Below are 70859 nucleotides of genomic sequence, written 5' to 3'. Positions count from 1 at the left end.
TATGTTTGTGAGGGTGGAAGAGATGGGCATTTGAACCAGTGGACCGTGTAAGGAAGAGTCACCCTAACCCAAATGGCTGAGGGTCTGGATAAATCCCAGCACTTTGGGAGGCCGTAGGCGGGCGGATTCACGAGGTCAGGAGATTACAGACCATCCTGGCTTAACGTGGTGTAAACCCCCGTCTCCACCAACCACCACCAATAATAATAATAAAAAAAAAGTTAGCTGGGCGTGGTGGCGGGCGCCTGTAGTCCCAGCTACTCGGAGAGGCTTGAGGCAAGAGAATGGCGTGAACCCGGGAGGTGGAGCTTGCAGTGAGCCAAGATCGCGCCACTGCACTCCAGCCTGGGCGACAGAGCGAGACTCCATCTCAAAAAAAAAAAAAAACAGAGGAGAGGAAAATTCACCCCCCTGGAGCTGGGACACTCATCCTCTCCTGCCCTTGGACATCAGAACTCCAGGTTTTCTGGCCTCTGGACTCCAGGACTTGCACCACTAACCCGCCAAGTCGTCAGGCCTTTGGCCTCCAACTCAGAGATACACCATTGGCTACCCTGATCTCAGGCCTTCGGACTTGGACTGAGCTATGCCACCAGCTTCCCTGACTCTTCAGCTTGCAGATGACATAGCATGAGACTTCTCAGCCTCCATAATCACGTGAGCCAATTTCCACAATAAATTTCCTCTCATCTATCTATCCATCCATCTCATCTGTGTCTATCTCACCTCCATCTCTATCTATCTAATCTCTAGCTTTTTTTCTTTTGAGACGGAATCTCACTTTATCACCCAGGCTGGAGTGCAGTGGCTCCATCTCGGCTCACACTCATTCGTTCATATCGATAGAGAGAAAGCCCTAAATCAAACACGTATCATTAAATACCACTGGAGATAACCAGGGTGCAATTCCTTGTCCTGAGAATTAGCAATGGAAAGAAAGAATTAGACCCTCATCCTGTCATTTTTCTACTATCGCATCTCAATTTAAAGCCCTAGTTTATGAGGGAAAGTTCTTTATTAAAAAATTCCAGCTAATAAATGTGAAAGGATTGATAGAATTAGAAAACCATCTTTTTTACAACTCCTAATAAAATGATGGATTCAGGCAATAATCCCCTATGGATGAAATTATTAATGTGAAAGGCTGATAGAGAATTTCATAATGGAGGGATCAGATTGTCACACCTGAGCCCATGGGCGCACCCTAGCACTGCTCTTGTATCTCCTGAAGTGAAGCCACGTGCAGTACACAGCCCCATGCAGAGAACGGGCTGCCTTAGTTTAGATTTCCCAAAAAAGCAGACTGTATCTAGGAAAAGGATCGGGGTGCAAGTGATTTATTTGGAAGATGATCCCAGAAAGCATCCATCTTTAAGGGAATAGGGAGGTGAGGCAGGGAAAGGCAGAAAGCCGATAAAAAGTGAATTAATGAGTGGGTCTCTACTCCGGGAACTGGAGCTCCGTTCCTCTGGGGACCCTCTGAAAGGCTCTACAGAACATGTCGGAAACCTTCCCTAGAGAGGCGGGGAAGCTGGGCTATTTAGCCACCAATCTCCACCCAACGCTAGCCAAAGGCTGCTTGGGGTTGTTAACTCCCTGGCTTTTCTCAGGACCAGAAAATGCCCTCAGGTTAAAAGACTCAGAAGGTCTGCAGGTGGCCTCCAGCACTGGCCCATGGGACATGGTGGGACACCAACAGTGCCTGCTCTGGTGCCTTGCCAGAAGAGTTGAACCTGAGGCCGAACTTCTATTGACAGGAAATACAAGGGATGGAGAAGCAAGTAAATGATACCACAAAGAGGCAAGTAGACGCACCCAGGCCACGGGGCTCCACATGACCAGATTCCTTCAACCAGGGTGTTCTCTGAGCTGGTTCCCACTGGAGGCAACTGGGCATATCCTGCTGGGGCCCGTCGGAGAAACCATGAGGAATACCCTCAGAATTGTTCCACAGAAGGCCAGAAAGCTGACGCATTTATCCATGATTCCAGTCCCTCATTGCTGAGGGCTGCCGCAGGGACATCAGCTTCCTGGACTTCCAAGCTGTGTCTGCCGGAGGGCTGAGTGGCCTTCTGCAGCTAAGGAGAAAGCCCGGAGGCAGAAAAGCTGAGGGAAGCTGCAGGGCGCATTTGAAATGGGGTTCAAGCAGGGTGCACGCAACTGTCCCCCTGGATGCCCTGAGTCAACTTGGCCAAGCAGGTGTGAGGAGCGCCCCCCCAGGGTCTGTACAGTGTCTCAGCAGATGAGTTCCTGCTACAGGTGCACTTCCGGCCTTGCTGGCTGCCTCCAGCAGATGTAAGAGCTCTGGCCCTCAACACATACCAGAATTTCTCTGTTTGGGCTGTAACGGATGTGTGGGCCCCCCCCACGCATGGTGTGTGGGTGTGCGCAGGTGATGTGAAAGTGCTTTGTAGCCCTGCCTTGCTCTTAGAAGTACCCGATATTTCTCAGAGTGGTTTTCCTGGACCCAACCCATTTCCTCCTCGCAGACAGGGGCTCTGTGACACTCGAGCTTGGTCATGCCACTTCCCTGCTTAAGGCCATCCAAGCGGCACTGATGGCTCCTGAGTTCCCAGACCCTGAGGTGCTGGAGTGGGGCTGGAGGATGGGCCATTGCTGGGCTGCCTGGGTCAGGCACCTGAGCCCGTGGGTCTTACAGGCGTCTGGAGAGGTCGATGGGGTGTTGAGGTCCTGAAGGGAGTGCCATGGAGGTGGCCTCCTCCACGGGCCCCTGCCCTTGTCCTGGTCTCTGTCTCTCCCTATCTCTCGCCTCTGCTTCTCTTGGTCTCACTTTTCCCATCTCTCTGTCTGCCTCAGTGTCCCCCTCTCTCCCTCCCCCCTACCTCTATACCGGTTTCCCTACCCCTGGCCCCACTTCTGTCTCGGTCCTGGCCCCGCCCTCCACCCGCATCTAACTCCATTGCTCTTTGCACCCCTCCTCCTCCCTCACAATAGTTTTCTTTTTATTTTCTTTTTTTTTTTTTTGAGACGGAGTCTTGCTCTGTCGCCCAGGCTGGAGTGCAGTGGCGCGATCTCCGCTCACTGCAGGCTCCGCCTCCCGGGTTCACGCCATTCTCCTGCCTCAGCCTCCCGAGTAGCTGGGACTACAGGCGCCCGCCACCACGCCCGGCTAATTTTTTTTTTTTTTTTGTATTTTTAGTAGAGATGGGGTTTCACTGTGTTAGCCAGGATAGTCTCGATCTCCTGACCTCGTGATCCGCCCGCCTCGGCCTCCCAAAGTGCTGGGATTACAGGCGTGAGCCACCTTTTATTTTCTTTTCTGATGGAGTCTCACTCTGTCACCCAGGCTGGAGTGCAGTGGTGGAATCTTGGCTCACTAAAACCTCCGCCTCCCAGGTTCAAGCAATTCTCCTGTCTCAGCCTCCCGAGTAGCTGGGATTACAGGCGCACGCCACCCTGCCCAGATAAGTTTTGTATTTTTAGTAGAGACGGGGTTTCACCAAGTTGGCCAGGCTGGTCTCGAACTCCTGACCTCAAGTGATCTGCCTGCCTCGGCCTCCCAAAGTGCTGGGATTACAGGCGTGAGCCGCTGTGCTCAGCCCCTCATAATAGTTTTCTGCCTTCCTATCAAGAGTCAGTTTTCAAGACAAAACAAAACAAAACAAAACCCACCACAACTTTAAAAACTCTTAGAAACATATTTTAATCACAAACATGAAACAGAAACATTAAGTTGGATAGAGGAAAAAATTCATAATCCCTTCACCCTAACTCGGCAGCTGTGGTCAATTTTAATGATTCCCTTTCAACCTTTTAAAATGACTTTTTCAACATAGCATCCTATACTTCGATTTTACATTCTGCTTTTTTAATCTTAATAATAAATCCCTTCAGTGGCTTCCAGTTTCTAAGCAAAACCAAAGCGCCTTCACGATGGCCTGCAAGGCCCTGAGTGATGTGCCTACTGGTTCCACTTCCCCTCTGGGGATCTCCCTGGCATGCCCTCCTCCCAGTCCCCCTCCCTCCTCCCTGCCACTGCTCCAGCTACACTGGCGTCACTTTCCCAAACATGCTAGGCATGGGCTCCCACCTCCCCCAAGGGCCTTCACACTGGCTATTCCCTTTTCCTGGAATGTCTTCTCCCAAAAATATGCACGGGTCACTTCTCACCTCTTTTATGGGTCACTCAAGGATGGTGCTGTCAGTCCAGCCTATCATGATCACCACCTAAATGGCAACATCCCCAACTTTACTCCCAACCCAGTTTTTCATAACAATGGTGTTGCAAAACCATTCTACACACACATGTCGGACAGGCCCCTTTGCTCATGACTTTCTCAGCCATCCCCTGGTTGGACATTTTGGTTAGAGTGGAATTGTTGGGTTTAAAAGTGTACACATTTAAAATTTCAATAGAATTACCAAATTGCCCTTTACTAAGCCTTCACCCATGGATAATTCCACCAATGGCAAAGGAAGGTGCTTTTTTCCCTTATCTGCCTTTTAAATTTTTGCCAATTCGCTAAGCAAAATGTATCTTATTGTTGTTTTAACTTGCATTTTTCTAATTAGAACAGTCACTGAACATCTTTTCATATACTTATTAGACATCTGTATTTCCTCTGTGAATTCTCTTTTCCATATCTTTTGCCAATTTAATTATTAGGTTGTTGGTTTCCTTTTTGTTGATTTATAGGAGCTCTTTATATATTGTGGATCACTTTAACCAAGGTAGATTATACCATTATCTAGTTCTACCCAAGGACCGCTTGCAGGCAGTCTTCACTCCATATTACTGCCTCCTCTGTGGGTATCAAAGATCCCACCCTTGGTTTGGGAGGCTGGTGAGTGTCCTGAGCCATGTGAAAAGGGAAGGCATTACTAGGGATAAGTGTGGATGGGGGTCCTCAGCAAAGTCAGGACATGAGTAGGTATCACGCCTGCTGAGCACTCCAGACAGCTGTCAATGAAGGCCCTCATCAGACAGTGCAGAGCTGAATGGCTGATATGGTTTAGATTTGTGTCCCCGCCTAAATCTCATGTTGAATTGTAATCCCCAGTGTTGGAGGAGGGGTCTGGTGGAAGGTGATTGGATCATGGGTGTGGACATCCCCCTTGCTGTTCTCGTGATAGTGAGTTCTCATGAGATCTGGTTGTTTAAAAGTGTGTAGCGCCTCCCCATCGCTCTCTTCCTCCTTTTCTGACCATGTAATATGTGCTTGCTTCCCCTTCACCTTCTGCCATGATTTTAAGTTTCCTGAGGCCTCCCCAGCCATGCTTCCCGTACAGCCTTCAGAACCATGAGTCAATTAAAACTCCTTTCTTTATAAATTACCCAGTCTCAGGTAGTTCTTTATAGCAATGAGAGAACAGATTAATACAATGACTAATGTGGCTCTTCAGCCAAGGTGGCCTGTGGTATCCAGTTGAGAGGCCACAGACGGTCTGCTGGTGATGGCCCAGTCCCCAGGAAGCTCCCTAGTAGTGGTGACAGAGTGGACTTAGCTGTCTCTGGGCACTGACTCCACTCCTCTCCTTGGGTCCCACAGGTCCAGTTCCCCATCCCGGATCTCCCTGACCTCTTCCAAGGTCATCTCTCACTATTACTGCCTTTCTCTTTCCCAGCTCAGTGACCCCATTTACTTCCCTAGGGGAAACACAACCTGGGTCTTCTCCATTCCCTCTCAATCCATCGTTAAGGCATAAATCTTACCTTCAGCTTCCTCCAAGACCTCCTCTTTTGATTTTCAAGAGTCCTTTCTTCTCTCAGCAAAAGCAGCCTCTTGCAAGTCAAAAGACTTTGCCTTTCAAAACTGTGATTCCTGATGTGGGCTCCAGTAGACTATCCAGAAACTTAAAAAAACAATGACATCCAAACACTGACTGTTTCTCTCTCTTTATATTCCTGCTACAAAAGCACAAATTCTCCTGGAGGTAATTTTAAGTCTCTGATTGATGTGAGGAAGTGGGAAAAATAAAAGCAAAATTGTTATTATTTCAAGATATGTTTTTGTTGCATTTCTGCATGTCTGTGGTGGGTTTGTTTTCCCCGCCTGTCATTCGTCTTTTAACTTTGCTCATCGAGTCTTCTGTCATTCAGAAGTTAAATGTTTTTATGTAGTCAAATCTGTCCACCTTTCTTACTTTTGTTCTAATGATTTTATGGGTTTTGTTTTTTACACTGAGTTCTTTAAATTCAAGGGACTTTGTATATGTGTCTGGTGTGAGGTAGAGTTTAAATTTTCTGTTTTTAAAATTGGAGAGCCATTTGTCCTAATGCCATTTATTAAATAGTCTATCTTTTCCTCATGGATTTGAAATGCTACATTTATGATTGATAGATAGAATTTATCTTTTTTATAAGGTATCTTTATTTCTGGCTTGACAGTTTTCTCATTTTTATTCATTAAAATTTTTTTCTTGTGGGGAAAGGAGAATGGGGAGTTGGTGTTTATGGGTACACAGTTTCAGTTGGGAAGATGGAAAGTTCTGGAGATGGATGGTGGTGATGTGGTTACACATCAGTGTGAAGGTACTGAATGCCATTGAACTGTACACTTAAAAATGGTTTAAATGATAAATATTATGTTACATATATTTTACCAAAATAAAAACTACTGAAAATTTTTTCTTGGATATTCTGTTGTTGTGTATTTTCTTTGTATTTTTTTCTTTCCAGATTAACCTGAGAATCAGCTTGTCAAATTCCATTTAAAATGTCTTTATTTTTTATTTTTTTAGAGACAGGATCTTGCTCTGTCTCTCCCAGGCTGGAATATGTGGCATGATCAGGGCTAACTGCAGCCTTGAACTCCTGGGCTCAAGGGAGCCTCTTGCCTCAGCATCCTGAGTAGCTGAGACTACAGGCTCCTACCACCATGCCCAGCTTTTTTTTTTTTTTTTTTTTTGAGACGGAGTTTCGCTTCACTCTTGTTGCCCAAGCTGGAGTGCAATGGTGCAATCTCGGCTCACTGCAACCTCTGTCTCCTGGGTTCAAGCGATTCGGCCTCAGCCTCCCGAATAGCTGGGATTACAGGCACGCGCCACCACACCCAGCTAATTTTTTGTATTTTTAGTAGAAACGGGGTTTCACCACGTTATCCAGGCTGGTCTTGAACTTCTGACCTCAGGTGATCCGCCTGCCTCAGCCTCCCAAAGTGCTGGGATTACAGGCGTGAGCCACCATGCCTGGCCCATGCCCAGCTAATTAATTTTTTTTTTTTTTTTTTTTTTTTAGAGACAAGGTCTTGCTATGTTGCCCAGGCTGGTCTCAAATTCCTGGCCTCAAGCGGTCCTCCCACCTTGGCCTCCAGAAGCATTGGGATTACAGGTGTGAGCCACCATGCCTGGCCAAAAAATGCCTTTGCTATTTTGATTGGAATCACGTTAAATTTGTAGATTACTCCGAAGAGCAATAACATCTTTACGGTACTGAATTTTTCCACCCAGGAGCATGGCATGTCTCTCCGTTGATTCAGATCTCCTTTTATGACCTTCCGTAAAGTTTCATAATTTTATTCATTTCAGCTTATTCCTAGATCTGTGATGGCTTGTGTTGCCACTGGGAATAGAATTCTGAGTATGGCCCAGGGACTGTTGCTCAGTTCTGTCCCCAGCCCAGCCTCTGGGATGCATGACTGGCTCCAAAAGACACCTGGGACAGGAAGTACCTGCTGCAAGAGTCATTCCCTGTTGCAAGCCTCGGCAACAGGAAGCAGGTGGATCCAAGCTAGAGGTTTGGCAGCCAGAGGGAGGAGAGAGGCTGGGATGAACTGAAGGAGTTGGCAAGGTCAAGAGGAGGGACCAGGATCAGGGGAACAAGAGCTTGTAATCAAATGGGTCAGAAAGAGGGAGAATCTGAAATACTGGAGATCAGGGCTGATGCTCAGAATGAATACCGATGTAGCTCAAATGCCTCTATCGTGGTGTAGAACAGATGTGGCTTTGGAGCCAGGAGACCAGAGTTTGAACCCTGACCCTGTCACTCACTGTCTAAGTCACTTAGTTTCTAGGAAACCCAGTCTCCTCACCAGCAAAATAAGGGTGAATTCTAATTATATGTTTAATTGTTTAATTATGTGTCTGTCTTGCACTGGGCTGGAGCTCCACAAGGGCAGGGACCATGTGGGTTTAATTCATTAATGTGCAGGGCTGCAGCCAGCCCACGCAGTGCTTTTGAGGGAATTAGAGAAAGGAATCCTTTGGGGCAGATGCTGCTCTCAGAGCCCACAGCTTGGCAGACGGTCCCTGGGCTGGATCTCAGCCCTACTTGCCCCTGGGCTGTGTGCCCTTGTGCCAGGAACAGCCTGCCCTGGTGTTCAGTGCTTAGCACAGGCTGGCACCGGGGAAGTGCTCACACAATGTATTGAGTGAATAGATGATTCGATGTGGCGGTTTAGAGAGAGAGAGAGAGAGAGAGAGAGGAGCCGGGTATTTCTGGGAGCCCTTGAGGGCTTCTCACTTATGCTCAGAAAGGAGCCCTCTGCTTCCAGGTGCCAATTAACGTGGAATTTTCCAAGTGCTTCATTTCATGTATTTCTGCAAGGGCCAGAGATGGTGGCCCCTAGTCCCAAGGCTGCGACAGGAATGGACGAGTCTGATGACCTGATACGATAGACCCCCGTTTGCACAAGGCCTGGGGAGCCTCCATGAAGCATTCTGCCTAGGGAAGGTGGGGCCCTGACTTGGTAACGAAGCCTCGAGCAACCCAAGGAAGTGCTACCCAAGGAGGAGCAGAGAAGAACATTCTAGGCATGGGGATAAAGATAAAGCCCCTGCTGCTGCACAGAGGGTGGCTCGGCCCTTTGCAGAGCTGAGCATTGGCCAGCGTGGCTGGGCCTCCAGGCCTCACTTCACAGGACCTTCTTTCATTCTGTGTTCTTTGAGATTTCCTGCAACTGTTCTCTTCTTTGTGAACTTTATGAAGTTCGCATAAATGAGACATACCCACCGCACCTCTGTATCTGCCAACGCATCCTCCAGCTCTTTGCATGGGGCCAGCCCAGAGGTTGACAGAGTCATCCCACGAAACAGATTAAGAATCCCAGCTCCACTGGGTATTTCCTGTGGACTTTGCCGATTCCTCTGAGCCTCCTCTATCTGTAGAAAGGAAATAGGAATATCCACCTTTCCAATTTGTTGGGAAGTTTCTGCCCTCAGTAATAAAGGCAGATAGTGTAAGAATAAAAGAAAGACAATTTAAAACTCCAGGAAAAACATAAATATGAAGAAAGAGGGAAATATACAAGCACCTTCCTTGACTCAGCAATGAAAAATACGTAGATGGTCACAGTAATCCTTAAGGTCTTTCTTTTTCTGTGCTGGTGGGACTCTTCAATCCAATGCTGAACTCAAGCAGCAATAGTAGGCGAGTTTGCCTTGTTCCTGGCTTTGCAGGAAATGATTCTAGTGTGCACCATTAGGTATGACCGCTATAAGCAATTGTGGGAATGGCTGAATTCTCACTAAATCTCTGAACCTTTTCTCATTGCGAAGGTTTCAAGATATCTCCTTGTCTCCTTGAATTTTCCTGCTTCACTCATTCTATGGCTCCACGTTGCCTGTGGGATAAAGTTTGAGCCTTTTTTTTTTTTTAGATTGAGTCTCACTCTGTCGCCTGAGCAGGAGTGAGTTCAGTGGCGCGATCTCAGCTCACTACAACCTCCACCTCCCAGGTTCAAGCGATTCTTCTGCCTCAGCCTCCCGAGTAGCTGGATTACAGGTGTGCGCCATTAAGCTCAGCTAATTTTTGTACTTTTGGTAGAGACAGGGTTTCACCATGTTGACCAGACTGGTCTCAAACTCCTCGTCTCAAGTGATCTGTCTACCTCGGCCTCCCAAATTGCTGGGGTTACAGGCATGAGCTACTGCACCCAGCCAAGTTTGAGCCTCTTGAAAGCCCAGTGTCTGGGCTCTCTCCCTCTTTCCCAACCCTGAGCCTTCAGGGTTTACCCATTTCTCCCATTCCAAACACCTGGACATTCCAGGTCCTATCCATGATGACAGCTTGGCCTCTGCCTTAGAATATCTGCTCCGTGCCTCCATGCCCACTGCCTTTGCCCATGCCCTTTTCTCTTTCTTTCTCTTTCTCTCTTTCTTTCTTTCTCTTTCTTTCTTTCTCTCTCTCTTTCTTTCTTTCTCTTCTTTTTTTTTTTTCCTGAGATGGAGGCTGCTCTGTTGCCAGGCTGGGGTGCAGTGGTGCGATTTCGGTTCACTGCAACCTCTGCCTCCCGGGTTCAAGCAATTCCCTTGCCTCAGCCTCCCGAGTAGCTGGAATTACAGGCGTGTGTCACCACGCCCAGCTAATTTTTTGTATTTTAGTAGAGACAGGGTTTCATCATGTTGGCCAGGATGGTCTCGATCTCCTGACCTTGTGAACCACCTGCCTTGGTCTCCCAAAGTGCTAGGATTACAGGCATGAGCCACCGCGCCCAGCTGCTCATGCCCTTTTCTTTGCCTGGGATCCCCTTCCTCTCAGTTACTCTGACTCACCTTCAAAGGCCAACTCATCTCTGCAAAGACACTTTCCCCTCACCCTTCTTAGCATTTGGTATAAGACAGTTCCAGACACAGGGCCCAACATCTTCTGGAGTCTTTAAGAATCTGTTTAAGCCAGGCATGGTGGCTCACGCCTGTAATCCCAACACTTTGGGAGGCTGAGGCAGGAAGATCACTCGAGCGGGGAGTTGAAGACCAGCATGGGCAAACTAGGGAGACCCCATCTCTACAAAAAATTTAAAAAAAAAATTAGCCGGGCATGGTGGCACACATCTGTGGTCCCAGCTACTCAGGTTGGGGGAATGAGATGGGAGGATCGCTTGAGCCCAGAAGGTCCAGGCTGCTGTGAGCCGTGATCACGTCACTGCATTCCAGCCTGGGCAACGGAACAAGACCCTGTTTCAAAAGAGAGAGAGAGAGAAAAATCTGTTGGATAAATGTGTAAATGAACCCCAAGTAAAACTCTGGGTCACCATAAGGAAAAAAACCCTATTCTTCCAACAAATCCAGACTGTGCGGCTGCCTCAGCCTCCAAACTTCCCACACATGTTCACAAATTTTGTCTTTTGCCTTTCTCCTTCAACAACAGTTTGACTGAAAATAAAATTCTTGAGTCATACTTTCTCTCCTTGATGACTTTGCAGGTATCTATTGTATGCTAATACTGGATATTGCTGTGAAGAAGCCAGAGGCCAGCCTGGGATTTTTAAGTGACTTGTTCCTTTATGTTTAGATTCTCAAAGGAATCTTTCTTAACTTTAAAATCTAATACTTTTTAAATAGCATATGTGTGTGTGTGTGTGTGTGAGAGAGAGACAGAGTCTTGCTCTGTTGCCCAGGCTAGAGTGCAGTGGTGCAATCTCGGCTCACCGCAACCTTTGCTTCCTGGGTTCAAGCGATTCTCGTGCCCCAGCCTCCCAAGGAGCTGGGACTACAGGCGCCTGCCACCATGCCCAGCTAATTTTTTGTATTTGTAGTGGAGATGGGGTTTCTCCATGTTGGCCAGGCTGGTCTCGAATTTCTGACCTCAGATGATCTGCCCACTTCAGCCTCCCAAAGTGCTGGGATTACAGGAATGAGACACTGTGCCCGGCCAATAGAATATATTTTGATGTTGATCATTATATTATAGAATTTTGTTTTGATACCATTATTTGAGTTTACTTCTTCAGTGACTCTGATATGTGTATATGGTTTTTTGGGGTCATCGTATTTTTAGTACAGATGGGGTTTCGCCATGTTGGCCAGGCCGGTCTTGAGCTCCCAACCTCAAGCGATCTGCCCGCCTCAGCCTCCCAAAGTGCTGGGAGTGAGGCAGCACAGGCGTGAGCCTCCACACCCGGTCCACAGTGTGTCTTGCATTTCATTTCCTTGAAAGCTCCTCATCTTTCCTGCCTCAGGGTTTGTTTTTTTTTTGAGACGGAGTTTCGCTCTTGTTGCCCAAGCTGGAGTGCAATGGCACAATCTCCACCTCCTGGGTTCAAGTGATTCTCCTGCCTCAGCCTCCCGAGTAGCTGGGATTACAGGCATGCGCCACCATACCTGGCTAATTTTGTATTTTTAGTAGAGATGAGGTTTCGCCATGTTGGTCAGGCTGGTCTTGAACTCCCGACCTCAGGTGATCCGCCTGCCTCTGCCTCCCAAAGTACTGGGATTACAAGCGTGAGCCACTGTGCTCGGCCTATTTTATTGTTTTTAGAGACAGGGTCTCACATTTTCTCTCATCACTTAAACTTTAAAATTTTTTTCTCATTTAATTTTTCTTTCTTCATTTCTATCTTACGTGTTGCATCAGTGTGTTCTCTTTTGTGTTACTTTTGGTTTGACTTCAAGGTCATGGTGAGCTATGATTGTGCCACTGAACTTCAGCCTGGACAACAGAGTGAGGCTCTTTCTTCTGTTCTGTGCCTGGCTGACTTCTACTCACCCTCCAGATCTCAGCTGGAAAAGTCCACTCCCCAGGGAGACCTCCCTGACTGCCCTAAACTCAGCAACGTGGGACTCTGTACATTTTTTCCTGGTGCACAGGGTCAGGACACATTTTCTTCCAAGGATGGACACTAGGGGCACTCTGTCAGCCCACAAGGCCTTGTTAGGATGAAAGCACAATTTCTATTTGGCTTTTTGAGATACTGACAATAGTACTGGGGTCCCCATGACGGGTAACTAGAGTTCCTGGGCACCTTCAAATGAAAGGAGAGTCTTGGTGAGAGGGTGGAGGAAATGCCAGATGCCTCCCGTGGGCTTTAAATCCAATGAACAAGGACAGAAAATTCAGCAGGGCTGTGTCCTGGGGTTGTTTGGGCAAAAGCATGGGCATCGGTCAGGAGCAGGGTGGGGTTCTGGTCTGTGGAGCTCTCTGGAGGAACAGAGACTAAACTGCCTTCCTGAGACAGCTTTGGTTTTTCTTTTAATTGTGTTTTAATTGCGCAAGTGACATTTAAACAGCACTAAAGGCAATGTTTAAAGAGAAATAAAAGCTATTGGATCACGTCCATCTTACACATCTGATGAGTTGGAAAGAGCACCAAACGTGGAGTCCAACACACCAGGGTTGGCACGCCTCTCTGCTAATTACTGCCTGCACCACCTCAGGCAGGTTTTCTCGCCCTTCTCTTTGCCTTAGCTGCCTTACCTGTAAAGGGGAATGACTCTTAGCTCACAGGGAGCTGGGGAGAACTGGAGGATTCAGTGAGATCGTATGTGTGTAAGCCCTGGGCATGGAGTCAGGGCTATGGGGGCACTCCGTAAGGTTTCTCTCTTTTATCAAGGCAACTGTGTTCATTTTCTTATATTCTCTGCCAAGCTTTGATGAAGTTCAGATGAACATTTTGCACACGGTGATGATGCTTTAAGTTTAATTTTGCAATCTGCTTGCAAACTTTCTATGTCATAAACACTTGTTTCAACATTTTCATAATTATTTTATGGCGGAACACCATGCCATCGAGCCAATATATCATTATTTATGTAACCATTCTTCTGCCATTGGACATTTCTCAGTTATGGATAGTTCTATATTTAATTCTGCATTTTATGACACTGTTGCTATCACTTGTAGCTCATTTGTGGAAGACTGAGTATTCTTCCATATTTTACTTACTACTTCTATTTACTTACTTAAATTGCCTGCTCATGACCTTTGTACCCATCTGTCTTAGCAACTCAGATATTTTTTTATTGATGTGTATAAAATCTTTACACCGCGTAGCTATTAGCCATTTTCCATTTTCCCCACTCCCAGGTGACATTTTAGTTTTAGTTATTTTTCTATTATACAAACTCTAAACGTTTTTTCTTTCCATCTTTGCATCTGTGATTTCTTTGATTGCGTTTATACAACAAACATTACCTGAACATCCGATCTGGATGGCAGGTGCATGAAGAGGTATGGGGAGTAAAGAACACCCCAGTTCCTGACTCCAGAAGGCCTCAGTTAAGTTGGGAATACAAACTGGAAAATAATTACAATATTGCCCTGCTAAGTTCTAGAACAGTAAAGAATTGCAACAGCAGCAGAGGTTGCTTGCACGCTCCCTCTCTCTCTCTGTACCGGGCCCCATTCTAAGAACTTGCATATACTATCTCATTTAAAACTCACAACAATCCTGTGATTTAGCTACTATTTTTAGCCCCATTTTACAGATGAGAAGAATGATCCTCAGAATGGCCACACGACCTACCTAAGCGCCAACAGCCAATAAGAGCTGAAGCCAGTATTTGAAATCAGGCAGTCGGACTTCAGAGCTTGCCTTCTTAACTACTGTACAAAACTCACTCTTAGGGCAAGGATGTGGTGGTGATGCCAACAGAGGTGATAGGCATGGAGGTGTACATCAAGGAAACCCTCCAGGAGGAGGTGACTCAAAGCTGAGAACAGAAAGACAAAGACAACTTCACCATCAGGCAAGGGGGTGTGGAGGAATGGACATTCCATGAATAAGGAAGGGCTCTTCCAAAGGTTTGGAGACAGCCCCTTGAGAGACGGTAAGCTGGCCAGAAGCCTCGAAGTTGAGGTGGTTCTATTATTGTTTACATTTCCTTTATCTGTTTCTTCATCACAGGCTCCATGTTAGGTGCTGGAGATACAGCGATGAACAAGATATTCAAGGTACCTGCCTACCTGGGGTTTACAGTCTAATTGAGGGACACAGGAAGGAAGCTGTACTGACCATTTATCTTTCACTGCTGCTCAACAATTTAAAAAACTCCTCTCTGTGAGACTCTGTCTCAAAAATGAATAAATAAAATTAAAAGAGAATACATGTAAAATGCTTAGCACGTAATAAACACACAAGTATTGCTTCCCTTTCCTTTCCTCCTGTTTTCTGGAGGATTTTTACTTACTGTAGAAAAGAAAGCAATCCTTTCAGCATCTCGTGTGTGTGTGTGTGTGTGTGTGTATGTGCTTTGTTTTTGTTTTTAGAGAGGTCTTGCTCTGTTGCCCAGACTGGAGTGCAGTGGCATGATCATAGCTCACTGCAGCCTTGAATTCCTGGGTTCAAACGATCCTCCCCAGTAGCTGGGAATACAGGCTTTTAAACATTTCTGATGCAGCAGGACAGCTTGCCTGAACTTACAGTTGATTGGTTGTCTATTGGTGAAGAACTACTTCTAATTAAATTCTCCAGATTTTTTCTTCTTTAAAATAACTTGTTTTTAGCTTAAAATTTCCAACTTCTTTTGCATTCGAACTACTTACTAGGGACCCAAGAAAGCAATCAAGTGGAAAAAGTTGGAGTGGGATTCCTGATATCCTGAGTTCCTCCTCACAGCCAAGCGAGCCTCCCTTGCAGCTAGGGTGCAGGCATGTGACCTTGGTTCCTCCAATCATACTTGCCCACTGAGACGCCAGCTGAGCCATGAGTCTGATTCTGCAGTATGCTTCTTGGAGAGGCTCTTGAAAGCTGCATCCAGATCCTGTTTCTCTAACATCCCTAAATAAATTTTCCTTCTACGGAAACTAGCCAGAGTGGACTCTGTTGTCTACAAGCAAGAATACTAATAAACACGCAAATAAACAAATAAATATGGAGCTGAACCTTGAACAACACAGGTTTGAATGGTGTGGTCCACTCTCATGCAGATTTTCTTCTGCCTCTGCCACCCCTGAGACAGCAGGACCATGCCCTCCTCTTCAGCCTACTCAGTGTGAAGACGATGAGGGTGTGAAGACCTTTATGATGAGCCATGATCCATTTCAACGTGAGGAGTAGTAAATGTATTTTCTCATCCTTATGATTTTCTTAATAACATGTTCTTTTCTCTAGCTTACTTTGTGGTATGAATACAGTACATAATATATATAAAACATACAAGATATGTGTTAATCAACTGTTTCTGTTATTGGTAAGACTTCCAGTCCATAGTAGGTTGTTAGTAGCTAAGTTTTGGGGGAGTCAAAAGTTACTCATATACGTGGATTTTCGACTATGCAGGGGTCAGTGCCCCCATGTTATTCAAGGGGCACACACACTGAGGAACTAATGGTTTGAGAGGTTAAGAGTGTGGCCTAGAGTCACCCAAAGCTATAGCCGGGACTGAAACCCAAGAGAATGAGAATCGAGAGCCTGGACTCTTATAGGATGCTGTCAGATCAATGCCCCCACCTGATGACAGCAGTCCGATAGGGGTTACTCGTATCCTCAGGTGATCAGCCTGCTCAGTCTGGGCAAAACAAGAATTTCTTCTCTGCTTGTTAGGTGCAGAGGTTGCAGGTGGCAGGGAAGAGAGCCTTTGCATGTAGTGCCTTGGCTCAAGGCTGTTGAGCTCTTGCAGAAATCTCCCTTGAGGACTGCAATGTGACGGGATCGTGCATTTATTTATTTAATTCATTTAGGGAGAGTTTTGCTCTGTTGCCCAGGCTGGAGTGCAGTGGCACGATCTCGGCTCACTGCAACCTCTGCCTCCTGGATTCAAGCAATTCTCATGCCTCAGCCACCAAGTATCTGGAATTATAAGTGTGCACCACCATGCCCGGCTAAGTTTTGTATTTGTATTTGTATTTGTATTTATTTATTTATTTATTGAGACGGAGTTTTGCTCTTGTTGCCCAGGCTGGAGCACAGTGGCGCCATCTCGGCTCACTGCAACCTCCGCCTCCTGGGTTCAAGCTATTCTTCTGCCTCAGCCTCCCAAGTAGCTGGGATTACAGGCATGGGCCACCACACCAAGCTAATTTTGTATTTTTTAGTAGAGATGGGGTTTCTCCGTGTTGGCCAGGCTAGTCTCGAACTCCCCACCTCAGGTGATCCGCCCGCCTCAGCCTCCCAAAGTGCTGGGATTACAGGTGTGAGCCACCGCGCCTGGCCAATTTTTGTATTTTTAGTAGAGATGGGGTTTCTATGTTGGCCAGACTGCTCTCAAACTCCTAACGTCAAGTGATATGCCCACCTCAGACTCCCAAAATGCTGGGATTACAGGCATGAGCCACCATGTTCCTTTGTCCTGCCAAAGGAAGAGTTTTAAAAATGAACTGAGGGTTCAGTTCAAGAAAGATTTAAAATAACAATGGTAGGCCAGATGCGGTGGCTCACAGCTATAATCCCAGAGCTGGGACTATGTAAACCGGTGCCTGGCCAGGATTGTGTATTTTTATTAATGTTATTGTCATGAAGTTCTGTATCCATCTCAGGGTCAGAAATGAGTGAGGGACAGGGGTTTGGAGCCTGATAGACCAGTCCCAGGAAGGGAAGGAAGAAACAGCCCAGGAGTGTGGCCCTGAGGTCATGGACCACCCAGCCCCTGCATGTCTGCTTGAAGAAGGCTGGCTCAGTGGCCCTGGAGGTCAGATTTATGCCCTTTGACATCACTGCTCAGACTCCCTGCAGAAGGGAAAGTGGGAACTCCTGCCCACAATTCAGGATCTGCTTTAATTAAACCAGTGTCTTGCCCTGGGTAACAAAACAAGTTGCCAAGAGTGCTGAGCCGATGGCAGGGGAAGTCAATCGCACAGAAGTGGTTTACCCACTGGCAGGACCAGCCTGTTAGCAATTCAAGATGTGAAGGGTTTTTCTGTTGATGCATTTCTTTGCATTTTCCAAGGCTGATGAATCAATAGTTACAAACAGCTAAAATAAATGTGTCTCCCCATACCCTCAGACTGGGAGACGGACTATTAGATCACTCAGGTGCCCATCAGGCGTTACCGCTGTCAGCAGCTGCTATCCATGACCTTGCCGCACCCTCACGACAGCTTTGTAGGTCAGGGCTGCTGTGTCTGTTTCAGGGATATGGAAACTGAGGCTCAGAGAGGGGACACCATTACCCTGAGTCCCAGAGCTGGTTGGTCATCAACCACAAGGTCTCTGCCAGTATCAGTTGTTTGCTTTTATACACACACACACACACACACACACACACACACACACACACACACGTAATATATATATGTGATATATATATATATGTAACATATATAAAAAATCAATGTCGTTAGCATTGTGAGTTTCCCTGATGATCCTCTGAGAGGAAACACTGCTTGCCCAAGGTCACACAGCCACTGGATGGCAGGGCTGGGGTGAGAAGCCAGCACGTTTGATCGCAGAGCCTCTGCTCTGAGCTTGCCAGCCGAGCAGTCTGGCCTCTGCATGCCTGCCCTGGAAATCAATGAGAAAAAGGCCAGAGGCATCAAGATTTGTGTTTCTCTGAGAGGTCCCTGAAGGGAGAGGCAAGCTCCTTCCCTATTCACAGCAGCAAAGGTGTCAATTCCCAGCTCTGAAGGACCTACTCCCCAAGGCTGCTGCTCTATTTTTAACCTTGAATCCATCAATAAACGGAGGCTGGCAGAGCAGCCTGCCTGATATTAAGAAGAGAGGAAGGGACCATTTATTAAGCACTTTCTGTGTGCTGGGCGTTATGTGAAATGCCTGACATGGATTATGTACTTAAATCTCCACAGCATTCGTATAAAATAACTACTGTTATCACAATTTTATAAATAAGGAAAAGGAAGCTCAAAGAGGTTAGGGGACTTGCTGCGGCCAAGCAGCTGAGGTACAGAACCACAATCCCAATGCAGATCACACTCCACTCAAGTGTGATGTCCAAGTCGAAGTCCGTGCCCTTTCTTCCTACCCCCCTGGCTCTAATGCAGCAGGACTCTGACCACTGGGCAGCCTGTTTGGAGGTGGGGTGGGATGGAGCAGAGAGTCGGCAAATAATCGCTCGAAGTACTGGGGAGGTGCAGGCAGGCAGGAAGGAACCACTCGCTCCAGCCGGTTGGTTGGGAAAGGTTTCATGGAGACTGAAACCCAGATCTTGGATTCCCCAGATGGAGGAAGGAAGGGCCTGACAGGCAAAGGATATTAGGTACTTGGCATAAGTTATCCCCTGACATCGACAGTGGTGATGAATCCGTGTGAGCTATTTGGAGGCTATTACTGTCCCTCTTTTACAGATGCCTAAAAGTGAGGCTTTGAGGGATCAACGCACTGCCTAGGGTCACTGGGATTGGAATCAGAGTCTGGAGGAGTCCAGAGGCCATGACACTACCCTGGCCAATGAGAGGGTGTGTGATAAAAACAGTTGCAGGCAAATGGACATTTATCTCAAGTATGGGAGTGAAGAAGATAAGGTAGGTTTCAAAGGTAATAGAGATAGGCAGGTCTTTTTGTTTTGTTTTGTCCTTTAAGTACGTCTGTTCACACATACTGAAGTTGGCAGCTTTGGCACTAAAGTGATAAAGCTTTTTGGAGGCTGGAACTGGAGGACAGACAGACTCAGCCAGGGGAAAGGGCATTATTTGTGCGTGACAGTGGCTGGGCAGAGGGAAGGGAAGGGCAAGGTTCAAAGTTCAATGTGTCCAGCAGCTCTGAGATCCCCAGGACCAGAGGCCCAGCCAGGGTTCAGGGTCCGGACTAGCAAGTGGCAGGGGTGAGTGAGGGAGGGGTGAATTGGAGTCTCAAGGGCATTTGATGTTTGTCATCGGGGGAGTGGAAAGTCTTCAGGGAGGTAGGAAATATATCCCACCCCACAGTAATGGGGGTACAACAAAATGTTAAAGAGACACAGAGCCCCCAACAGCCAAAACTGGAATAGTTCGAGCAACAAACCGAATAAAATAGCAATGGATTACAACCCAGAGTATAAAATCAATACCCGTGAGTCCAGAGCGATATAAATACATGACTGAACAAATGATATAAATAAATGAATGAGAAGAGACAAATCTCCCATGCAGATTCCATATAATTTATGTAGATAGTCCACCCTCAAGGAGGTGGCACATGAGCCCCCACTGCTTAAACGCGGGCTGTGCATAATGACTTCCTTCCTAAGGGTAAGTATGGAAGGGAGCATGGACGGGAGAAGAGTCACCTTCTCAGTGGAGAAACTTGACAAACCCTACCCGGGCCAGGTGACCCAGGTCGCCATCGGCAGTATAAGGCCTGTTGATCCAAGTGTGTCCCTCAGCGGCCTGGGTCAGGCTGCCAGCAGCACCTGGCGGCCTCAGAAAAGGGCCACTTTTCATAAGCGCAAGCACATGCACCCGCAGCAGCCAGCGCTCCGGTTTCCTCCTGGCTGTCTGTTCACGTGCCCTCGGGACAAGGATCAGGAGCCTTGGAGCATCTGGCCGTGTCCACAGCAGCTAGCAGCTCAGAGGCAGAGAAAATCCAGCCACCTCGGCTGCAGCCCAGGACTTAGAGGTGCAACCGGGTTGAGTGGTGACTGCATAGAGCACTGTCGGAGGCACAAACAATGCCCAACACACTTGCCAGTGACCCGCAGCTGCAGTCAGCAGTGTCCAGGGGCAGTAGGCATGACCTTCGGTGCAGAAGAGCAAGGGCCTCGGGAGGAGGCCCCAAGGGGCAGGGGCACCTGGCAGCTTCAGAGGGTCCTGGTGCTGGTGGCCCTGGGGGGACAGCGGTGTCCATCTCCAGGCAGGAACTGAGCCTCAGGACACGGAGCTGCAAGCCCTGTAACACTGAGCCTCTTGCTTGGGGCTCCGAGGATCCGCTCTGCTTTTCCAGTTCATAAGACAGACAACCATGAACATGTCCTTTAGCAAATCAGAGAACCTGGGAGGCGGGGTGACAAAGTGAGCTGTGGCATGTTGGGCTGGGTCAGTGGAGCTGTGGACAGTCAGTGGTGACTGCTGGCTGAGCGGCCCCACTGCCTTCTGCTGAAGGGCCTGGAAGGGCCTGACGTGCACAGTGCAAAGCAGTGGTGCCTGCTGCCTGCCGGCCGAGACTAGGCGGGCACAGGATGGGCAGGTTAGGGAGTGCCCCGGGCTAGCGTGATTTGCAGAGACTGCTCTCCCCCCGGAATTCACCTCCTGGCTGCTCAATGTGGTCCCGATCCGCCCCCGCTTCCCTCCTTCCCACAGCTCATAAAGCCAGGTTGAGGGATGTGCACGAAGGCATCCATGGAAAATGAAATTTTGCCCTCCCCACCCTTCCCCAGCAGCTTGAGAAGCCAGTTCCCCAAAATCAGTGCATCTCAGAAAGGCGAGACTGAGAGCTCCCCTCAGCTGAATCCATGATGGATCCTTTTGGGAGCCAGAGGGAGCCAGTGAAGCCCCCAGCCTCCTGCGTAATGACGGAAGGGAGTCCCGCCAGAGGACAGCTGCCTGGGGCTGCAGGAAGGCGCCCTAACCCCGGGAACCTCCTGGGAAAAGCAGAGTGAGGCTGAGTCCATACCCTAGATGGCTGCTGAGTTGGGGAGGCAAGGCTGACACCCAGATTTCTGGCTGGGAGAACACAGTGGAAGGACCCCAGGTCCTGAGATGGGGACGAAGGAGGAGGAGCAGCTGGGGTAGGAACTGGGCACTGGCCACACGACATAAGCAGGCATGGCTGGAAGTGGAGGTGGCTCCTCTTGGGCAGGACAGGACACAGAGCATTTCTGCCCTGACTTCACTTCTGTCCTGCTGGACCTCAGCCAGGGAGGCCCAGCACCCACCCTCATCAATGGCAATTTCCCTGCTTTGGCAGCAGCACCTTGGCCTCCTCCGTCATCACCCTCATCTCTCCCCAACTTACAGGATCCCCTTTGTTCTCCCTCTCTAGAAACCTGCTCTCACCTGGCCTCCCTGAGACTCATGGGATTCCGAAGGCTGCAGCCCACTCAGCCAAGGGCCAGTCCTGCAGAACCTCCCAGCTTCCGGATCTGGACTGGCTTCAGCCACAGACTCTTTTGGAAGAAGAAGGGAGAGAGAACTACCTACCAAGTGTCAAGCGCCTTCTGCTCTATGTGCTCCTCTGTCCTCAGCCTCTCTGACACCTCATAACTGGCAGCCCTGGGATTTGAATCTGCATATGTCTGGCTGCAAAGTCAATGCTCTTTCCTCGAGAGGACTGTGATGCCCCCATTACTCTTTTTTGTGGGGGTGGGGGGACACGGTTTTGCTACGTCACCCAGGCTGGCGTTGCAATGGTGCGATCTTAGCTCACTGCAACCTCTGCCTCCGGGGTTCAAGCGATTCTCCTGCCTTAGCCTGCTGAGTAGCTGCCATTACAGGTGTGCGCCACTATGCTCGGCTAATTTTTGTATTTTTAGTAGAGACAGGGTTTCACCATTTTGGGCAGGCTGGTCTCGAACTCCTGACCTCATGATCCACCCACCTCGACCTCCCAAAGTGCTGGGATTACAGGCGTGAGCCACCTCGCCCGGTCCCCATTGCTCTTAACACGGAGTCGGCCCCTTGCTTCTGCCTCTCCATCACCCCCTCCTCCCTGGCTCCTCCTTATTTCACTATAAACTCAGTTCTTCCATTTCCAGACATGCCCTCCACCTGACCTTGCAATCTTCTCCTTCCTTTGGCTACCAGACCTCCTACTTGTCTCTCTTCTGTTGCATCCCTGGTGTCCCGCCCCTTATCCCCCTGAGGTTTCATCAACCTCCCTCCCCTGCCAACCACTCCCCTAGAGTCACCAGTAACCCGGGGCCTCACGATTAGGTCCTTTCTTAGTCTTTATATTTCCAGGCCCCTCTACAACAACTGACACTCTCAACAGGTAAACTACCCCTTGAAAAAAATAAGATTTCTTTCTACTTCTGAATTTAAAAGAAACACACACATACACACAAATGCATATTTATGAAAGATAGAGAAAGAAAGAGAGGGAAAGCTACCAAGAGCCAGAAATTGGTCATTAAGAAGCCTGATGGCTGGGCATGGTGGCTCACGCCTGTAATCCCAGCACTTTGGGAGGCTGAGGCAGGAGGATCGCTTGAGCCCAGAAGTTCGGGACCAGGCAAGGCAACATGGTGAGACCTCATTTCTACAAATAATTTTTAAAAATTAGCCAGGCCTGGTGGTGCATGCCACCAGTAGTACACCTGTAGTCCCAGATACTTGGGAGGCTGAGGTGGGAGAACTGCTTGGGCCCAGAAGGTCGAGGTTACAGTGAGCTGTGATCGTGCCACTGCACTCCAGCCTGGGAGACAGAGCAAGAAGACCCCATATCGAAAAAAAAAAAAAAAAAAAAAAGGCCGGCGTGGTGGCTCACGCCTCTAATCCCAGCACTTTGGGAGGCTGAGGCGAGTGGATCACCTGAGGTCAGGAGTTTGAGACCAGCCTGGCCAACATGGTGAAACCCTGCCTCTACTAAAAATACAAAAATTAGCCCTCACGTGGTGGTGGGCACCTGTAATCCCAGCTACTCAGGAGGCTGAGGCAGGAGAATCGCTTGAACCTGGGAGGCAGAGTTTGCAGTGAGCCGAGATCGCACCACTGCACTCCAGCCTGGGCGACAGAGCAAGACTACATCTACAAAAAAAAAAAAAAAAGAAGAAGAAGAAGCCTGACAGTACCAGGTGTCAGAGAGGATGTGGGTTCACTGGGTTTCTCAGAGGCTGCAGATGGGAGTGTAAATTGGCACGAGCGCTCGGGAAGACAGTTTGGCGTGAGTCTGTAAAGTGGGACATTCACTTATCCTCTCTGGCAGCTGCCTCTGGTGCCAGCATCGCCTCTCCTCCACTCACCTTTAATTTGCACCCCAGCTGCAGTTCCCCTGATCTCATGACTCACCCCACGCTAACGAGTCCCACCTCAGCACAGGTTATACATCTTTTTGTTTTCAGCCCAAGCCCAAGCACAGCCGAGAGGTGCAGGGAAGGTAACACGCCCGGAGCAGCCCTTGACAGATGGGGCTCAGGAGGGTGCAGATAAAAACGTCCCTGTCGTCCATTCTCTGAGCCCACAGTTCCAAAAATCAAATTCTCCAGCAGTGACCTCGATCTCTTCCCCGTCTCACTCTTTCTGCCACTTTATTCCTGCTTCCTGGGCTTACCCCCCAAATAAACAACCAACAACAGATGCAGGTAGCAGTTTAGTCTCAGGCTCTGCTCTAGGGAGACCCAAACTAAGACAACTATGACCTCGCAATTTCACTCCTTACTTCATATGCAAGAGAAACTCTAGGAGACACACGCTAGAATGTTCCTGTCAACACAAAACCTAGAAATAATCCAGAGAACCACTGAGAGGAGAAGAGACACATACATTTTGGAATAACATACAATGGAATATTACACAGGAGCTGGGCAAATGCAACAATATAGATGAAACTTGGCGATATAGTTTTGAGTGGTAAAAGGAAATCCTGGACGGGCGGTGGCTCACGCCTGTAATCTCAGCACTTTGGGAGGCCGAGGTGGGCAGATCACCTGAGGTCAGGAGTTGGAGACCAGCCTGGCTAACATGGTGAAACCCTGTCTCTATTAAAAATACAAAAAAAAAAAAAATTGGCCTGGTATGGTGGCACATGCCTATAATCCCAGCTACTCAGGAGGTGGAGGCAGGAGAATCCCTTGAACCTGGGAGGCAGAGGTTGCAGTGAGCTGAGATCGCGCCTCTGCACTCCAGCCTGGGCAACAGAGTGAGACTCTGTCTCAAAAAAAAAGAAAAGAAAAGAAAAGAAAAAAAAAGTAAATCCCAACATATCACATTAAAAAATATATATCATTTGGGGAAACAGATGTGGATGTGATAAAACTACATAAAAGAGAAAGCAAAAGAACACCAACACAAGATATTAGGGGTTGCTGTGGGTAGATAAAAGTGAGGAGAATCATATCAGTCTGTGTAAGTTCGTATCAGTATTTTAGTTTTCGTCTTGGACAGTGGTTCCATGGATATTTTTATATTATTAAAATAGGCACCCTAATAGATAAATTCATAAACGATTCAAGGAAGGCCTTTTATAGACCAATGATGAGAATGTGTACTATATACCCAATTAGTATGATAAACCTCATTCTATGCAATTGAAGTCCAGTTAAAAAATATAATAAACAGGGCTGGGTGCAGTGGCATGCCTGCAGTCTCAACTATTCAGGAGGCTGAGATGGGAGGATCACTTGAGCCCAGGAATTGGAGGCTGCAGTGAGCTATGATTGCACTACTGCACTCCAGTCTGGGTGACAGAGCAAGACCCTGTCTCTTAAAAAATTAAAATAAAAAAGTAAAATAAGATTATTATTTAAAAATGGAAAAATACACAAAATCACAATGAAGAAATAAAAGTTACCATCCAGAGATAATCCCTAGCTATCAACATTTAATGGATATTTTATACATTGTTCCTGTGAAAAAATATGTCTGTATGTGTTATCTGTATAATGGAGGTGATACTATACACAATTTTTTAAAAACGTTAAAGAAATTTCAAGTCCTATATATTTATTGTAGAGTAATGAAAAAACACAAGAGGCTGGGCGTGGTGGCTCACGCCTGTAATCCCAGCGCTTTGGAAGGCCGAGGCAGGCAGATCATGAGGTCAGGAGATTGAGACCATCCTGGCCAACATGGTGAAACCCCGTCTCTACTAAAAATACAAAAAAAAATTAGCCAGGCGTGATGGCAGATGCCTGTAGTCCCACCTACTTGGGAGGCTGAAGCAGGAGAATGGCGTGAACCCGGGAGGCAGGGCTTGCAGTGAGCTGAGATCACGCCACTGCACTCCAGCCTGGGCGACAGAGCAAGACTCCCTCTCAAAAAAAAAAAGAAAAAGAAAAAGAAAGAAAGAAAACGCAAAACGCAACAGGAGAAAAGAAGCAACTGAGAAAGAGCCACTGTCAACATTCTGGTGGATTTCCTTCCATTCTCTTCCTTTGCTTAACATCACATTATGACACTTCCTCCACATCATTCAACATTCTTTGAAAACACTACCTCTCTCCATCTTAAATTTTTTTTTTTTGAGATGGAGTCTCGTTCTGTTGCCCAGGCTGGAGTGTGGTGGTGCAATCTCAGCTCATTGCAACCTCCACCTCCTGGGTTCAAGCGAATCTCTTGCATCAGCTTCCCGACAAGCTGGGATTACAGGTGCCCGGCAACATGCCCAGCTAATTTTTGTATTTTTAGTAGAGACAGGGTTTTGCCATGTTGGCCAGGCTGGTCTTGAACTCCTGACCTCAAATGATCTGCCCGCCTCAGCCTCCCAAAGTGTTAGGATTATAGGCATGAGGCACTGTGTCCAGCCTTTAAAATTCTTAAAGTAGTAATTTGGCAGTGGAGAAGTCTGGAAAGCACTTTCTACCAAGCGGTGGAGGTTAATATCACCTGTGGCTACCACGTGCCCCCTGCTGTGATGTGAGAAGGCATTTTCCCTGTGTGGCATTCTTTCCAAAACCGCTGAGACCAGTTTAATCTGGAGAAAAGCATCAGGGAAATCCAAATTAAGAAACACTCTATAAAATACCTGACGATGACTCCTCAAAACTGTCAAGGTCATGAAAAACAAGGGATGATGGAGAAACTGTCACAGATCAGAGGAGACTAAGGGCACGGCAGCTAATGCAACGTGGTAGCCTGCACGGGAGCCTGGAACAGACAGAGGACCTGAAGAGGCAAACTGGTGGAATCCACATAAAGTTGGAGTTTAGTTAATAGTAATGTACCAATGTTGGTTTCTTAGTTTACGCAGAGACCACAGTAATAGAAGATGTTAACAATGAGAGAAAATAGGTGAGGGGTAGATGGAACTTCTTATATATTTGTAACTTTTCTGTAAGTCTAAAATTATTCCAAAATAAATAATTTATCAGGGGAAAAAAAATCCACAAAACCTCAAACAGTCTTTCCCTGTCTTCCTTGATGTCGTGCCATTGTGTTCTTCCTCCCTCTCTGACTGCCTCTGGGTGTGTTTTCGTATTAAACGACAGGCACCACCTCAGGCCCTGTGAATGAACTGGCCAACAAGGCAGACCCAGTCTGGTTCCCGCCCTTGTGGGAATACAGTCTGGCGGAGGGACTTTGGACTTGAGGTTGGACATGGTTCTGCTTATCTCCAGCGGAGCAATCCCTAGCGAGTCATGGATTTGAAGCCCACCTTTCCTCCTCTGTAAAAAATGAATAATAGGCAGGGTGCAGTGGCTCATACCTGAATTCCCAGCACTTTGGGAGACTGAGGCAGGAGGATCACTTGAGCCCAGGAGGTCACTTGAGCCCAAGAGTTAGAGGCTGCAGTGAGCTGTAATCGTGCCACTGCACTTAAGCTGGGTGACACAGCATGACCCTGTCTCTGAAAAACAAAACAAAACAAAACAAAACAAAACAAAACAAAAAAACAAAAAAAAACACCCACAAAACTATATCAGCTAAATACTACCGCAAGGAAGCAGTGTACCAGTATTAATATCAGAAAAACTGAATTAAAGCAGAAGAACATTAATAGGAAGAAAAGGCACATTTGGCATTGATGAAAGTTATAATCTCCAAAAAAAGATGTAAAAATTTATGAATTTGCATGCTCCTAAAAAAGTGTTTTTAGGCCGGGGGCGGTGGCTCAAGCCTGTAATCCCAGCACTTTGGGAGGCCGAGGCGGGTGGATCACGAGGTCAGGAGATCGAGACCATCCCGGCTAACACAGTGAAAACCCGTCTCTACTAAAAATACAAAAAATTAGCCGGGTGGTGGTGGGCGCCTGTAGTCCCAGCTACTCGGGAGGCTGAGGCAGGAGAATGGCGTGAACCCGGGAGGCGGAGCTTGCAGTGAGCCGAGATCGCGCCACTGCACTCCAGCCTGGGGCACAGAGCAAGACTCTGTCTCAAAAAAAAAAAAAAAAAAAAGTGTTTTTAAATATATATAAAGCAGGAACTTACAGAGGTAAAGGAAAAAAATTGACAAGTCCGTAATAATTGTGTGAGATTTAAAATATATATATATTTTTGAGTTGGCGTCTTGCTCTGTTGCCCAGGCTGGAGTGCAGTGGCGCAACCTTGGTTCACTGTAACCTCTGCCTCCCGGGTTTAAGCAATTCTCCTGCCTCAGCCTCCCGAGTAGCAGGGATTACAGGTGCCTGCCGCCATGCCCGGCTAATTTCTGTATTTTTAGTAGAGACAGGTTTTCGCCATGTTAGCCGGGATGGTCTCAAACTCCTGACCTCAAGTGATCCGCCTGCCTTGGCCTACCAAAGTGCTGGGATTACAGGCATGAGCCACTGTGCCCAGCCGATTTTTTAAAATTTTATTTAAAAGTTTTTTTTAGAGACAGGGCCTCACTCTGTTACCCAGGTTGGAGTGCAGTGGTGCTATCATAGCTCACAGAAGCCTTGAACTCCTGGGCTCAAGCAATCCTCCACATCCTAGTATGCCTTCCTGTAGAGGACAGAAAGCCAAAACTCTTTTGCAGACTCCCTTACAATGAGTGTTTCAGATGTCAATTATCTTCCACCACTTAGTGCTATTGTGCAAGATCTGAAACGCAGATGAGAGGCCAAGACCATTGTCCTTTTCCGTGGGCTGTTACTGCTTCCAAGCACAGCCGTGGCGCTGTGGAGTGTGCCCGCACCAATATCTGGCCCCTAGTGTTGTGTGTGTGGGCAGCAGAAGCAGCAGTGGCAGTGCCTGTATTAGATCTTTGTACTGTTACCCTAGCAGTGTATTTATAAATACACTTCTAATGTGTGTTCTAGGCCCAGCCTCGGGTCCACTCCTATAGCCTGCCAGTGACTTTTTTTATTTTTTATTTTTTAGACAGCGTCTGGCTCTGTCACCCAGGCTGGAGTGCAGTGGTGCGATCTCGGCTCTCTACAACCTCTGCCTCCTGGGCTCAAGCCACCCTCCTACCTCAGCCTCCTAAGTAGCTGGGACTACAGGGATGCGCCACCACAGCCGGCTAATTTTTGTACTTTTTGTAGAGACGGGGTTTTGCCATGTTGCCTGGGCTGGTCTTGAACTCCTCTAAGCTCAAGCAGTCCACCCACCTCGGCCTCCCAAAGTGCTGGCATTACAGGCGTGAGCCACTGTGCCTGGCCTCCCAATGACTTGTGAAACATCCAGTGCCCTGTATTAAACCTCATTGTGCTTAAAATATCTAGAGTAGTTTTTGTTTTCTGCATTGAACACTGATTTCTGTAGATTCAAGTTACTATAGATTACTATGGACTTGAAAAACATGAGTAAAAAGCTTGAGGTAAGAAAAGCTTAAACTGTTGGCCAGGTGCCGTGGCTCACGCCTGTAATCCTAGCACTTCGGGAGGCCAAGGCGAGTGGATCATGAGGTCAGGAGTTCGAGACCAGCCTGGCCAACACGGTGAAACCCCCGTCTCTACTAAAAATACAAAAATTAGCCGGGCGTGGTGGTGGGTGCCTGTAATCCCAGCTACTCGGGAGGCTGAGGCAGGAGAATCGCTTGAACCGGGAGGTAGGGGTTGCAGTGAGCCGAGATTGTACCACTGTACTCCAGCCTGGGTGACAGAGCAAGACTCTATCTCAAAAAAAAAAAAAAACAAAAAAACGTAAAAAAAAAACATAGACAATTTTAACTGATCACAATGCAGTAAAAGTATATTTTCATTTTCTTTTCAATAGAGGGTCTCGCTATGTTGCCTAGGCTGGTCTCAAACTCCTGAGGTCAAGGGATCCTCCTGCCTCAGCCACCAGAGTAGCTGGGATTACACATGTTCACCATCATGCCTGGCTGAAACATTTATTTATGTATGATTTATTTATTTTTAGTTAGAGATGGGGGGTCTCACTATGTTGACCAGGCTGGTCTTGAACTCCTGGCCTCAATGATCCTCCTATCTTGGCTTCCCAAAGTGCTGGGATTACAAGCATGAGCCACCATGTCTGGCCTGAAACTACATTTATTTTTAATAATAACAGGTAGCCACTGGCTGTGATGGCTTATGCTTGTAATCCCAGTGCTTTGGGAGGCTGAGGCAGGAGGATTGCTTGAGCCCTGGAATTCAAGACCAGCCTGGGCAACATAGAGAGACTTCATCTTCACAAAAAATAGAAATGTTAGGCACTAGTACTTTGTTTCCCTAGAGAGCCTGTCTCTAGGCTGGGAATACATGCATGCACCACCATGTCTGGCTAATTTTTGTATTTTTTGTAGAGACAAGGTCTCACTATGTTGTCTGGCTTGTCTCAAACTCTTGGATGCAAGTGATCCTCCCACCTTGGCCTCCCAAAGTGTTGGGAGTGGGTCACTTTAGGCCACGAGTTTGAGACCAGCCTGGGCAACATAATGAGACTCTATCTCTCCAAAATCATTTAAAATAATTTAAAAAATTAGCTTGAGGCCAATCAGTAGGCATTTAAGGCTGCAGCAAGCCATGATCACACCACTGCACTTCAGCCTGGACAACAGAGTAAGACTCTGTCTCTTAAAAAAAAAATGAAAGAACAAGAGTAAACCAAAGGAAATAGAAGAAAGTAAATAAGAAAGGTAAAACCAGAAGATAGTGAAATAGAAAATATAATAACAACATCATAAAAAACAGAGGTAAAAAAGCAAAAATCGGATTTACCAAAAAACCTAGGATGATTGAGAGAAAGAGAGCAAGCACAAATAAATAGTATTAGGAATTAAAAGGGGACTGTAATCAATACAATAGAGACTTTTGAATCATGAGAATACTATTAATATCTTTGCAACAGGGTCTCACTCTGTCACTTAGGCTGGAGTGCAGTGGCACAATCTCAGCTCACTGCAGCCTCCATCTCCTGGGCTCAAGCCATCCTCCCACCTTAGCCTCCCAATAACTGGGACTACAGGGAGTATGGGACATGCCACCATTCCCGGATAATTCTGTATTTTTTGTAGAGACAGGGCTTCACCATGTTGCCCAGACTGGCTTGAATTCCTGGGCTCAAGTGATCTGCCCCCCGGGCCTCTCAAAGTGTTGGGATTACAGGCGTGAGTCACCACTCTCGGCATGGTGGCTCATGTCTGCAATCCCAGCACTTTGGGAAGCCGAGGTGGGAGGATTGCTTGAGTCCAAGAGTTTGAGACCAGCCTGAGCAACATAGCAAGATGCCGTTTCTACAAAAAACCAAAAATTTAGTCAAACATGGTGGTAGGCGCCTGTAGTCCCAGCTACTCAAGAGGCTGAGGTGGGAGAATCATCTGAGCCCAGGTGATCACTGTACTTCGGCCTGTACACAAAGCGAGACCTTATCTCAACAACAACAAAAAAAAAAAAAAAAAAAAGAAAAAGAAAAAGAAAAAATAAAATGCAATAAAAATATTAAAGAATAGAATAATTTAATTAAAATGTGCAATATTTTGATGAATAAAAATCACAAAAATGAATTGAAGGCCTGGCAGAATGGAAATAAGGTACATTTATGGATGAGAAGACTCAGTATTTTTCAATTTTATCCGTAATCTGTAAATACGATGAAATTCTAATTTAAATCCCAACACAATTTTTCAAGGATCTTGACAAAATGACTCTACAGTATACAGTTAGCTAAGACGATTATAAAAAATAGAAACCAGTCTGAGGGGGTGGAGCTTGCTCCCCCAATAGCAGTATTTATCACAAAACCATAGAACTAAAACAATATTGATTGAGAATAGACAAATTGATCAGTGGAAGAGAAAAGAAAGCCAATAAATAGGCCAGGCATGGTGGTTCATGCCTGTAATCCCAGCACTTTGGGAGGCCAAGGCAGGTGGATCACCTGAGGTCAGGAGTTGGAGACCAGCCTGGCCAACATGGTGAAACCCCATCTCTACTAATAACACAAAAAATTAGCCGAGCATGGTGGTGGACACCTGCAATCCCAGCTACTTGGGAGGTTGAGGCAGGGGAATCGTTTGAACCCAGGAGGCGAAGGTTGCAGTGAAGCAAGATCCCACCACTGCACTCCAGCCTGGGCAACGAGAGAGAAACTCGGTCTCAAAAGAAAAAGAAAGCCAAGAAATAAATTGCATTCTTTAATGGGAACCAGGTATATTGCAGAGGTGCTGTCATGAGTCAATGGAGCAAACAGCTAATGATGAGGCAAATAGCATTAGGCCAAAACCTGGGCAAAACCTTACTTTATTTTTTTATGACAATGAGACATTTTAGAATACCAGGAGAAAGGCCTGGCCCAGTGGCTCACACCTGTAATCTCAGCACTTTGAGAGGCCGATACGGGCAGATCACTTGAGGTCAGGATTTTGAGACCAGGCTGGCCAACATAGTGAAACCTCATCTCTACTTAAAACACAAAAATTAGCTGGGTGTGGTGGCGTGCGCCCGTAATCCCAGCTACTCTGGAGGCTGAGGTAGAAGAATCGCCTGAACCTGGGAGGTGGAGGTTGCAGTGAGTTGAGATCATGCCACTGCACTCCAGGCTGGGTGATAGAGTGAGACTGTCTCAAAAAAAACTAACTAACTAACTAAATAAATAAATAAATAAATAAATAAATAAAATACCAGGAGATAGAGAAACTGGCCAGAGACTGGCTGGCTTCTAAAACCGATACTTGCTAATCTTGAGCAAATTACTTAATCCGTCTTTGCCTATTCCCTCATCTGTCAGATAAGGATAATAACAGTTCTTACCTCACAGACTTGCTGTAAGGATTAATATAGGTAAATTAATATAGGCAAATACAGGATTAATATAGGTAAAGCATTTAGACCAGTCCCTGGCTCAAAACAGCACTGCGTGTTAGCCATTCTTTATCTCTATACCATGTGGTACTGACAACATCTCCACTCCCCCTTTCTCTATCCAATGTGGGAGACTTCCGTTATCCATTTGGACCAGAATGCCTTAGTTCACTGGCCTTAGGGAACCTGGTCAACTTTCTGCCATCATGACCAAGACATTCCTTAGAGGGAGGGCTTCTTATTTACAAAAATTATTTCCTTAGAGCAGTAATTTTTGTCATCGGTGACATCCAGTCTCTACTCTTACCTCATCTATACTCTGACTGCCATATCATGATAGTTTTCAATATGGATTATCCAATAGCTTGGTTTGTTTTTTGTAATAAACCTTGTGTTTTAGAATAGTTTTAGATCTACAGAAAAATCTGAAGATTAGAATGGGGAGTTCCCGTGTACTCCAGACTCGGTTTCCCTTGTTATTCATACTATGCTGTTTTTAAAATTCCACATTACGTCATTGAGATACATTCATGTTGATATATAGATCTAATTTATTGAGTCTAACTGTGGTTTAGTATTCCATTGGCCTGGAAGGTTCTCACAGTCTCACCTGGCACAGATTTAGTGCCAGGGAATTCCATCTTCCTCGCAATCAGGCTTATCAAATCCCTGGCTCTGGCCAGGTGCGGTGGCTCACGCCTGTAATCCCAGGCCAAGATGGGAGGATCGCTTGCGCTCAGGAGTTCGAGACCAGTCTGGGCCACACAGTGAGATCTCGTCTCCACCAAAAAATAAAAAAATAAAAAAAAATTAGCTGGGCATGGCGGTGCATGCCTGCAGTACCAGCTACTCAGGAGGCTGAGATGGGAATATCACTTGAGCCCGGGAGGTCAAAGCTGCAGTGAGCTATGATTACACTACCGCAACCCAGCCTGAGTGACAGAGCCAGACCCTATGTCAAAAAAAAGCCAAACACTCCTGTTTCTGCAGTAAAAGTATTTACATAATCATAACATTATAAATGTCATTTGGTTTTCAGTGTTAAGAATCAATCTACAGGTAAACAATGGTAAACTGAATTATCTTTACCGAATGGAATGTAAATGCTGTAAACCTCAGCGATACAAAAGTAAAAGCTTAGTTCATGGATAACGGCAGAAGCAGGGAGGGGACACCAAGGGAAATTATCCATTTCACACAGAGAAGAGTCAAGAGATACAATATACAGAAGAAACAGACATTTAAGAATATTATTCAAAGTGATAATAGAAACCAATAGTAAAATTTAAAATATAAATATAAAAAAGAGGGCCAACGTCTGTAATCCCAGCACTTTGGGAGGCTGAGGTGGGTGGATCACAAGGTCAGGAGTTTGAGACCAGCTTGGCCAGCATGGTGAAGCCCTGTCTCTACTAAAAATACAAAAATTAGCCCTGTCTCTACTAAAAATACAAAAATTTTACAAAAATTTTGTAAAAATACAAAAATGGTGGCGTGTGCCTGTAATCCCAGCTACTCGGGAGGCTGAGGTAGCAGAATTGCTTGACCCTGGGAGGCAGAGGTTGTAGTGAGCTGAGACTGCACCACTGCACTCCAGCCTGGGCGACAGAGCAAGACTCCGTTTCAAAAACAAACAAACAAACAAACAAACAAACAAAAAATATATATGAAAAATGGAAGAGAAAGGGGGAAAGGGTGGTTAATAAAATCACCACAGCAGGAAGTCAACAGATACAACAGACACAGTTAAAATTAATAAATCAAGTAATAGAGGTATGAGTATATTATTCACAGTTACGAAATTTAAAAAATTAACAGGACAACAAACATGGTAAAAAATAAAAAACAAAACACAGTTGTTTCCAGGAGTTGGGGGATTGGGAAACGAGAGATAGCTTTAAGCTTTTTATTTCTAACCTTCTATTGGGCTTGAATCTGCATTTCCATCTACATTAATTACATTTGAGATTTTCTTTTTAAATTAGGCAAGCACTATTCACAATAGCAAAGACATGGAATCAACCTAAATGCCCATCAATGGCAGATTGGCTAAAGAAAATGTGGTACATATACACAATGGGATACTATGCAGCCATAAAAAAGAATGAGAGCATGTCCTTTGCAGGGACATGGATGGAGCTGGAGGCCATTATCCTTAGCAAACTAATGCAGGAATGGAAAAACCAAATATTGCATGTTCTCACTTATAAGTGGGAGCTAAATGATGAGAACACGTGGACAGAAAGAGGGAAACAACAGACACTGGGGCCTGCTTGGGGGTGGAGGGTGGGAGGCAGTAGAGGATAAGAAAAAATAAATACTGGGTACTAGGCTTGATAACTGGGTGACGAAATAATCTGTACAACAACCCCTGTGACATAAGTTTACGTATATTAAAAACCTGCATATGGACCTCTGACCCTAAAATAAAAGTTTAAAAAATAAAATAAAATAAAATATAATTAGGCACAAAATCTAGGTAATTCTGACATTGTCCTACTGGCTCAGGGACTACTGCGGTAGGATCAAGTTAAACTCTCAGGCAGGCAGCCAAGGCCCCTCGCTGCCCCATGCACCCACCTACCTCTGCTTGGGAGCCAGGATCGGCACCTCCTCCAGGAAGCCCTCAGGAGGAAGAGGGCGCCCTCTGCCGGGGCAGGAACGCCAGCGCGCCTGGGGAGCCGCCCTTTGCGCATCATCAGCGACTCCGCCCCCATCCCTGAGCAAGGGCCGCCCTCCCCCGCGTCACGTGATCCCAGCTCCTTTGCAGCCAGTGGGTGGAACCCTAGGAGGGAAAACCCAGGGAAGCCCAGGTGAGAGCGACGGGACCGGTGGGGCCCGGGTTTCCTGGATGCTGGGGGACGGTCCCAGTAAGGCTTGGGAACCTGGGTGGGGCACCTTTGAGAGCGGGACCGATGGGAGAGAGACGAGAAGGCTTATGGGCACGAACCCCGTTCAGTATCTGCGCCTTGCGGAGTGTGAGAACTGGGAGAGAGACTCCTAGCCCTTCCACTTCCTGTGCTTCCTTGGGTGAGTGTCTTAACATCTCAGAATCTCAGTGTCCTCACCTGTGGCTGCCAGTATGAAATGAAATAAGCACATAAGTCATAAATAAATGGTATCTTATTAGGTCCCTTTTAAGCGAATGCGTGAACTCTCAGAGACAAGAAGACCCTGGAGGCCACTGTAGCCCCCGTTTGGAGGCAGGCCCCTCCACCGTCACCCAGGACACCAGCTCCTGCTGGGTGCTCCCCTCCCTGGAGTGCTCGCCCCTAGGCCTCAGGAGTGGAAGGGTCTGGGAGCGCTGGCTGGAAGAGGGGGCTCCTCCCAGTTCCCACTGAACGGGCTGACAGGTCGGGCTCTCCATGGCAACGTCTCCTCTTTCTGTCTCCACACAGGGCCCGTGTTGTGCTTTTGGCCCAGGTAGGTGGACAGACATGTCCCAGGCGGGGGACGTAGAAGGCCCCAGCACAGGAGACCCTGTGCTCAGTCCCCAACACAACTGTGACCTTTTACAGAACATGGAAGGAGCCAGCTCCATGCCAGGCCTGGCACCAGATGGGCCGGGAGCAAGCTCTGGGCCCCGAGTCAGGGCAGGCAGCAGAAGGAAGATCCCCAGGAAGGAGGCCCGTCGAGGTGCCAGCTCCCGGGCTGCGGGTGCTGCTGAGGTCCGGCGAGGGGTCTTGGAGCTGCTGGCTGTGGGACAGAGCCGGGGCTCGATGCCAGGTCCTGGGCTCCACATGCAGCTGCCCTCGGTGCCTGCTCAGGGGAGAGCTCTGACCTCCAAGAGGCTTCAGGTTTCTCTGTGTGACATCTTAGATGACAACTGCCCCAGGAAACTTTGTAGCAGGTCTGCTGGTCTCCCAGAGAGAGCTCTGGTCCGCAGGGAGAGGCTTGCAGGGGTGGAGGAGGTGAGCTGCCCCAGGCCCAGGCAGGCCAGAGACGGTGGAATGAGTTCTCCAGGGTGTGACAGAAGAAGCCCCACACTCAGCAAAGAGGAGCCCCCTGGAAGGCCCCTGACATCCTCACCAGGCCCAGTCCCTGTGACGGTAAGAAAGAAATGGAGGAAGCAACGGGCTCATTCAGAGTGTGGGGAAGGGGCTGGCGGCTTCCTGTGGCTTGATCAGAGCCCTCGTGGGGACCACCTTCTGTCTCTGGGAGACCCTCCCCAAGTTGCTGACCTGGAGCCCTTGGGAGGCCCCTGCAGTCCTCCCTCTCCAAAAGACACTGGGTCTGGGCCTGGAGAGCCAGGTGGAAGTGGGGCAGGATGTGCCTCAGGGACTGAGAAACTTGAATATTTGCCCACTGCAGGGGACGGGGCCCAGCCAGGCAGCCCCTGTGGCCCTGTCGGGTTCCCAGTGCCCAGTGGAGGGGAGTCCCTTAGTTCAGCTGCACAGGCTCCTCCACGGAGCGCAGCACTGTGCCTGGGGGCGTCAGCACAGGCGTCTGCAGAGCAGCAAGAAGCTGTGTGTGTCGTGCGGGCTGGCAGCGATGAAGGCCGGGCTCCAGCACAGGACCAGGAGGAGCTGGAGGCTCAGCCAGCTTCCAGGGGAAGGCTGGAGCAAGGACTCGCTGCCCCTGCTAACACCTGTGCCAGCTCCTGGGAGCCCTTGGGCGGCCTCAGCTCCTCCCTGGATACTGAAGCCAGCAAGGCCTGCTCAGGCCCATTCATGGAGCAGAGAAGATCCAAGGGCACTAAAAACCTGAAGAAAGGTCCAGTGCCCTGTGCCCAAGACCAGGGTGCAGACAGAAGCTCAGACAACTCCCACCAGGACAGGCCAGAGGAACCCAGCCCAGGAGGCTGCCCCAGACTAGTGAGCTGAGTTTGAGAGTTTGGGATAGGAAGGGCCTGGCCATGTCTCTCAATACCATACTTGGCGGTGGAATTTAATAAAGCTAAGCTAGACGGACGCTTCATGAACATTCTCTCTCACATCCCTATTAACTAAACTGGGTAAAATGAGGCCCACAAACCGGGAAAGAGAAAATAAACTACATTCGCTGAATCCTTGTGAGGGGTCATTATCTTTTGGAGTCAGTGAGTCCTGGGTTCGAATCTTGCCTCTGCCCACTTCCTAGCTGAGTGACCGTGGGATGTTTTCTTAACCTCTCTAGGTTTCCTCATTGTAAAAAAAGGATACTAATTCCAGCTTCATGGGGTTGTTTCAAGGATTAAATGAGATTATGGTATAAAATAATGTGCCTAGGCCTGGTGCAGTGGCTCACGCCTGTAATCCCAGCACTTTGGGAGGCGGAGGCAGGCGGATCACGAGGTCAAGAGATCAAGACCATCCTGGCCAACATGGTGAAACCCTGTCTCTACTAAAAATACAAAAATTAGCTGGGCGTGGTGGCACACGCCTGTTCTAGCTACTCTGGAGGCTGAGGCAGGAGAATCACTTGAACCTGGGAAGCGGAGGTTGCAGTGTGCTGAGATCACGCCACTGTACTCCAGCCTGGCGACAGGGCAAGACTCTGTCTAAAAAAAAAAAGGTGCCTAGCACAGCACAAGGCACAAGGTAAATTGCTTAATTCGTGTTAAATTTGCTTTTCCTTTAGTGTTCACAGTTACCCTGTAAGATAGGCATTAGCCCCATATAACCAGATGGGGAAATTGAGGCTCAGAGGGTTAATAATATTCTCCAGGCTCACACAGCTAGGGAGTCAGTGCCCAGTCATGTTCCCTATATCACCACTTCCCTTTCCTTTGTCTCTTGCTTATCATTTTATTAATAATCATAGCTAACATTTATACACCAAAGGCAGAAGAAGAGTCTACTTGTTTTTGGTGTATATTTCTCACATAGTTGGATTTTCATCACATTTATTGAATATGCATGATGTGCTAGATGTTTTTCTTTTTTTTTTTTGAGACGGAGTCTCTCGCTCTGTCACCCAGGCTGGAGTGCAGTGGCGCAATCTCGGCTCACTGCAAGTTCCGCCTTCCGGGTTCACGCCATTCTCCTGCCTCAGCCTCTCCGAGTAGCTGGGACTACAGGCGCCCGCCACCACGCCCGGCTAATTTTTTTGTATTTTTTTTTTTTTTAGTAGAGACGGGGTTTCACCGTGGTCTCGATCACCTGACCTCGTGATCCGCCCGCCTTGGCCTCCCAAAGTGCTGGGATTACAAGCGTGAGCCACCGCGCCCAGCCTGTGCTAGATGTTTTTGATCTGATGCCCATAGAGGTGAGGTTACAGACCCAGCTGGTGATTGGGAGCAAGGGTACAAGCGTAGGCGGTCTGTCTTGAGAGCTCACTGGACTGCCTTCTCTGTATTTTCTGTGTTATCGGCACAGTCGTAACAGCATCTGGCTTGCTTAACATGTGCCGGATATTGTGCGAAGCACTTTATCTGCAATCTTTGTAACAAGCCGATGAGGTAGACACTATTGACATATACCCATTTTACTGATCTGAACACTGAGGCTCTGAGAGGTGACATGAGTACTCAAGGCCAAACAGCCAATTAGTAAAATAGAACCAGTGAGCTGTTTTCCACTATGCATCAAGCCCTTTTATCTATAAATAGGCTCCTATTATGCCTTATTGTTCCAGGACTTTGCTTGCTTTTGTAAGTTCTGTAGTATTTGAAGATCTTTCCCAGTGGGTTCACCTTGTTCTGCCGAATTTGGTCTTTTCCTGAGCCCTGCGTCGTAACTGTCTATGGATGTATTTGTCACAGCACAGGCGCTGTCAGGATGAGGGCTGGGACTTCCTCTTCTCATTTCCAACCACTGTAGTGTAGTTAGGAGCCTGAGCCCTGGAGGCCAACAGGCTAACATTCAATCCTGACGTTGCCGCTATCTGAACCACCGAGGCGAGTGGCTTCACCTTTTCAAGTGTAATTCTCTCATCTGCAAAATGTGGGTATGAAGAGTGCTTACCTCCTAGGGAGGTGGTGAGGATGAAATGAGATGACACATGTTTGGCATTTAACGCGGTGCTTGGTGCAAGAAAAATACTCAAATAGGTTACCTGTTAGTGACATAAGCAATTTCGTCCTGCTGTAAGTAATGCAGGGGTGACCATCCTTGTGCGTCTGGCTCCTCTCTTCTTCACATGATGTATTTGGACCAGATGCCCAGAATTGGGATTCCTGGGTCTGCAGCCTTTAAGGGGGCTGGTTTGAGTGTGATGGTGGAGCCAGCTTCCTGCCTGGCTTGACTGGAAGCAGCCCACGACTGCTGGCTCCTCCAGGCTCCATCCTTGACTCTGCGGCACAGCCCATCACCCCACAGCTTTCCAAACAACTCGTTGCCATGACAACCAGTACCAGCTGCGGGAGAAGAATTGAGTCTGGGCTGTGACAGGGACAGGCGTGTGGTTGCGGACAGGGCTGAGTGGGGCCTGGGCAATGGGGGGCACAGTGCCCGGCTGGTCTGGAGCCCCGTTTAGGGCCTTAGCACCTTCCCCTGCAGACAGCCTGGCTTGTGGCAGGGGCAGACAGAGAGGTTCAAGGTCAAGCCCTGCCTCTTAATACAGAGCTTAATACACTCTTAAAGGGTGACTTTAGACCTGTCTTTAGACATTTAGATGAGTTTAACTTTTTTGTTTTTCCTTTCTTAAGCTCAGTGGCAAGAAGACTTTATTTTTTTTTATTTAATTTTTTTTTTTAAGATGGAGTCTCGCCCTGTCACTCAGGCTGGAGTGCAGTGGCACAATCTTGACTCACTGCAACCTTCGCCTCCTGGTTTCAAGGGATTCTCCTGCCTCAGCCTCCTGAGTAGCTGGGACTACAGGTGCGGACCACCACGCCCGGCTAATTTTTGTGTTTTTAGTAGAGACAGGATTTCACTATGTTGGCCAGGCTGGTCTCGAACTCCTGACCTCAGGTGATCCGCTGCCTCGGCCTTCCAAAGTGCTGGGATTACAGGCGTGAGCCACCACGCCTGGCTGCAAGAAGACCTTAGACATTTAGAAATGTCTCTTCTCTGAATCTGAGTTGCCTCCTCTATGAAGTGGGGAGAATGAACTGGGCCCCAGAACTGCCAGGAGTCTGATATCAGAGGCTGGCCGTGTTGTATTCTTCTGGCATGAACCAGAGACTCTTGGAGGAGAGATGGGAGGGGACTGGATGCCATTCTCTTGTCCGTCCTGGGCCCCACAGTGGCCAGTGAGGTTTGGAGCTGCTCTGTGGGTGGGATAGCAGTGGGTGTGGGGAGGGCAGCTCTGCCAGTGACCCTGGGCTGCTCGCATTCCACCAGTCATAACCAGGGAGGCACACAGCTCCTCGGGCCTGACCCAGAATCCCTGGTTCAAGGTATGCTCTCTGCAGCTGCAAAGTGTCAAGAGGTGAGTGAAGGAGGAGTGTGTCTTCCCAACAGATGAGCAGCCTAAGAGGAGCTCGTTTCATTAGTGTGCTTACGATAGACTGGGGGCTTCACGTAGGCCATCTCATTTAATCCTCACGTTAACCACTGAAGGTCAATGTCGGCCGGGCGTGGTGGCTCACACCTGTAATCCCAGCACTTTGGGAGGCCAAGGCGGGTGGATTGCTTGAGCTCCGGAGACCAGCCTGAGCAATGTGGCAAAACCCTGTCTCTACAAAAAAATACAAAAATTAGCTGGGCATGGTGGCGTGTGCCTGTAGTTCCAGCTACCTGGGAGGCTGAGGTGAGAGGATCACCTGATTGCAGGAAGTCAAGGCTATAGTAAGCTGTGCTGGTGCTGCTGCCTTCCAGCCTGGGCAACAGAGTGAGACCCTGTCTCAAAAAAAAAAAAAAGTCAACACTAATATCCCCATTTTACTAAGTAAGAAAACTGGGCTTCCGAGAACTTAAGTGACTCACTCAGGGCACATTGCGAGTAAGTGGCCGAGCCAGGGTTTGACTCCAGTCTTGCATAACTTGACTGTTTACGGGGCTTTATTATAATTTGTTGAACAAGGAGTGGGGCTCGCCAGGGATCTTACAGTCTAGTGAGAGGAGAAAGCCACTAACCAGAGAATTGAAATACAGGCTGAAGCCCAGTGGACTGTGGATGTCCAGAGGGGAGGGGAGGGGAGGGCAGAGGAGGGGGCTGTCTGAACTGGGTCTGGGCAAGGGAAGTAGGTGTTCAGCAGGTGAGAAAGTAGGAGAGGCTTGCTAGGAAGAGGGCAGTGCCCTGCAGAGCTGCATTGCAAGAGGCAGCTTGGAGTGTTGCAGGAGTGGAGGGTGGGGGTTACAGGTGGGACAGGAGCCAGGTGGGAGAGGCCAGCTTGAATGGAAATGCAGAGCCTGCAGGGTGGTCGAGTGTCAGGATGGCCTTTCTCCAGGACAGGGACCAAGGAACTTTATCAACACAGGCATTTGCAGAGAGAGCTTGTTCTGTTCCAGGCACTGTTCTAAGAGTCTTGAATAATGATATGATCCTTGCCCCAACACCATGAGGTAAATACTGGTATTATCCTCATGCTGCTGATGAGAAAACAGAGGCACAGAGAGATTAAGTAACTTTCCCAAGATCACACAGTTCCTGAGTGTTGGCACCAAGTATCCCCATTGCATGAATATGCCCCAGTTTATTTATTTGTTGACTCCGTGTGGAAATTTTTTTTTTCTACTACACATGGTGCTGCTGTGATAGTTTTGTATGGTTTTTGGTACCTATGGGCAAGAGTATCTCCAGGGAATATTTTCTGGGGTGGAATTGCTAGGTTATAGAGTGGACACATCTTCAACTTAAATGGTGCCAGATGTTTTCTAAAGTGGTTGAAATAGTATACACCCCCATCAGCAGTGTATGGATGTGCCGGTGACTTCACATCTTCACCAGCCCTTGATGGTACCAGATTTAGGTTTTTTTGCTGAAATGGAGATATGCTGTGGTGTCTCAATGTTGTTTTAATTTTCACTGCCCTCTTGCTAAGGAGTATCTTTTCATGCATTTTGGTTATTCTTGTTAAGTCTTTTCTTAAAAAAGTTTTTTGGCTGGAGTACAGTGGTGTGATCTCAGCTCACTGCAACCTCCCCCTCCCAGGTTCAAGCGATTCTCCTGCCTCAGCCTCCCAAGTAACTGGGATTACAGGTGCCCGCCACTATGCCCGGCTAATTTGTGTATTTTTAGTAGAGACAGGGCCTCACCATGTTGGTCAGGCTGGGATTACAGGTGTGAGCCACTGCGCCCGGCCATTTTTTAAATTTTTTTGTTAGAGACAGGGTCTTGCTCTGTCACCCAGGCTGGAGTGCAGTGGTGAGATCATAGTTCAGTGCAGCCTTGAACTCCAGGGCTCCAGAAATCCTCATGCTTCAGACTCCCGAGTACCTGGGACTACAGGCAAGTGCCACCATGCATGCCTGGCTAATTAAAAAGTTTTCTTTTCTTTTTTTTTTTTTTGAGATGGAGTCTTGCTCTGTTGCCAGGCTGGAGTGCAGTGGCGTGATTGCAGCTCACTGCAACCTCTGCCTCCCAGGTTCAAGAAATTCTCCTGCCTCAACCTCCCAAGTAGCTGAGACTACAGGTGCGCCCCGCCACCGCACCATTTTGTATTTTTTTTGTATTTTTAGTAGAGATGGGGTTTCACCATGTTGGCCAGGATGGTCTCGATCTCCTGACCTCGTGATCCACCTGCCTCGGCCTCCCAAAGTGCTGGGATTACAGGCATGAGCCACCGGGCCCGGCCTTCTTTTTTTTTTTTTGAGATGGAGTTTTGCTCTTGTTGCCCAGGCTGGAGTGCAATGGCGCGATCTTGGCTCACTGCAACCTCTGCCTCCTGGGTTCAAGTGATTCTCCTGCCTCAGCCTCCTGAGTAGCTGGGATTAGAGGTGCCCACCACCACGCTTGGCTAGATTTTTTTTGTATTTTTAGTAGAGACGGGGTTTCACCATGTTGGCCAGGCTGGTTTCAAAATCCTGACCTCAAGTGATCCTCTGACCTCAGCCTCCCAAAGTGCTAGGATTACAGGTGTGAGCTACCGCATCCGGCTAAAAAAAAATTTTTTTTTTGAGATGGAGTCTCGCTCTGTCGCCAGGCTGGAGTACAGTGGCACGATCTCAGTTCACTGCAACTTCCACCTCCTGGGTTTAAGCGATTCTTCTGCCTCAGCCTCCCGAGTAGCTGGGACTACTGGCACGTGCCACCATGCCCAGATAATTTTTGTATTTTTAGTAGAGACGGGTTCACCATGTTGGCCAAGATGGTCTTGATCTCTTGACCTCACGATCTGCCCGACTTGGCCTCCCAAAGTGTCGGGATTACAGGCGTGAGCCACCGCGCCTGGCCAGAATTCTTTATCTATTCTGGATAGTACTCCTTTGTTGCTTATGTATTTTGCAAATACATTCTCCTAGAGTGTGGCTCATAATTTTGCTTTCTTGATGGTATCTGTTGATGAGCAGCAATTCTTAATTTTTAAAAATTGTGGTAAAGTGTGTACATAACTTAAAATTTACCATTTTAACAATTTTTAAGTGTACAGTTCAGTGGCATTAAGTACATTCACATTGTTGTGCAGTCATCACCAAAATCCATCTCCAGAACGTTTTCCTCACCCCAAACTGAAAGTCTGTACCTATGAAACAATAACCCCCCATTTCCCTCCCCCTACCCCCAATACCCACCATTCTACTTTCTGTCTCTATGAATTTGACTCCTCTAGGTACCTCACTTAAATGGAACCACTAAATAATTGCCCTTTTGTGACTGGCTTCTTCACTTAGCTTACTGTTTTCAAGGCTCACCCACATTGTAGTGTGTATCAGAATTTCATTCCTTGTTGAGGATGAATAACATTCCATTGTATTCTTCTATCAATGGACACTTGGATGGTTTTCACCTTTTGGCTATTGTGAATTATGTTGCTAAAAACATTGGTGTACAAATATCTGTTTCAATCCCTGCTTTAAATTCTTTTTTGTGTATATACCCAGAAGTGAAATTGCTGAAGTAATTCTTAATTTTAAAATATCCAAGTTTATCCATTATTTATAGTTTGTTTTAGAAGTATTTTTAAAGAATTCATTTCCTATCTCAAGGTAGTGATGAAGTTCTCATATATTGTGTTGTTTTGCCTTTCACATTTAGGTCTGTAATCTACCTGGAATTGACTTTTGTGAATGATAGGGGGCAGGGATCTAATTTAATTTTTTATATGGATACCCAATTGTTCCAGCACCGTTTGCTGAAAATTCTGTTCTTCCCCATTTACATGCAATGCCAGCTCGGCTGTAAGTCAAGTCTCCATATATGTGAGATTTATTTCTGGTCTCTTTACACTCATCTTGTTCAAATTGTCTTTACCTTTGTTAATACTACATAATCTTAATTATAGTAGCTTATTAATAATTCTTGATAGTTGACGAGACAAGTCTTCCAACTTTGTTGTTGTCAAGACGATCTTCACTCTTACATTCTTCTGCTTTTTCATATATTACAATCAGCTTGTCAGTTTCCAGACACACACACACCCCACACACACACACACACACACACCACACACACTTGTTGGGATCTTGATTGGAAACATATTGAAACTATAAATCAGTTTGAGGAGAACTGACTTTTTTTTTTAAGAGATGGGCTCTCACTATGTTGCCCAGGGTGATCTTGAACTCCTGGGCTCAAGTGATCTGCCTGCCTTGGCCTCCCAAAGTATTGGGATTACAGAAGTGAACCACTGCACCTGGCTGAGAACTAACATCTTTACAATATTGAGGCTTCCAATCCATGAACATACTATATTCATTTATTTTGATCTTTAATGTCTTTCAATACAGTTTTACATTTTCTCCATAAAAATCTTGCACTTTTTTTTTTTTTTTTTTAAGATAGTCTCACTCTGTTGCCTGAGGCTGGAGTGCAGTGGTGCGAGCTCAGCTCACTGCAACCTCCACCTCCTGGGTTCAATCATTTCTCGTGCCTCAGCCTCCCAGGTAGCTGGACTCACAGGCATGTGCCACCATGCCTGGCTAATTTTTGCATTTTTAGTAGAGATGCACTTTCACCATGTTGGCCAGGCTGTTCCCAAGGTCCTGGCCTCATATGATCTGCCCACCTTGGCCTCCCAAAGTGCTGGAATTACAGGCGAGAGCCACCACGCTTGACATTCTTTTCAGGATTTATTCCTAGATATGATATCTATATCTATATATAACTTTTTATTATGGAAAATTTCCAATATATGTAAAAGTAGACTGAATTATAAGCAGGGCAAATTATGGTCCATGGATGGTTACCTCACCTGGTTTTGTAAATAAGCTGGACTATTTGTTTACATATTTTCTGTGGCTGAGTTCGTGTTACAACGGCATGGTTGAGTAGTTGTGATGGAGACCACACAGGCAGTGTCAAAGATAAAGCCAAACACTAGTTAAAATGGTAAGGGCAGATTTTAATCAGTAATAATGATTGCAATAGGGAAGATAGTCCAGCATGAACTAAACTGAACTCAGCTTTGATTTGTACAGAAGTAACTGGGCATTTTAAAGGAAGAACCTAGGAGTGGAGGAGGGGGGACAAGCGAGGGCTCAGTAGAGCCAGGGAACTGAAAGTTACAAAGGGTCAGTCAGTATAAATGTAATTCGTCCAATTTTGTCTTCTAGGTGGCAGTTATCAAAGTTAGGGTTCTATCCTCTGGTAGAGACAGGAGGCAGAGGTTCTACCCTCAGGTATTGGCTGGAACAAACAGTACATTTTGGGGGCAGCCTTGAGTTTTCTTAGGCAGCTACTTTAAGAGGGCCAGAGTCATCTTAGGGATGTGGCCATGAGCCCTTAGAAACTATTTTAGTGTTTGTTCAAGTCTTTATAGACAAAGGTTGAGGCCTAGCTGTGAAGGAGGCTCAGAGGAGCCTGGCTAGAGTTTGGTCAAGAAGAGAAACTGTCACTTGGCAGTCCTAAAATATATATATATTTTTTTCCGAGACCAATTCTTGCTCTGTCCCTCAGGCTAGAGTGCAGTGGTGCAATTTTGGCTCACTGCAACCTCTGCAGCCCGGGTTCAAGCGATTCTCCTGCCTCGACCTCCCAAGTAGCTGGGATTACAGGTGCCCACCACCATGCCTGGCTAAGTTTTGTATTTTTAGTAGAGATGGGGTTTCACCATGTTGGCCAGGCTGGTCTTGAACTCCTGACCTCAGGTGATCCACCTGCCTGGGCCTCCCAAAGTGCTGGGATTACACCCTGGAATGAACCCTTTTGTACTCATGCCCAACCCTAGCCACCGTATGTTATCTTATCTTGCCTGAAAATCATCAAATATTCATTTAATATCCAAATTTGCAATAGTTTCATAAAGATGACAAATTTTTTAATAATTAATTAATTAGTTTTTTTTTGGAGACACAGTTTTGCTCTCTTTCCCAGGCTGTAGTGCAGTGGCACAATCTCCGCTTACTGCAACCTCCACCTCCTGGACTCAAGCGATCCTCCTGTCTCAGCCTCCTGAGTAGCTGGAACCACAGGCGTGTGCCACCACGCCTGGCTAATTTTTTGTATTTTTTGTAGAGATAGGATTTTGCCATGTTTTCCAGGCTGGTCTCAAACTCCTGAGCTCAAGCAGTTTACCCACCTTGGCCTCTCAAGGTGTTGGGATTACAGGCATGAGCCACCGCACCTGGCCTGTATTTTTTATATTTTTATAACTTGTCTTTTTAAAGTCAGGATAGAAATAAGGTCCACACTTTGTGATTGGTTGATGTCTCTTTTAAGCCTTTTAAACTGTAGGTTCTCCCTCCATATCTTGTTTTTTCTTGCAGTCTTTTTTTTTTTTGAAGAAGAAATTAGATTGTCCTGTAATTTTTGCATCCCTGTAGTATAGTTAAACATGGTCCTCTATCTTCGCTTTAAGCTGTGAACTGGTGGTTGAATCTAGAGGTTTGATTAGAATTGGATTCAGTTTTTAGCCCGAACTACTTCTTGGGTTGGTGGTGTGTTCTTTCCATCAGAAGGTACATGTCTCCTTGTACTACTTTATATTTACCGATGCTATTTTATTTGTGTATATATATATATGTCTGTGTGTGTGTGTATGTGTATGTATATATATACGTATATATGTATACATATATACGTATCTATATATGTGTATATATATGTGTATATATATGTGTATATATGTATACATATATACGTATATATATTTTTTTGAGACGAAGTCTTGTTCTGTCGCCCAGGCTGGAGTGCAGTGGCGCGATCTCAGCTTACTGCAATCTTGTTCAGCCTCCAGTATGGACTACAGCACCCACCACCAGATAATTTTTGTATTTTTAGTAGAGATGGAGTTTCACCATATTGGTCAGGCTGGTCTTGAACTCCTGACCTCAGGTGATCCACCCGCCTCGGCCTCCCAAAGTGCTGGGATTGCAGGCATGAGCCACCAGGCCCCCCCTGTTTTGTGCTTTGCATATGTTTTGCATTCCTACACTTTCTCCCATGTAAAAACACAATTGAGTTTTGTTTATTGATTTTGCATCCAGAACTCTTGCTTTTATTAATCTATATAATTTATCTATTTGGATTTTGTTTGTTTTCTATGTAGACAATCATATGTAGACAAATGACAGTTTTTGTTATTTCCTTTTCAATTCTTTACATCTCTCTTCCTTTCCCTTTCCTTACTGGGCTAGCTAAGACTGTTAGTATAATGTTGCATAGAAATGGTGACAGCAAGGAACCCATGACTTATTCTGGATTTTAAAGGAAATGTGGTCATCATTTCACCTTTAAGTATGACACTTGCTATGTTATTTATATAGATACTCTTTATCAGGTAAAGGAAACTCCCTACCCTTCCTGGTTTGCTAATTATTTACAATTATTATTACAATTATTACAATTACAATATTTATGATTATTATAATTATTATTGCACAGTGCATTTAATCACGTATGTTTTTTCCATTTCTGAGATAATAATATGATTTTTATCCTCGAATTTATTAACGTTAATTTAAGGAGTTAGTGTTTTTTTTTTTAAATATTAAGTTTTTTTAAATGTTAAGTTCTTGCCTTGCTGGAACAAACCCAATTTGGTAATGCTATATCTTTTTCATATTTTGTGAATTCAATTTCATATTTTGTTTGGGGTTTTCAATGGATGAATTAACTGGCCTGAAATGATTTGTTCTCATACTACCCTTGTGAGATTTTGGTATCAGGGTTTTGCTAGCTTCATAGAATGAATTGTGGATTATCTTTTTGTTTTCTATTTTCTGGGATAATGTATTTAAGATTGGAATTATTCTTTGGACGTTTTGATCGAATGGCTGGTTAAAAAAAAGTATGGACGGATGTTCTCTTTAGGGAAGGTGTTTCCTTCCCTGCTGATTCAATTTATCTTGTGGCTACAGGTTTATTCAGTGTTGTTTTTCTCTTGAATCAATTTTGGTAAGTTATACTTTTCTAGATACCTATTTGTTTCGTCTGAGTTTTCAAATGTATTGGCATGTTGGCATATAGTATTCCACAATAGCCTCTTATCTTTAAGGACTGCACATTTGTAATTATACGTTCCAAACATTAGCTAGTTATACCTCCTCTCTTTTCCTTAATCGGTTTTGTCAGAGAATTGTCTGTTTTTTCAAAGAACCGATTTTTGGTTTGTTCATCCTCTCCACTGTATGTTTGTTGTCAATGTCACCTTCCGTTCAGTTTATGCTACTATTTATAAAGTCTTAAAGATTATGCTTAGCTCATTAGTTTTCTGCCTTTTTTCCTTTCTAATAAAGTCATTTAAAGCTATAAAGGAACCTTTTAATTATCGCTTTTGCTGCATTCATAGACTTTACATACAGTCTTATCATTCAATCTCAATATTTTGTCATTTTTAATTACAACTTTTCTTTGACCTATGTGTTACTTAAAAGTTTCTTTCTTTCTTTCTTTTTTCTTTTTTTTTTTTTTGGAGACAGAGTCTGGCTCTATCCCCCAGGCTGGGGTGCAATGGTGCTATCTTGGCTTACTGCAGCCTCCACCTCCCAGCTTCAAGCAATTCTCATGCCTCAGCCTCCCGAGTAGCTGAGATCACAGGCGTGTGCCACCACGTCTGGCTAATTTTTGTATTTTTAGTAGAGATGGAGTTTCGCCATGTTGGCCAGGCTGGTCTCAAACTCCTGACCTGAGGTGATCCACCCACCTGACCTCCCAAAGCGCTGGGATTACAGGTGTGAGCCACCACGCCTGGCTAAAAGTGTATTTCTTAATTTGCAAACATAATCTTTTGTTGCTTTTGTCTTTATTGCCTTCTAACTGAATGATATTGTGGTCTGAGAAGCTGGTCTTTATCTGAGTTATCCAGTCTGGTAGCCACTGGCCACTTGTGTCTATTGAGCACTTGAACTTTGGTGAGTCCAAATTGAGATGTACGTGTAAAATATACACTGAATTTCAAAGACTCAGTACAAAAAAAAGTAAACATTTCATTAATAGTTGTTCATGGCTGGGTGCGGTTCGTCACGCCTGTAATCCCAGCACTTTAGGAGACCTAGGCAGGCGGATAATGAGGTCAGGAGTTTGAGACCAGCCTGGCCAACATAGTGAAACCCTGTATCTACTGAAAACAAACAAACAAACAAACAAAATTAGCCAGGCGTGGTGGCGGGCACCTGTAATGCAAGCTACTCAGGAGGCTGAGGCAGGAGAATCGCTTGAACCCGGGAGGCGGAGATTGCAGTGAGCCGAGATCACACCACTGCACTCCAACCCTGGGCAACAGTGTGAAACTCCGTCTCAAAAAAAAAAAAAAAAAAGTTTTCATATCGATTACATGTTGAAATCATAATATATTGGATATGATGAATTAAATAAATGACAAAATTAATTTCACTTTTTAAAATATGGCTACCAGAATATTTAAAAGTACACATGTGGCTTATGTTTCTGTTGGGCAGTGCTGACCAAAAAAAGTCTTTTGAAATTTGTTGATATTTGCTTTTTGGCCCAGGCTTTGCTCAATTTTTATATATGTTGCATGTATACTGGAAAAGAATATGTATTCTCTAGTTATTAGGATTAATATTCTGTATATATATATGTACAGATGAAGCTTGTTGATTTCATTAGTTATTTTTTATTCCTACTGATTATTTTGTCAACTTTATTTATCAATAGTTAGAGAGATACATGAAATTTTCTTGCTCTCATGGTGGATTTGTCTTTTTGCTTGTAGTTCTACCATTTTTTGCTTTATAGTTTTTGAACTTATGCTATTAGATGCTTATAAATTTAGAGTTGTTACAGCTTCCTGGTAAAACTGTGTATCATTATGTAGTCAAGTCTTTGCCTCTAATGATTTTTTGCCTTAAAGTCTGTTTTATCTGATTATTAATATAGCTACAAAGCTTTATTTTGGTTGGTTATTTGCCTGTTCATATATTATTCCATTTTGTTATTTTAACCTTCTTACATCATTATGTTTTAGAAATGGGTCTCATAAAGACTTTGTAATTGTATTTTCTTTCCTTAAAAGTCTGATAATTTTTGTATTTTTCTGAAGTATTAGTTCATTTACATTTGTTATAGTTACTGATTTATTTACATCTACTCCTACCATTTTATTCTGTGCTTTTTTTTGAGACGTAGTCTCACTCTGTTGCCCAGGCTAGAGTGCAGTGGCGTGATCATAGCCCACTGCAGCTTTGATCTCCCGGGCTCACAATTCTCCCACCTCAGCCTCCCAAGTAGCTGGGACTACGGGTGCATGCACTGTGCCTGGCTCTTTAAGAAAAAAAAATTTAGTAGGGCCAGGGTCTGGCTATGTTGGCCAGGCTGGTCTCAAATTCCTGAGCTCAAGCAATCCTCCCGCCTCAGCCTCCCAAGGGGCTGGGATTACAGGCGTGAGCCACCGCACCTGGCCTGTTTTGTGCTTTGTGTATGTTTTGCATTTCAGCACTTTCTCCCTTTCATTGCCTCCTTTTGGATTATTTTTTCTTACTCCTTTTTATCCCTCTAGTAGTTTAGATATTTCGTATCCTCAGTTTATATTTTTTTGGTGGTTCTCTTAGAAATTTTAGCACAGGCCAGGCTCGGTGGCTCACACCTGTGATCCCAGCACTTTGGGAGGCCGAGGCCAGTGGATCACAAGGTCAGGAGATCGAGACCATCCTGGCTAACACGGTGAAACCGTCTCTACTAAAAATACAAGAAAAAAATAGCCAGGTGTGGTGGCGGGCGCCTGTAGTCCCAGCTATTCAGAAGGCCTAGGCAGGAGAATCGCTTGAACCTGGGAGGTGGAGGTTGCAGTAAGCCAAGATCATGCCACTGCATTCCAGCCTGGGTGACAGTGCAAGACTCCATCTCAAAAAAAAAAAAAAAAAAAAAAAAAGAGAAAGAAAGAAAAAAGAAATTTGAGCACAAATAACTAACTTATCAAAGTATAAAGGTAGTTACAATCTTTGTCTTCCTCCAAAATGATATAGGGATCTTGGAATGCTCTAATTCCAAGCATGTACCTTTCCAATTTGTGTGTTGTTGTTATCCAGTAAATTGGTCCTATCTTTTTTTTAAAAAAATCCCCAAATTACACACTGTTATTATAGTTTCATACGATCAATGTTTATTTAGATTTAACAGCATCTTCATCATTTTCTTTGCTCAAAATTCTTCCTTTCATCTCAGCATTTCTATCTGGGATTGTTTTTCCTTCCTTCTGCCTCGGTTTATCTTTTAGCGTTTTGTTTATTGAGCAAAGCAAAATTATCAAGAAAAACAACAGCTCTCTTGATTTTTCTCTATAGTATCTTTATTTCTTCCTTATTCTTTGAAAAGTATTTTGTCTGGGTCCACAATTGATAGTTATTTTCTTTAAGCACATTGAAAATACTATTTTTCTATGTTTTGCTTTTCATTATTAGTATTGAGAAAGTAGCTGTTGGTCTAATTGCCATTCCCTTATAGATAAAATGTATTTTGGTGAATGAGATCATAGAATAGTAGTTGAAGTTATGGCCTCTGGAATCAGACTGTCTGGATTTAAATCTCAGCTCTTTGGTTTTCTAGCTGTGTGACATTGGGCAAGCTGATTAACCTCCCTGTGCTTCTATGTGCCTTAGTTTCCTCTTTTGTAAAATGGGGGAGATAACAGTACCAGTACCTCATAAGACTGTGGTGAGGATTAAATTAACTAATATGTAAAGCACTTGCCACAGCCGTAGCACATTTTAAGTGCTATTCAAGTGTTAGCTGTTATTTTTTCTCTTTATGCGTGTAAGGATCTCCTTATCATGAGTGTTGATGTGTCTAGGTATGAATTTCCTTTTATTTATTCTGTTTGAGATTCACTGAGCTTTTTGAATCTGTAAATTTTTGTCTTTTATCAATTTTGAAAAATTCTTAGCCCTATTTCTTTAAACACTGCTTCTACCCATTCTCTTTCCTCTCTCCTTCTGGAACTTTAATTAATTATTTTCGCCCTTCCTTCCTTCTTTCCTTCCTTCCTTCCTTCCTTCCTTCCTTCCTTCCTTCCTTTCTTTCTTTCTTTCTTTCTTTCTTTCTTTCCTTCTTTCTCTCTTTCTTTCTTCTTTCTCTTTCTTTCCCTCCTCCTCCTTCCTCCCCTCCCCTCCCTCCCCTCCCCCTCCTCCCTCCCCCCTCCTCTCCTCTCCTCTCCTGTCCTCTCCTCTCCTCTCCTCTCCTTTCCTTTATTTTGAGACAGCATCTTGCTGTGTCCCCCAGGCTAGAGTGCAGTGATATGATCATAGCTCACTGCAGCCTTGACTTCTCAAGCTCAAACGATCCTGCCACCTCAGCCTCCTGAGTAGTTGGGACTACAGGTACAGACCACCACGCCTGGCTATTTTTTTTTTTTTTCTTGTTTTTGTAGAGACAGGGTCTCGCTGTGTTTCCCAGGCTGCTCTCGAACTTCTGGCCTCAAGTGATCCTCCTGTCTCGGCCTCCCAAAGTGCTGAGATTATAGGCGTGATGTGTCTCTTAGTGCTTCACAGTGTCTGCTGTGAAGATTCTGGATAATTTATTTAAATGTGTTGTTCAGTTAGCTAATTTGTCTCAGCTGCATCTAATATGCTATTAAATCTATATATTGAGTTTTTAAATTTTAATTAAGATCGTTATATCTTTCATTCCCAGAAACTGTGTTTGGTTCCCGATCAACTCTGCCCGGTTGTTTTTTGTAGTTTTTTTTTGTCCTTCACTCATGTGTTCGTCTCCTTCTTTTATTTCTTTAAACATATTATACATACGTAGTTTGTATTCTGGTCTGATAGTCCAGTGTTGAAAGGCTTCGCTTGTCTCATTCTCCTGCCTGTTGTTTTGGAGCCTCATAACGTGGACGTTAGGACCCCTGAGACAGGGGCCAGCCAAAAGGCTTTGAACTGCGAAGGGCTGGTCTTTATATTCTTCCTGTTGCTCTTCTTCCCACACCCCTGTTTTCTTTGTTTTTTTTTTTCTCCCTCTTTCTCAATTTACTTTTTTGAAAGGCTGATTCATTTCCATGGTTCAAAGAAACAAAAAAAGTGAAACTCATCTTTCTCGGCACCCGGTCCCTTCCCTACTGGCAGCCTGGGTTATATAGGTTCTTACAGATACTTCCTGTGATATTTTATGTGTATTCAAGCAAATACAAATTTTAAAATTCATTCTGTCTGTAACGCGAATGGTAGCACACCACATGTATTGTTCTGAACTTGTTTTTAATAAAAAATATGTTTCCGGTTATAAAAGAAATACATTCTCGTTTTGAATAACATGAATATCCAAGTGTCTACAAGTAGAAAGTGAAAGTCTCCCTGGAATTTCATTCCCCAGAGATAACCTCTATTATGTATCCGTAAATATATATTTACATAAATGGGCTTATGCGACAGATATTGTTCTGTAACCTATTTTTTCTTTTTCTCCCAAGAATACTTCATGACATCTTTCCATGAATCTTTCCATGTCTCCCCGTAGCCCCACAGCTAAGTGCTTGGGCTTTGGGGTCAGACAGAGCTAGGTTCTAATACTAGCTCTGCAGCTTAGCAGCTATAGGACTTTTCAGATCCTCTTGGGCCCTCAGTTTCCTCATCTGTAAAATGGGGATAGAAATAGTATATACCTCATGGTGTCGTTCTGAGACCTTAATAGCATGAGTGATGTGCTTCTGTGGGGCCAGCTACTTCATAAGCCCTCAATGAGTGGTAATTTTTATGATGACTTCCTTACCCTTTATAAGCCATATAGAATTCGTAGTACGAAGTGTCACCATTTATTAACCATTTCCCTTTGATGGGCTTTTTTTTTCTTTGAGACCGAGTCTCACTCTGTTGCCCAGGCTGGAGTGCAGTGGCACGATCCTGGCTCACTGCAACCTCCACCTCCTGGGTTCAAGTTATTCTCCTGCCTCAGCCTCCCGAGTAGCTGGGATTACAGGCGCCCGCCACCATGCTCAGCTAATTTTTGTATTTTTAGTAGAGACTGGGTTTCACCATGTTGGCCAGGCTGGTCTCAAACTGATCTCAGGTGATCCACCCGCCTCGGCCTCCCAAAGTGCTGGGATTACATGCGTGAGCCACGGCACCCGGCCTGATGGACATTTTTTTTTATTAACCATTTCCCCTTTGATGGACAACTTTTTGCTGTAAGTACAACTCAGTGAACACTGAACACACACCCTTTCAACAAGAAGGTCTTGTCTTTGTGAATTCCTGCTATGGGGTGGCTGGGTCCTCTGGATTCTAATCTCTGCATCTTCTTTCTCTCCAAGGAGGAAGTGAAAATACCCCATGGAGTGAAGCTTGTGTGTTACGTAGGTGTTTACGTTTTATTATTGCTTTTCTTCCTCCCTTGCCTCAGGTGGGGTGGAGTGGGAGGGCTCCTCCACAGCAGATGTGAAGATGCTACCCCGCCCAGCCTGCCCTCCCCCAGTGGATCCTAGTGCTCCCCTCCCTCTGTAATGTTGGATCTTAGACTTTTAGTTTCCTGCAGACCTTGGAACCTGACCATTTCATGATCATTCATTCAAGGATTAGTTTTCAGACTCACCTACTTTTAAAACAATTCCCTGTGGTTTGCAATAAATGAAAAGAATTGAAACACACTTAAAATGGGCTAAAAGCCTAAAGAAAGTAAGAAAAGAGGAAGGAGAAGGGGGATCTTGTTACAACAACACCTTACTCTCTACCAGTCTTGGAAAGGTACACCTGCCAGGCTCAAAGTTAACACTGAGCTTCCTGGCAGCCATAGCAAAAAGCTGAGCAGGATAGATTCCGTAGTTCATTAGAAGAACAAAATCTACTTTGCACCTTGAAACAGTCATGAAGGGATTTCTTTTATGGGCAATAGAGGAGTGATAAGCAGCCTTACAGAGTGTAAGCCTTGCAGATGCCTGCATTTGGCTGCTTCAAGGGAGAGGCAGACAACAAGTCAGTGACCCCTGAAAGGGGCATGACAGAGCTTTGAGCAAGAGGAGGTGGAGTCCGAACGAGGTATGTCCCTCCTGATGAGATGCATCTGTGGTCAGAAGAAGAGTGAGAGGGTCCTGGCACAGAGTCCAGTTAACTATGAATGTGACTGGGGGTTAAGGGGGAAGTTGAGAAAGGATGGGGATGGAGGCAGGCTCCTCTCCTGGGACAGAGGCTAGCCAGGTAGCAAACATTCACTGAACACTGTGCCAGGCCTTTTCCAAGCATTGGGAATACAGGGGGGACCAAGACAGGCATGTTCTCTATCCTCACGAAGCTTACAGTGGGAGAGAGACGTTCAACAATTACAGGTGAGGCGAGCACTCTGAAGGCGGGGACAGCGGCTGGCCCTGCTTGCTTCTGAAGTGCAATCTCCCCCGCAGCTGGGTTCCGGGCCAGTGATCCAGCTCCTGGGGGCCATCAGCCACGGCCAGGCAGAGGGGCAGCTGCCACCAAAGCTGGAGGTTCTAGAGGACTTGATGGAGGTCAGCTCACCCTCACCTGCCCAGAGGCTCAGAAGGAAGAAAAGGCCCACGGCGCAGGGCCCTGCTGGGTGCCAGGTACGGAACAAGTGACGTCATTTAATCCTGCTGAGAGAGGCACCTTCACACCTGATTCACAGAGATGTCACTGAGGCTCAGAGAGAGGGTGCCACTTGTTCACGGTCATTCAGAATAGCCAGAGGCAGGGTCAGGCCCCAGCCTGCATGGCTGGCCTGGGCTCCATGTATACTTCTTTCTGCAGCTCTGAATTCAGGGTGAACTGGAGGAGGGAGGGGCTGGGCCTCCAGTACATCTGGGGAGGGAACAGGTGCTGGCCTCCACTTCCGGCCAATAGCTTGTCTGCTCCCTGCCCCAAGGTTTTCCAGCCTTCTCCTTCAGGAGGCACAGCAGGGGACCCTGGTGGCCTCTCTGACCCCTTCTACCCTCCAAGAAGCGGTTCCCTGGCCCCTGGCGACCCCAACTCGGACCCTGCATGTCCCCAGGTGAGTGCTTCTGCCCCGGCCATGTGCCATCTTCACTAGAGCATGGGTCAGGGAGGACGTGGGAGTGGGGAGGTGACTAGGGGAAGCAGTGTCCCCTGGGCTGGAAGGCCAGGCCCACCAGTACAGCCTCAATTCCTCACGCCTCCCCTGCAGAGTGGCCCAGTGGAGGCTGAAGAGGAGTCTCTGCTGGAGCGGGCAGAGGACTCAGGTGAAGGGCCCTGGAGGGAGCCTCTTCTGCTTCCAGAGACTGCTGGGGTCTGGGGAGGACTCAGCCCAGCTCCTGGCTCCAGCCCCTGCGATGACTCTTCTCTCCCCGCATCCCATCAGCCTATAGCTCCTCCCCAAAGGGGCGGGGGAAGGGGTGGGGGCCACTGGCTGCCTGGGCTTGGCTCCCAGATGGATAGAGGGAGGGATCTAGGTCTTTGAGGGTGGGACCCCTCTCCTGTCTGCCTAAACCCATCAGCCTTGAGTCAGCCCCCTCCCCTTTCCCCTGGGCCCCCCGGGGAGCCTGTGACACTCTCTCCCCACAGCTCAGCTCCAACAGGAGAAGCCATCCCTGTATATTGGGGTGCGGGGCACTGTTGTCCGTTCCATGCAGGAGGTGCTATGGACTCGGTGAGGCCTTGCTCCCCACTCCCCTGACATCCCAAGGGCCGCCCTCACACGCCCCCGCCTCCGGGGCCCTGCCATGTTCTAAGGGCTTCTGGGTGTCTGGCTAACCCCATTTGGTAGCTGTGCCAGGTCCCTTGCCCACACCAAGAGCCAGTGGAGAGCTGAAATTTGAAGCTGGGTCTCTCTGGCTTTAAGGCTGTGCTTCCCCACTTAGCTGCTGCAGCTCTCGGCTTCGGCTCAGGTCCATCCACGTCAATGTCACCCGCAGCAAATGCTTTCACATAGTGAGAGTCTGTGCTGGGAGCGGCTCAGAGATCTGAGCCCAGAGCTCTCATTTGCTGATGGGGAGACCAAGGCTCAGAGAGGGTTGGACTTTGCAAAGGCCACACAGCAAGGCAATGACAGATGACACCGAGGGCCAGGGCTCCATTCCCTTCCCCTGACTCCTGCCTTACTCTGACCTGACCCCGGCTTCCTCCCCTCCACACATCCCGTGGGCCAGAGACGGGGCGCAGGCTGGTGAGTCAGACAATCGAGTTTCAAATCTTGCTTTTGCCACTAATTACACAGTTGTGAGTAAGCCCCTTATTTTCCCTGAGCCCCAGTAACCCCATCTGTAAAAGGAGAATGATCCTATTTCCTCCTCACAGAGTTGGGGTAAGAATAAGTAGGTTCCTGCAGGGAAACACCCACGACAGGAACAAGTTGGCCCAGACCCTGCCGCCCACCCATCTGCCTTCCTCTGGGACTAAGTGCCTGGAGAGCCTTCTGGGCTCAGTGCCCCTGCCCTGCCCTGGCCTCCACAGCCTTCGGGAGCTCCCAGACCCAGTGCTGAGTGAGGAGGTGGTGGAGGGCATCGCTGCTGGCATTGAGGCAGCCCTCTGGGACCTGACGCAAGGCACCAATGGCCGGTACAAGACCAAGTATCGCAGCCTGCTGTTCAACCTGCGGGACCCCAGGAACCTGGTGAGCAGGGCGTTGGGCTGGGCTGGGTCCCCTCTCTGAATCTCAGAGGCCCCACAGGATGCTAGGGTCGGGGGGCTCTTTCAGCGTGTGGTGCAGCCCTGCCCCCTGCCCCCTGCCCCCCTAGGACTTGTTTCTCAAAGTGGTTCATGGAGATGTCACCCCCTACGACCTGGTGCGGATGAGCTCGATGCAGCTGGCCCCCCAGGAGCTGGCCCGCTGGCGGGACCAGGAGGAGAAAAGGGTGAGTGCTGAGCCCAGTCAGGATGGGTGAGGGGATGTGGGGGCAGAGTGGGTGGCCTGAGAATGGAAGAGAGAGAGACGGAGACAGGGAGGGAGGGAGGAGGAATTCAGAAAGACAGAAACAAGGAAACAGAGAAGGCAGACAGGGAGTCAGAGAGACCCTCCCCACAAGAGAAACAGGAGAAGGGGTGGAAATGAAAGGGACTGGGGATGAAGAGCTTGGTAGAGATGTGACACTTGGTTTTCAATGGAGCTGGACTGTAGGGTGAGGGGCTTGGGGGAGGACTGTGGTGAGACCTAGAGTCTGGAGTCCTGAGGTACCTCTTCTCCGATCCCAGCTTCAGATGCCCTGGGAAAGACTGGAGGTCTTCCTGGTACCCCAGGTTGGGGGAGGGTCCCCATAGCCCCCAGGATTCACAGCTGTGTCCCCATATACCCTGTGTCCGTGGGTCTCTCCCTGCCTGGGAACTGCTCTGGGATAGGGAAGCTGTGGCACTGAGCAGGCTTTGGAGAAGGCTCACCTCATGTTTGTTGGTGGCCCAGTGAGAGAAGAAGGGACTGATTTAGGGGCTGAGGCCACTGGGATGGGGCGAGGCACTCCAGCCCCTGCTCTGGAAGACATTGAACTGATTAGAATGAATAACCAGAGTCCATCAGGTAAATCCATCCACTATAGGCTGAGCTTCTGTCCAGGCTCTATGGGGGCCAGGGATCAGGACTGGCTTTGTAATTTGCGGGAGCCAGTGCAGAATGAAAATGTGGGGCCTTTTGTTCAACAACTGCTAAGAATTTCAAGGTGACAACAACAGAGCGCTAAACCAAGCGTGGGCCTCCTAAGTGCAGGGCCCTGTGCGATTGCACAGATCTCACGCCCACGAGGCTGATCCCACCTGGAGGAGCAGACCCCCTGTCCTCCAGGGGTTGTCAGAAAAGGAGAGACAGGTTTTCAGGAAGCATTGCAGATAGAGTGACATTGGTCGACAGTAAGACTTACAACTAGCATTTACTATGAGCCATGTTCCAGGCTAAGCACTCTATATATGTTGTTTAACATAGTGCTTTAAATTAAATTCCTACGGAACAGATAAACTGAGGCTTAGAGCAGCTAAGTGCTTGCCCCAGGCCATACCATCTTATGAATCTTTATTAATGGCCCAGTGGGAACTCCAGAGCCTGCACTCTTTCAGCAACACCACACCCTTCCCAGAAAAGGATGAGGTATAGTCAGAGGTTGAATTGACCGTGGGTGAAAGCAAAATCCAGGAAGGCTTCCTGGAGGAGGCAGGACTTGAAGGGTGAATCGGTGGAATATGGAGAGGTAGTGCTAAGGGTGGAGGGCTTCCCAGAGGAGGGGTATGGCGGAAGTAAAAGTGTTGAGGAGGGGAACCACAAGAGAGGGGCCTCAAGGGAGGAAAGTGAGCACTTGGGCTTTTGATGGCCAGAGGCCCCCTCACTGGGCTCAGCTTGGGCTGCTCCACCTCTTCAGGGCCTGAAGATCATTGAGCAGCAACAGAAGGAGCCGTGCAGACTTCCGGCCTCCAAAATGACCCACAAGGGCGAAGTGGAGATTCAGCGGGACATGGACCAGACGCTGACCCTGGAGGATCTGGTGGTAAGTTGGAGCCTGACCTGATGCCGGGCAGAGCCCATGCCTGGGGGTCCCACGCCTCGCCTCACCAGCAGTGTGGCCTTGGGCATGTCACCTGACTGCTCTGAGGCCCACCTTGTTTGTGATAAAACGGGGACAGCGATCCTTAACGCATAGGGGAACATGGGGTGGGACAGTGCTGCTGGCACAGGCCTGCCCGTGCCTTATCACTGTCGGTCCTCCTCCTTTTGGCCTCACCCCAAGGCCCCCACATGAGTGGTATTAAGTCCCATCATCACAGTCATCCCCAGCCTCAGGCATTCTGCCCAGATCTCTGCTGGGAAGCAGCAGGCTGCGCTGTTCCAGGCAGTGACTTTTTCAGATGGAAGGAATGAAGACCCACTGTATTCAGTGGATCGGTTTAGGGATGCTCCAGGCAGGGAACCACCCGGCACCCTGGCAGTCCATCCAGAGGGCCTCCTGGAACTTGTCCTCAGACCTGGAAAGCCAACGGGAGTGACAATAGTCTAGGGCTCTTGGCGCCGAGGATCTGCTCCATCCTCAGGTCCATGCTGCTCCTTCCTCCCCCTTGGCCCCGGCTTGCACATAGCCTGACATGGTGGCTCAGCAGCCCCAGAATCCATGAAGCCATCATCTCAGACTCCTGGAGTTGATTAGAACTTTCCCTTGGCTCCCTTCGGTCACTCTTCGAAGGCCACTCTGGCTGTAGTTGAGTGTTCTGTGGGTCAGATGTTCACCTGGGTCTCATCAGCTGCGTGTTCAGGAGAGGGGTGCAGGGCGGCTCCCTTTAACTATATTCAGTCAGTCAGTATATTTATAGGGGACCTGCACGGTTCTAGGCACTGGGGAAGTGACAGTGAACAGACAGAAATCCCTGCTCCCCACTCCTACCACTAATATTCAGGCCAACGACTGGGAGAACCTCTACCTGTGCCAAGAGGATCCCTAAGGGGTGTGGCTGCTCCTCAGTCTAAATCAGTTTGTATTCCCTGAACAAACTGAAAGGCAATGTAGGAGAAAGACGTAGCTATTCCCAGAGAGGAAGAGAGCGAGGAGGTGGGATGGGAGGGGAGGGGAGGGGAAAACAACACATGATAACAATCTTCACTGTTTATTGAACACCTACTATGTGCACCTTTTACAAGCAGTGTCTCATTCACATCTCACAATGGCCTAGGAGGTCGGTGCTATTCCCTGCCCATTTCTGGGATGAGGAACCTGGCGCCAAGGTCACATATGTGCGGTGGGGAAGCTGAGATTTGAACCCAGGCTGGCTGACTCCAAAGCCTGTGCTTTGAGACTGTTCTGGAGGTGGCTGATAAGAGTAGAGTTTCAAAATCTCTTTAAACCTTGCTAAAGCAATGATTGTTTTATGTTTAAAGCTATTTCTAGTATGAGGAAAAAAAGTGATTTGGCAATAGACGTCAAGAGTCTTTAAAATGTTCCTTCTCCCTGATTCTGTCATCTGCTTCTGAAATCTTGTCCTAAGGACATAATTTAAAGTTTAGGAAACTACTTTCTGCACAAAAATGTCCTCAGTGCCATTTAGTAATAGTGAAAACCTGGAAATGACCCAAATGTATAGCAACAGAGGTGAGACGTCCACTCCAGTCTCACCCCATCACAGCAGTGTCTGCGGGGACTATATGACGTGACAAATGCCTCTGCTATTATTAGGGAACAAAGAGAGAACACTAAGTTGAATATTTGATCCCAGCTGTTTTAGGAAAAGGACCCCCAAACCCTGAGTATAGAAAAAGATTATAAAGGGCCGGGCGCGGTGGCCCACACCTGTAATCCCAGCACTTTGGGAGGCCGAGGCAGGTGGATCATGAGGTCAAGAGATTGAGGGCATCCTGGCCAACCAACATAGTAAAACCCCGTCTCTACTAAAAATACAAAAATTAGCTGGGCGTGGTGGCACATGCCTATAGCTACTCGGGAGGCTGAGGCAGAAGAATCGCTTGAACCAAGGAGGCGGAGGTTGCAGTGAGCCGAGATCGAGCCACTGCACTCCAGCCTGGGCAACAGAGCAAGACTCTGTCTCAAAAAAACAAACAAACAACAACAAAAAAAGAAAAAAAAGAAAAAGATTATAAAGGGATACCCAGAATATCAACAGTGGTCTCTGAGTGGTGGGACAAGAAGTGATTTTCTTTTTAATTTTCAAGTTTTGGTGTTTTCCAGATTTTCTTTATGAGTTCACAGTATTTTGGCAATAAAACAACATTTATTATTGAGAAAAATAAACCACATCCTGGGGCCCCCTACCCATGGAGGGCTCCTGGCATCCCCAGCCACCTTCTCAGCCTGCCCCTCTGTCTTCTGCCTCCCAGGGACCGCAGATGTTCATTGACTGCAGCCCACAGGCCCTGCCCATCGCATCAGAGGACACCACAGGGCAGCATGACCACCGCTTCTTAGACTCCAACTGCCGCATCTGCATGGGTGGGAGGGGACACGGGAGGGGTGCAGGGGTGGCGGCCGGGCTGGGGCTGAGCGTGCAGTTCAGCGGCAACAGGGATTTGTGGCCTGGGGAGAGGGTGGCAGAGCGGGGGTGCCCGTGCCCCAGGTCACCTAGTAAAAAGCCTGGTTCAACCCTGGCTCTAAAGCCCTGGGCTGGCTTCAGTGCTGCTGCTGCCCCTGTTTCAGCTCCTGCCTCTGCTATTTGCAGACTGGGAGCCCTCAAGTGAGCTGCTAGGCTCCTTCAAAGTCGCCAAGAGCTGCGGGGACAATATCTTCCAGAAAGCCCTAAGCCAAACTCCTATGCCTGCTCCAGAGACGACCAAAACCAGGGAGTTGCCTCCCATGGAACCACAGGACAGGTGTGGGGTTGGGAGCAGGGAGGTGGCTAACCCAGCAGGGTTGAGGGGGAGGCCACCACCTGGGGCAACAGACATAGCACTGGCTTTTTCTGTGTCTCCTTGGGCAAGTCTTCCCTCCCTTGGGAGCCTCCCTTTCCCCATCTGTGCAATGGAACTAATCATCCCAGCCTCCTGGCAGCCCCCTGCACAAGGCCAAGCTTGGGCCAGTGTTCCAGCCCCCACAGTGGGGACACAGGATCTGCTCTGAAAAGAAAGGAGGTGCTGGGGAAGTCCTCATGGCCTGGTCTGTCTGGCCCTGTCTTCTGTCCCTCCCTCTAGGGTCCCTCCATCTGGGCTCCAGGTGCCCACTGCACCCACAAAGGCCCTGCCCTGCCTGCCACCCTGGGAGGGTGTTCTGGACATGTTCTCCGTCAAGCGCTTCCGGGCCAGGGCCCAGCTGGTCTCGGGACACAGCTGTCGGCTTGTCCAGGTGCACCTGCCCCGCTCGCCAGGGACTCCCTTACACACTGACCAGCCCAGGCAGCCCCCCCCCTTTCTTTCACTCGTGCATTCTAAAACAAGTCATAGGCACCCCTCTCTGTGCCTGGCCCTGTGCAAGGCATGGGGGCAAATGAGATGTTGGTCCCATTCCTACAGAGACAAACAGGGTGAAGGACTCCCTGTCACCCATAGCAAGGAAGGCCCAAAGGAGGGTTTTAGGACTGATCGTTGAGTGGCTTAATGATCAGCTACAGTGTCGGATGAGGGCAGAGGATAGAGGAGGGAGGGAGGGGCTTTGGAGAAGTTGGAGATTAGCCAGTACAGGCTGTAGACCTCCATGGGGCAATTAGAGCTTTCTGGGCAGCCACCGAGGGTCCTGGCATACCGCCCGCCCATCTTTGCCACAGGCTGCAGCCTTCCAGGTGGCTGGGAATGTGTCCACCCCGAGTGGGTGGGAAGCTGGGGGGCTGACTGGCCATCCTTCCTGCCCCCAGGCTCTGCCCACCGTGATCCGCTCGGCAGGCTGCATCCCCTCCAACACTGTCTGGGACCTTCTGGCCAGCATCTGCCCAGCCAAGGCCAAGGTACCTGGCCACTCTTGGGCACCCCCTCTTTTCCTAGCACCTTACTCCCACCTCCCTCTCCACTTCTAGAGCAGAGGCCTGGCTTGGATATCTGGGTCTAGTTCCCAGAGTGACTGCAGACTCACTGTGTGACCCTGGGCAGGTCCCTCTGTTTCCTCCTCTGGAAGATGGGGACATACTTTCTCATGGGGTTCTCGGGTTTCAGGGAGCCCAGGGGTGTTGGCAGGAGCAGGGGATGACTGCGTTTACAGCTGCTCTCCTCCTGCCACCGCAGGATGTCTGTGTGATCAGACTGTGCCCACATGGGGCCCGGGACACCCAGAACTGCCGCCTGCTCTACTCGTACCTCAATGACAGGCAGCGCCATGGCCTGGCCTCCATGGATCACATGGGGATGGTCCTGCTGCCCCTGCCTGCCTTCCAGCCCCTGCCCACCAGGCTGCGCCCTCTGGGGGGCCCAGGTGAGTGCCCAGTCCCCATACCAGACCCTGCCTCTGCTCCCTTGGTGACCAGACCAGGCACGGTTGACGCAGTCACCCGGCAGAGGCAGGCACATCTCAGAAGGGAACTCCTCACCCAGCCAGGCAAATGTGAGAACAATGACAGCAATAGCTCACGCTTGGATATCATGAACTGCGTGCCAGCCGTTGTTGTGAAAGCTTGACCTAGATGAATTCTTGTAGTCTCAGAATCACCCTATGAGAATGGTACTATTAGACTAGACTGTGCATCTCATAGATGAAGAAACTGAGGGAGGAAGAAGGCAAGTGACTTGTCCAAAGTCACACAGCCAGTCAATAGCAGAACTGGGCTTCACTCCCAGGCGACATGGCTTCAGAAACCTGGCCCCTAACCACCACACCACACTGTCGCTCAGGGTAGGCACCCCTGAAGAGAAACTCCAGGGACAGCCACATTTGACCCAGGCAGCAGGACAGAGGCAGGACCTACACACACTTGACTGTAAATGTCACCTCAGAGAGGAGGGAGGGATGTTTCACCACAGCCACGGGGGCCGAGCTCGGCCTCTGTGCATGGACACAGGAAAGCAGCGAGGGTGGCGGTGGGCGCATTGCCCACTCCTGAGCAAAGCGCTTGGCCTTTTGGGGCTCCATGTCCTGAGACAATGAGGTAGACTTTGAGCCTGTAGAGTCTTCAGGTCCAACCATCCATACCCCAGCCTCAGCCAGATGAGCCTTGATCCCGCAGAGCTCAAATCTTCCAAGACAGCCCCACCTTCCTACTTACTTTTCCCAGCATCTCATGGGCCCCATCTCACTGTGGAGAAGCCCTTCCTGGGATCTAGCCTCCAGATCTGCTGCAGCTAAGCTGAACACAGTTCTCCCCAACAGGCCTTTGGGCTCTTCCTGTCTCCCCTCTTCTTTCCCCAGGTCTGGAGGTCACTCACTCAAGTCTGTTGCTGGCTGTGCTGCTCCCCAAGGAAGGGCTTCCAGACACAGCAGCGTCCAGCCCCTGGCTGGGGAAGGTTCAAAAGATGGTCTCCTTCAACAGTAAGGTGGAGAAGAGATACTACCAGCCAGATGACAGGAGGCCGAATGTGCCCCTGAAGGGCACCCCTCCCCCAGGAGGTGCCTGGCAGCAGAGCCAGGGCAGGGGCAGTATAGCTCCAAGGGGAATCTGTGCTTGGCAGAGGCCCCCCAGAGGCAGGGGGAGGCTCTGGCCAGAGCCTGAAACCTGGCAGCGTCCTGGGCGAGGGCAGGGGCCCCCAGAACCAGGCTTGCGCCAGTCCCAGCATCCCTATTCAGTAGCACCAGCTGGTCATGGCTTTGGCTGTGGCCAGCACTTCCATAGGGACTCTTGTCCCCACCAGGCCCTGCTCCGGCACCTCGAATCCCTGGTGACCATGAGTCACCAGCTCCACGCCTTACTGTGCCCCCAGACCAACAGCTCCATGCCCCACCCTCTGCAGCATTTGTCTAGCCCCCTTGCAGCTCCAGAGCCCCCTGACCCAGCCCCTGACTCCTCTTTGGGGCCTACAGATGAAGCTGGCTCTGAGTGTCCCTTCCCTAGAAAGGCTGACCCTCCTTACCCACCAGAACAGGGGTTTTCATGCCCTCACTAGTGTTGAAGCCTGTTCCAGAGAGAGGCGGGACTGCAAGGAGAGGATGGTCAGCTCTGCCCACCTGCCCTGTTTCAGCTTCCTGTCTGACAATGTTTGCTGTTGATTTTTTGTTCAGTAAAGAATTTGGCAAAATTTGGATTGCATCTGCTAGCTGGTCAGGAGAGCCCCTGGTCCTGGTCAGATGTGGGTTGAGTGGGTGTGTCAGTGTGTGTCTTGTGCACAAATGTGCAGCCTTGCTCATTGCTGGTCTGAGGTCCTGAACCATCACTGTGCCCCAGGGCACAGCTATTGCCACGGTGGTTTCTGGAAGCATTTTGCAAGTATTCTGAACTAGGAGGAAGAGGAGGTGGTGGGAAAGAAAGTAGGACCGAGGTTGGGGGTGGAGAGAGAAATGGACAGAGCCTTTTGGAGGGTCACAGACATCCAGACATCAAGAGATTGCTAGAGAGGAAAAGATGAGCAAGTTGCAGTGGTTTTTAAATTTTTCAGTTAATACTAAGATTTTTTTCCTTTGACTAGATGGGGAAGGATAGTACATACCTCCACCATATTCCCTCCGAGTCTCTGTGTCTGTGTTTCCGGGGGATCTCTGTGCACTAGTGTGCCTGCAAGCATGAGAGAGTGTCTGTGTGAGTTTCATGGCCTGCCCGTGTGTAGGTCTCTGTTGAGGAAGTCAGGAGGTCCAGATTGGGTGACTGCTCTCTGTATCTCTTGCCAGATTCCAGAAACTGGTGTTAGAAAATGTCAAAGGTCTTACTTTGGTGGTGGGCATTCAGGGTGGGGTTGGAGACTGGTTTTAGGGTTGGATGGTGCTGCCTTGCCTTGGGCCTAGAATAAGCTTCTAACAGCAGCTGTAACTGTCAAGCGTCTCATGTGGGGTGTACCTCGAGAGAACTGAATCTGCGGACTGATGGGGGAACCAGCTGCCAGGGCCAACCAACCCAGCGTGGGGGAAGGGGCCTGGCTTCCAGCAGAGAACCTTTCTAGAACCCCACCCGTCGCCCCGGGGCCAGAAGGGCCCTACCCCCTCCTTGCTCACCCCTTCGCAAAGTCCACCCATGTACAGGCCTCTCCCTGGACCCTGTTGGACTGGGAGGGGTGGGGCGATGGTCGGTTGGGGGAGCCCCTCTTCTCTGCCCCATGAGCTCTGCGGCTGCCCTACCCGCGGACGACAGCAGAGGGGGCCCTCGGCCTTGGGATGGAGGTCGGGGCGGGCAGGACCGGAGTCAAAGCGGGGGGTGGGGCGAGGTGCGGGAACTTAGCGGAAGGAGTTGGAAGCGGAGACAGGGTAGGATGCGGTGGGGTGCGGGTGAGGGGTAGAGAGAGGGGGCTGGACAGTTGAACCGGGGGAGGGAGCGGGGCTCCTTCGGGAACTTTTCCGGCTCGGAATGGCCTGGGAGCGCCGCAGCCTCCGCGCTATATGCAAATGACGCAAATTACTATGCAAACCTACAGCTCGGTTCTGAGCCCACAGTTTGGGTGGTTTTGCTAATGCAGTTGGTATGGAGGGAAACGGCTGTGCACTCCCTCCCCTCCAGGCCCAGGGCTTCCTCCGGAGAGCCGCCAGCGCCGCTCTCCTGGAGCACGCAGGGAAGAGCGAGCTGTGTACTCTGGGCAGGGATTTCCTTTGGGAGCTTCAGTTTTCCCCTCTGTAAATGGGGGTGATAACGCGGCTCTGTAACAGCTCGCCCGTGGAAGGGCTGTAGGTGGGCCCCGAAATGCTGCATGCAGCCTGCTACACATGACACCCTCCCCCACCCCCGCCACCTTTTGGCCGCAGTCCACGAGCCCCTTGCCTGTCTCTCTCCGCAGAGGCCTGGAGCGAGGATTAGGCGTGACGTTGCTAGGGGGCGTGACTGGCGGTTGCTAGGCTCCAGGGACGTTGCTATGCAACGCTGGGCGGGGCTCGTTGTTGCTAGGCCGGAGCTGGAATCGCCCCGGACCCGGAAGGGACACCTCGCGCCCTGGGTTTTAGTGGAAGGCGCCCCAGGCTACCAGGGATCGCGACGCTGCTCTCCCGGTGACTTTCTTCGGGCCTGAGCTTCCCCCGGCTGGACGCAGTTTCTGAGGGTCCTTCCGGTTCACACTTTCTGCCACTCCGTGATCCTCCTGGCTCCGGAGTGAAGAACCCTGCGTCTTTGTGCACGTGTCTGTGCGCCTGCCTGTGGGGGGGTGGGGGTGCAGAGCGGGTATCGCTTTTGGATTTCCATAGCAACTGCTCCTGTGTCACCCCATTGCTCCCAAAGGTTTGAGCGGTTGCTTGTACAAATTTACATATATCTGCATGTCATTAACATAGAGGCGGGGCCGGAACTTGTTTGGGCAACTATCCCTGGACGGTTCTCTTTGCTTCTTCCTCATCCCGTCTGATGGGCACGTGGGCTGCGCATGCGTGAGTGTTTCGCCTGTCCATGTTCTCAGATGTGGGGTGGATGAGTGAGCTGTGATAGTGACCATCAGTTCCCTTTCCCCACGTCCCCTTATTGAACCCTTAGCATGAATCCATCCAGATATCCCTGACTGAAGACACTCAGCTTCCCAGGCAATGCCAGGCCTTGTTGGCACTCCAGTTCCTTTGCTGGCTGTGTGGCCTTGACGAGTTTAGTTGCCCTCTCTGTGGCTCAGTTTTCTTCTCTGTAAACAGGGATACGAATCCCTAACTTACCAAGTTATGGGAGGGTTTAACGGGATGCCACTTTTACACACACTAATTGCTGCTTTCTGGCATACAGTAGGCACTCAGTGGTACTCCCTTCCTCCCTCCCTGGAGCCTAACTCTTCTCAGAACCCAACCAAAGCAAATCAACTTCAATTGCCGCTTAAGACATGACAACTAGACACCAGAAGAACTTCCAGATGTCAGGGCAGACTGGATTTGATGCACAGGATGGACTATTGCTTTCTCTATTTGTCCTTCTTGGAAGCTGGAGGTCAGGTTGGTGAGTGTGGACCCTCCTACCGCCTCCCCCTTACACCCTTGTCTCTCTCAGGGGGCCCACTGGTTTCCAGAAAACTTGCTTTCTTGTCCCAAAGGCCTGGAGCCTGAGACGGCTGCAGCAGTGGCAGGGCGGAGCAGGTGGTGGCTAAGGAAGTACCTTCCAGGACTGAGGTGTTTGGGATGGAGCAGGACAGGGGTGGAAGGGAGACTGAGAGCAGAAACTGCTTGGAGAGCCACATGTCTGTGCCTTTACCAGAGAGGACCGGGGAACCCTGGGGCCACCTCCTTGCCCTTTCTGAGCCTCAGTTTCCCTGTTGTAGGCAGTAAGGACTCCTCTGTTTCAACTTGTGTGGGGGGTAAGAAGTCAGCTCAGTATGGAGAACCCTCTCGTTGCTGCAGCTATGTAACAGTGCCATGGAGGGAGTTCCCTGTTCTTTGCGCCGTGCAGGCAGAAGCTGAGAGGGACCCCTTAAGTGTGCTGGATAGGAGCAGCAGAACTCCTGGAGGCTCTTGTTCATTTAAAAACTGGGGTTGGCTCCTATCCTGTGTGGAGGAAGATTGTTGGTGATGGACAGGGGTATAAGAACTGGGTTCCAAGGGGTTGAGTGGCCTCCTGGAGGAGGTAGGACTGCATGGGGACCATACTCTGCAATTGTCACTCTGACTGCTGTATGCAAGACTGCTGTCTGCTGGTGGATGGCGGTGGGCCAGCCACCTGTGCTCCACAGGTGAGGGTTCCAGGGACAGGCTGTGAGCCTGGCAGTGTCCGGCTGGCCCGCCTGTGTCCCACTCTGGGGGCCAATTAAGTCTCCATCCCTAGCCGTGCCGATTAACAGTTAATAAGGCAGCAAGCACCTGCAGCTATGGAGGCGAATTAAGAGCAACAGTCGGCATAATACACAACCCGATAAGTGAGCAATTAACAACCGGAGAAAGATTAATAGAAGCAATTACATCCTACTCAGAGCTCTGTAAATACAACTGTCAATGGCCAGGGTATTCAGTTCAGTCCTGCCTGGCCCCACCCCAGGCCACAGCCTCTGTTGGCAGGGGTGCCCACTGAGCCAGACTGTGGATCCTGGACCGCAGAGGCATGTACACAGGCACAGATATGCAAATGCACACAGAGATATACACATCCAGACATACTTAAGAGGCATTCTGTATGCCCACGGAATGCAGTCATACAGATATAAAAATTCCCCACTGTCTCACATACTCCCATTCACACAGACGGATACACACAGACACATATAGGGCCTACCAGAGGCATACACAGAGATACACAGAAAAATACCCCTAGAGTCACAAAGATACACTTTCACAGAGCTGGAGCCACCCAGACTACCAGTGACACTCACATATACAAACAGACGTGTAGACAGACACAGCTTTCTACTCATAGGGTCACATATGCATACAACCCTCCTGTGATGCCCTTCAGAGGCTTGTCCATAGCGGGTGAGGGCAGCAGCAGGGCCCTGGACTGAGAGAGAACTGGAGTGAACTGGACAGAATTGGACTGAGAGAGAAATGGAGGGTGGGAGGGGACACAGGAGGGACAGAATGTGTGTGAAAACACGCAAGTGTGCCTGCATGCATGTGACTCTAAGCATGTGCATCTTTGCAAGAATGTGTTTCACCCATGTATGGGCACATTCCTGTGTGTAAACATGCATGTGCCTATACGTCTGTGTGGCTGCATGAGGTGAGTGTCTCTCATGATGCCTGGGTGTATGTATGTGTGCTGTGCCCAGCAGATCTGTGACTACACATGTGGGTGTCTGGATCACGTGTGATCATGCTGTGTCGGTGTTCATGTCTAGGTAATTGTGTGCCTGTACTTCCGCGTGGCTTTACATGTGTCCTGTCTCTGTGCTGGGGCCAGGGAGGGACACTTCCCTGGGAAGCCTGGGATGGTGCCTGAAAGCAGAGTTGTCCCCCCACCGCCCCCCACTGGAATGGGGTTCAAGGACAGGCAGGGATGC

At 48.1% G+C, this 70859-nt stretch overlaps 1 protein-coding gene across 3 annotated transcripts; it reads left to right on the top strand.

Moving 5' to 3' along the window:
- The first annotated feature begins 34968 nt into the window (after positions 1 to 34968).
- On the top strand, positions 34969 to 66071 carry SPOCD1 (SPOC domain containing 1). Of its 3 annotated transcripts, none has more exons than XM_030823169.1 (16): positions 34969 to 35059; positions 35645 to 37060; positions 54853 to 54894; positions 55933 to 56109; positions 56409 to 56534; positions 56688 to 56742; positions 57065 to 57149; positions 57953 to 58112; positions 58237 to 58353; positions 59839 to 59964; positions 62298 to 62409; positions 62636 to 62786; positions 63105 to 63255; positions 63761 to 63850; positions 64125 to 64311; positions 65242 to 66071. In XM_030823169.1, the coding sequence occupies exons 2-16, from the start codon at positions 35684 to 35686 to the stop codon at positions 65931 to 65933; spliced, it is 3648 nt and encodes a 1215-aa protein (XP_030679029.1). In that variant the 5' UTR covers positions 34969 to 35059; positions 35645 to 35683; the 3' UTR covers positions 65934 to 66071. The 3 variants fall into 3 exon arrangements, with proteins under 3 accessions (XP_030679029.1, XP_030679028.1, XP_030679030.1); XM_030823168.1 differs by having other exon boundaries at positions 65203 to 66067; XM_030823170.1 differs by lacking the exon at positions 35645 to 37060.
- The last annotated feature ends 4788 nt before the right edge of the window (positions 66072 to 70859 follow it).

This window comes from Nomascus leucogenys, chromosome 12 (genome assembly GCF_006542625.1).
Source record: "Nomascus leucogenys isolate Asia chromosome 12, Asia_NLE_v1, whole genome shotgun sequence".
Lineage (NCBI taxonomy): Eukaryota > Metazoa > Chordata > Mammalia > Primates > Hylobatidae > Nomascus > Nomascus leucogenys.
Note: the sequence above shows the minus strand (reverse complement) of the source record. Positions and strands in the feature narration are given on the sequence as shown.

Excerpts from the sequence above, each read along its gene's own strand:
- SPOCD1 (XM_030823168.1), top strand. The coding sequence starts at position 35,684 with ATGTCCCAGGCGGGGGACGTAGAAGGCCCCAGCACAGGAGACCCTGTG. Across the intron at positions 54,895-55,932 it reads GAGTGAAGCTTGTGTGTTAC|CTGGGTTCCGGGCCAGTGAT; the intron begins GTAGGTGTTTAC and ends TCTCCCCCGCAG. Across the intron at positions 56,535-56,687 it reads CGGACCCTGCATGTCCCCAG|AGTGGCCCAGTGGAGGCTGA; the intron begins GTGAGTGCTTCT and ends CCTCCCCTGCAG.